General features: G+C 45.2%; 2 protein-coding genes and 1 pseudogene across 2 annotated transcripts; all 3 read left to right on the top strand.

Moving 5' to 3' along the window:
* The first annotated feature begins 23,186 nt into the window (after positions 1-23,186).
* On the top strand, positions 23,187-27,984 carry LOC136489757 (ethylene-responsive transcription factor CRF1-like). The gene is made up of 3 exons (XM_066486313.1): positions 23,187-23,375; positions 23,727-23,744; positions 27,265-27,984. Exons 1-3 carry the CDS (start codon positions 23,187-23,189, stop codon positions 27,982-27,984), a joined length of 927 nt encoding a protein of 308 aa, XP_066342410.1.
* Positions 27,985-34,418: 6,434 nt separating this feature from the next.
* On the top strand, positions 34,419-36,504 carry LOC136485807 (uncharacterized). The gene is made up of 2 exons (XM_066482639.1): positions 34,419-35,944; positions 36,020-36,504. The coding sequence occupies exons 1-2, from the start codon at positions 34,419-34,421 to the stop codon at positions 36,198-36,200; spliced, it is 1,707 nt and encodes a 568-aa protein (XP_066338736.1). The 3' UTR covers positions 36,201-36,504.
* A 30,465-nt stretch (positions 36,505-66,969) lies between these two features.
* Positions 66,970-68,446, top strand: LOC136489758 (probable inactive methyltransferase Os04g0175900; annotated as a pseudogene).
* The last annotated feature ends 3,643 nt before the right edge of the window (positions 68,447-72,089 follow it).

The raw sequence follows: 72,089 nt of genomic DNA on the forward strand, positions 1-72,089 counted from the left end.
CCCAGGACCTACAAGCTAGCCAATGAGAAGGGCGAAATCCTCACCAATGCTTGGAACATAAAACTGCTACGTCGCTTCTACCCTTAAACTCCCAAGCATTGTATACATTGTTTCTCGAAATACAATAAAGAAGTGTTCTTTAGTTGTTCTAATTTTTCAAGAAAACCCCCCAAGCCCATCGATGGGGGATCGGCGTTACGATAATGCTATAAGGGAGACTTGGCTTTGCCTCTGCTGAGGTGCCCACCGTAGGGCTCGAACAAGACTCGGCTCTGCCTTTGCAGAACTGAGCCTCCCTCGGGGGCTAGAAGGGGGCCCCCTAAGTCCCAGACATCGTTTTTAGTTGTTTTTCGAAAAAAATTCTACGCCAAACTCTCTTGCGTACTCTGACAAAACGATCGTAAAAAACCTAAGGACCAAAAGTTTGTCTCGGGGCCAAAAGGCCGGCTGAGCCGTGAGAACGGCCTATGCCTCTGGGCTACGGTAACTCCCTCACCACCTTTCGCCCGAAGGGCAGCTTTGGCTCCGAAGAAGTTTTTTGCAATTGTCCAAGAACGAGACAGAGGGCAGAGGCTCGGAAATATAATAGAAAATGATTAAAAACATATATACACAAGTACTATAAAGGCCTCGATGGCCACAAGCGTTATGGTACAATGATGTAAGTCCTAATCTATTTACATGGCCCCTTTTGACCAGATCAAAACCCAGGGTCGCCAGCATCGGCGGTCGGCGTGGGAGGAACCACCTCCTCTTTGAACAACCTGGCCAGTACCGTGCCAGGGGCCTCAGTCGCCTCCACCAGCTTCAGGACCTCCTCCTTGGCCTTCTCATCATTCTCGGCCATGACATAACCGTCGCTGATGGCCTCGAGGTTAACACTGGCGTTGTGGAGCTCCACGCCATAGTAATGCGGGAGCGCCCGCATGAACCGGTCCGCCAACAAGCCGAGGCTGCGCTCGAAAAAGGCCATGAAGCTCACGATGTAGCCATCGCATGGCCTCGGCTCCGGCTCATTCCCCGGAGCAGTCCACTCCGGCCTGTTGGGGTCAGTGACAAGGCGGAGGAGACCATCGTCGATGAGCGACTGCAGCGTCGCCTTGGACACGTCGGACGGACCCCAAGGATTCGCCTGGAGGACAACAGCGCCGCTGGCCATGGGAGTGGTGGAGAATGCGACTACGGTGGTAACGCGTGCTCTCGCTCTCTCTCTCTCTCTCTCTTTCCTCTCCTCCCTCTTCTCCCTTCTTCTCCCCAGCGCTCTCTTCCGCTGTTCTTAGCAACCGCTCGAGGGCAGAAAGCGCGAGTGTAGGCAAAAAAGGTAAGGAGGGGTAGGGGCATGGCTCATCACATATTTATGAGGGAAGAAAGAGGGTGAAAGGGCGGGCGACGAAACTAGGAAGATTATTTCCTAGATCAGGCGCAGTTGATGCGGATCCGACCAAACCGCCCATGTGCCCTACCTTTTGTCGCTAACCGCACACGTACAATAACGTCCCATCCACAAACACCACGTCATGGCAGGCGCCGTTCCGTCTCCCTGAGAAACCACCTCAATAGGCACAACCGCCATCGTCAGCCGATGGGAAGGGAATATCCCCCACCCGATTCCTTTCAGACTAAGGAACTGGGCACCGAGCCCGTTACGATCCAGGGGTTCGAAGGCTAGGCCCCCGAGGGTCTCGACAGCTGCCCTAGGACAAACAGAGTCAGGGATGACTATGGGCGAGCCCGTACATGGCCAAGGCCCAAGCAAGCAATTGTTTGGGATGCCCTAAGCCGTGTCCGAGATCGGCAGGGATGTCTCTGAATGGGATCCCACCATAGGGAGGCACCGAGCCCCCGGGGCTAATCGAACAGCCCTAGGACCCACTAGAGAAGCCCTCTGGTGCTTTTGGAGCACGCCTCTGGACCGCTAGCTGACCCCTATCGAATGGAGCACGGGCTTCCACTTGGACTTACCCAGTAACAGCTCAATGGAGGTGTCACTACTCGCCCACCGAGGGTAGCCTGGCATACTCCACCCCTCCTTCCGAACGAAAAGGATGTGCGAGGGCCGCACAAAAAAGACAGGGAAACTCCTGATCTCCCTCTTGCTCCGAGCAGAGGCTCGGGGGCTCTTCCTGCAACCAAGCCAAGGCCCAGCGACCCAAACTCGCACTCGGGGGCTCTGCCTTTCAGACTAAGGAACTGGGCACCGAGCACGTTACAGTCTAGGGGTTCGAAGGCTGGGCCCCCGAGGGTCTCAACAACCGCCCCAGGACAAACAGAGTCAGGGATGACTATGGGCGAGCCCGTACATGGCCAAGGCCCAAGCAAGCAATTGCTTAGGATGCCCTAAGTCATGTCCGAGACTGGCAGGGAGGTCTCTGAATGGGATCCCACCATAGGGAGGCACCGAGCCCCTAGGGCCAATCGAACGGCCATAGGGCCCACTAGAGAAGCCCTCTGGTACCTTTGGAGCATGTCTCTAGACCGCTAGCCATCCCTTATCGAATGGAGCACGGGCCTCCACTTGGACTTACCCGATAACAGCTCACCGGAGGTGTCACTGCTCGCCCACCGAGGGTAGCCTGGCATACTTCACCCCTCATTCCGAGCGAAAAGGATGCCTGAGGGCCAAACAAAAAAAGACAAGGAAGCTCCTGACCACCCCCTTGCTCCGAGCAGATGCTCGGGGGCTCTTCCTGCGACCAAGCCAAGGCCCAGCGACCTGAACTCGCACTCAGGGGCTCGGCATACACGACAAAACCCCCAACTCAATAGGGAAAAGGCCCCTAGAGGAATAAATCCACTCCTCCAGGGCCTCGGGGGCTACACCCGGCGGGTGCGCTTGTGCGCACCCACCGAAGCCTCGAGCACAAAACATAATCCCGACGGGAGCTGCTGCGAGCCATGTCTTGTCAAAACCTCAGGGAGAGCGCTCGCACTCCCCCCAAGGCTCGGGGGCTACTGCCGGTTACCATAAAAAGGGGTACCCTATGCAAGAACCGAAAAAATTGCATAGACCTTATAAATAACGAAAAATACAACCATAGGCAAACCTACCACCTCATCCGAGGCCCGGCTGGACCAACCGGCCTACCTCAAACAATATCCGGGCTCACCCGAAGCAAGCTCGGCACAGAATGAAACCGCAAGGCCTCGGACAAGGTACCGGTTTTCTGACTCGCCCGAGGCCCCCCACCACAAGGCCTCGGACGAGGTACCGATTCTCCGATTCATCCGAGGCCCCATGCCATGAGGCCTCAGACGAGTACTCAGTTACCGACTCGCTCGAGGCCGGCTCGGCATCAACCCTGTCACCACCGCCTTGACCGACTTCTCTGACAGGACGTCACATCCAACCAACGCGTCCAACCACTCCCGCGATGTCAGCTGAATGACGGCACGATACAGCAGAGTGGCCGACGAGATGGGAGTCACATCGACCCCATGCCATTCGGGACAGGACGGGGCAGGAGTTATCGACTGCTGTGCTCGGCACTGTGCCCACGGCTGACACCCGTGCTGCACTGTGCTACCTAACCCCTACTCCAAGGACAGCGCGGCATGGAAAGTCAAGTCCGAGTCCTTCTAGCCTTGGAATCAGCGTGTCCGCGCCATCGCATCAACCCGGCCTTGGCACTCTGCGCCAGTCAAACCTACAGTGACCAGCATGCCACGCGCCTGCCACCACAGGAGCTCCCACGTCGCACAGGGTCGGGCATGATCGGTGCGTCGCTCTAGTGCACGGGGGACAAGACTGCTCCACCGACCACTCTACCATAGTGACAAGCTGCAGGGCTCGGACATGCCACCCCCTGCCAAAGAATGCCACGTAGCAAATACATGTACCAACCCTGTGCCTCCCTTCGACTATAAAAGGGAGTAACCAAGGCTGCTTCAAAGAGAAAGGAGACTCGGGGCAAGCGAGGCACAACAATCTGTAACACACTCCTTCACTAAAGAAGACACACATGTGCAAGCAACGCACAATGCTCTGTAACACGCACGCTTCCTCACTGCAAGAGATCAACATCTCAAGCAACCCATGCGACTCTACGCAGATACCTAGGACTAGCTCCCTCTCTCGCCTAGCTTGTAAGCCCCTACTACAAGCACCTTGGTGCAAGGAATACAAGATCGGTCTCTTAGACTAGACGTAGGACACCTATTGCCTGAACTAGTATAAACCTTGTGTCTCTTTGCATCACCGTCTAGGATTAGGGACATGCAGTACACTTTCACTAGTCGGTTGAGGGCCTGCCAGTCCGAAACACCGACAAACATAATAAACAATAGGTACAAAGGTTTTAAAGATGTCCCACACGCTACTACGAATACAAAGACACGAAAAGCACTCTAATCGAAGCTGTAACGAAAAAGTTATGAATTAAACAATAATTCCTTTAATAAAATAATAGATTAAATCTAACCTCGAATTTTAAAAGTTAAAAATATATTTAATAGTAGGATGAATATGTAGATTACTCAATTACGAATCTAACGCAACTTGAATAGATCAAAACGGAGTTAAAACAAAGATTTTATGGCCTAAATAAGACTAGTGGCAAAACTATAAATAGATGAAAGCGTATTTTGGATCTAACTGAAGAAACTATGTTTTCAAAAGAAGAAAACGTATTTTGAATCTAACAGAGGTATTTTACGCTTTCTAAAAGAGAAAACGTATTCAGAATCTACTAGAAAGAAACTACGCTTTCGGAATAGGAAAACGTATTCTGGAAGTGCGCCATGTACTGTGGGTTATATTACGCGAAACTATTGGGGCTCTTTTCCAAATAAACCCGGTGAAGGGGTACGGGCAATCTTGGACCGTTGGATTGAATCTGGATGGCCCAGGTTAGAAAGGAGGGGGAGAGAGTCACCGGCCGGATTAGAAAGAAGCTTAAAAATTCCTAGAGATAGATATTCGTCTCCTAAACGTATTTAAAAAAACACATTTTACACATAGAAACACACGGTGCGACCGGCATGAATGCGACAAAGACGTTTCTACCTTAAGATATATTTTAATCTAATGAAAAATTATTATTTCCCCATGTTTTCATGAGCATAAAAATACAAAATTAATTTATTTTAGCTCTATTTCAGGAGAAGCAAATTTTAGAGTGTTACACTAACAAAACATTTAAAACTATTTTTTAATGGGTATTATTTAAAACTATTAATAACCATGACATAAAATTTATAAAAATTATTATTTAGATAATTTATACACTTTAACTAAAACATTTTTCATCTTTATTAATAGTATAACCATTACTGCATAAATAACTCTTTGGCAATAAAATTCAAACGTCTTGACAAGTGGGGAGGATGGTGTAGACTACACGTGGCTATATCTTCCTGTTCTTTGCGATTTCTTATCATTATAAGACTTAAACATTGGTATATTGTTGAGATTAGCACAACTATCCATCCTAGATCTCCCGTCAAGCTCAAAACAGAGCTAAAGCAATGTTTTAAAGTGACTATTTAGGCCATAATCGAACTTTAGAGTGCAATCTAAGACCTAAAGTCCTTATGTAGCAATCAATAAGTCTAATAATTTTAAAATCAAAAGTTAGATTCATGATATCGTAATATATAGATGAAAAACACATAGATCAATAATTGATAAGTTTGTCGTAATTAAATAGACACTACAAAGTATTTGGTATGCCTATTGTGTTAGAAAATGAACAAAGAGAAAAAGTATAATATATACAAATACTTTTTATCATCAAGAGACATTAAACAATAACTAATTCTTATATCTCTTATAAGATTCTAGCCCGTGCGAGAGCACGAGTTGATGAACTAGTAGCATTAAATAAGAATGGCCATTTGCTAGCAAAAAAAAAATAAGAATGACTATCTATCATTATAATGTGAGTTATTTTTTATCGTGTAGCCTCCTTAGAGTAAGGCTAATAATACAGCCAACTACTGGCTGTGTGGATACTTACAGCCAATCTATTAGCCCACCTGTATAATAGGGTTAGTCGACTTACAGCCCACTTGTCAGTCTCATAGAACTTCTTGGTTCCTGTGCATAAGTTGGTTGTAAGCTTACAATCCACTTCTCTTCTCTCTCCTTCCCTATCTCTCCTCCTTGTTAATGACAGCCTGCTTACAGCACCTTATTATACTTATACTTGCTCTTATTATCACTACGTCAGAATAGCACTTCACTGCCGGTTCAAAATACCCCATCACTGCTGGATTTTGAACCAGCACAACCATACCGGCAGTGATGAGGGTAAGCTATCACTGTCGGTTCCTAAAAACGGCAGTGTTCTTCAACTTCACTGCCGGTTCTTTACACAACCGGCAGTGTTCATTTCCACCAACACTGCCGGTTCATAAGACCACACGGTAGAGTTCAGTTCCAACAACACTGTCGGTTTGTGTTTCAACCAGCAGTGTTGTAGTAAGAATCACTACCGGTTTGTGACAAGAACCGGCAGTGATGGCTAAGCCAACACTGCCGGTTTATGGCTCGAGCCGACAGTGCCATCACTGCCGGTTTTGTTGCTAACCGACAGTGATGTTTACGACAATACCGCCGGTTTTCTGATAACCGGTAGTGATGTAACGTTCGCATTTTATTGTTTTATAATTGATTTTAATTTATATTTTTTCGTCGAATCGGGTTTCACTTTATATACGCTACGTAGACCATAGGTCCATCAATATTAAACATTACAAATGTTATGGTTACAATTCAAATGTTCTTATCCAGATCTCGATCCCTCAAAATAAAAGAGAAATGTTCTCGGATTTCACAGATTGTGCAATACTTCACGGACTTCTTACAATAATCTAGCGAGCCGCTCTAGGCCATACTGGTCCTTGTACTTCACGGATTGTGTAATGGAAAATACTCCATCTTTTTCCAATACCCTCGGTTAAGATGAATTTTGCTAGCTCTGATTATAGTGCGACGATCTCCATGTCTAACAGCCTTTCGTGTTTATATTTCTTGCGCTGTTGTTCAAAAAAGATGATATCCAAATGGAACAGTAAATCATTTTGTTGAATTATTAACAGACATAAATGAAATGGGGATTATACACACCAACTTATCGGCTTCTTTCGATTTTCCGCCGATGTAGCGAATCATTTCACACATTACATAAAACCCGCATTCATTGTTTCCCGCCGGCTGTGATAGGTACGACCCCTCCATTTCGACAACCTTGAATGGGATTGGTGTCCCACCAATATGTCTTCTTCGGACACTGAGCAACATTAAAAGGAGAAACATTAGAAAGCGGTATGTGTGATTAGAAAATAATATGTTATTAGGATCGCTTACTAATTCAGCATTGCCACCAGTGCATCTTGATGATGAAATAGTTTTTTCTTTCGAGTCCCACACCTCGATCAGATTTTTGGCAAGATTAATATAAATAAAGATGAAATGGTTGCTGCAATCACAGAATCCTAATTATCGAATAATCTTAACGAAAAAAGAAGCATAAAATTAAAAGCCGAGAACACATACTCGCAGTTGTAGGCTAGAAATATGTGGGTTTTGTTCTTCATCGTGAATTCATCAAAAACAACAATCAATCTCTATTTTAGGTCTTCCATGTCACATCTATGGAGGCCTGGACATGTCCTCTCATTGACTCACAAGGGGTCCAAGAAGCCTATGTAATCCCATTTGCTTTTTAGAATGTAAAATTTTGCTACACACCAACATAAAATCATGGGAAGTGCTCAGAAGTTAATAATTTGTGTCTCGAGAGAGTAGTTAATTGTAATATTGTGCGTGTAGGGTACTTACATAGTCCACAACATCAATATTCGAACATCGAGAGAGCGTTACTGGTATAGCTGGAACAAGCACTCCCACTCGACATCGAACTTCTCTTCTTCAGGATAATGGAAAACATGTGGTGAACGAATAATAACCTCAAAACCAAAGTCGTCCGTCTTTGTTGCTTGAGCCATGTAATATTTATGTAACTAGCACATATATGTTGTCAGATTTTTATACTCATGATCGGAACCAAAAGATTGCCCCTTTCATACTTCATTGCCGGTGTTCCCGTCCCTTGTACATCATAATAGATGTTCGCGGCCTCTTCCATGGTTAATCCTAGGTTGTCTTCGATGTACTTCTGTATGTTCCTTAAATCTTACTTGTGTATTTCTTTGTCTCTTGTTGTAGTGTATTTATTCCGTGTTTGCCTTTCGAACTTGGACTTCAACAAAAACGAAGGCAATGAGGCATAGAGATTGAAGAAACTAACACAATCTTCCTTTGAGATGTGTGTTGTAATTTTTTCTTTCATCAAGGTGGTAACACTGCCACTGAACGGCCTTTTTCTTTTTTGTTGGTCCACTTTGGGAGCATTAGCGACCGAATCCAAGGACCTTTTCTGCGACTGCGAGGATGTCTTTGATCTTGTTTTGGGCTGAGGCGGAGGAGGAGGAGGATGATGATGAGAATTCTGTTTTCTGGGCACTGATGAAGATGGAGGAGGAGGAGGAGGAGGAGTCTCTTTTCTCCGGACTGATGAAGATGGAGTCGAACGAGGAGGAATAGAAGGAGACCTCTGTCTTCTCAAGGGTGATGGCTCTAGATGAGGAGGGGAGTGATCTCTATTGGGAGATGGTGAGTGATCATCGTGGATGGGCAAAGACTCATAGTCGTCCTCATCATCAGAGGACAATTGATGGTCAAGCTTAATGAAGTACTTGCGCCAGTCCACTTGAGAGCCCTTGTTTTGACCAAGTTTGGGCCTGTCTTCCGCTATGGGGTACTCAATGGGTATCTTGTTATACTTCTTATCAAGTATTCTGTCAATGGTGACACAAGCGTACCCCTGTGGAATTGGACAGCCATTAATTGTCCCATCTCCCGCAGGCCAGGCCTGACCAAGCGGCACCTTGTCCTTTGTCCATTCCTGACGGATGTATAACTTGACATTGATGGGTTCAGTGATGCTGTCCACTGGATGAGCCACATTCGCCTCTTCTTCGTCGAACGGGGTCGATCTGCAACTGCTGTGACCCCTAAACTATGGGCTAAAGGCAGTAGGAGTAGGGTTTTGTGGTACTCCTGAGCCCTTGGATAGCAAAATTTGCTCAACTCATGCTTCAACAGTCGCCTGAATCTATGCTTCCATTCTATCTTCCATCTCTTTTAGTCGCCACAAATACTCTGCCTCCTATTTCGCTCTACCCCTCGAGTAGCTTCTGTAAGTGTTAGATTCTTGGGGAATGCTAGTTTCCAAGGAACAACACCGGTTCCTCTAGTGCGACCAGGGTGCTCCTTGGTTCCGAGTGCTTGGGTGAGCACGTCTTTCTCCCTATTAGAAGTGTGAGTCCCTTGCCTCACCTCCTTAGTTACCTAGGAGATCATCTAGATGAGTTCGCTCATGGGTTGATTTGTGGAGCTAAAGCTCCCATCCTCGGTGTGCCATACATTCCTCCCCATATAGTATATTACCGATCTATGCTCCCAATCAGCGGTCTCAACCTAAACGCCTTCCTCAGCAAGGCGATCCATCTTTTGAAGTTCTACTTCAAATTATGGCATCTTTTTGGCATAGCCATGAGGACCGAGATGATGAGTATTCATTGCTTTCTGCAAGTTCTTCTTATTCTTCCTGCACAGTTCTAAGTACTCCTCGGATAACCTATATTCCTTGAAATCCTGCTAGAAGTCCTGCTTGCTAAACTATCCACCATCAAAATCTGGCTCTTTATTTTGGAGGATAAAATTCTTGTACAATGTCTCCTTGAAATTCTTGAAGCATGTCCTCATAATTTCTTTTGATTTTTTCTTGACTAACTCCCTATCATACTCCGTTGGGAAAGTGAAATACTCTCGGATCTTGATATCCCATATGTAATCCTTCTTACTTTTGGGAGCCCTCCACGGGTCATCATCTTTCCCAATCCACTTCCTGTACCTAATCGGGATGAAGTCCCTAACAAGTAAACCGAGGATAGTCTTGTATTTGGTCAAAGCTATAGGCGGTGAGAGTGGATCCCCAAATTCATCGAACTCAGTAATGTGCCAGTGTGCATTTCTACCAACAGGAATCTTTGAGACAGCTCACTTGGATCTGGCCTTCCTGCTACCCGAAACCTCGGGCTCCTCGACCGGTGGAGGCTCCTGCTAGAGACACCAAGTAAGCTACGACCCTCTCAATTGATTAGCATGTGTGGCTATAGAGTCACATGATACCAAAGTTACATGGCCATCTTGGTCATTTTGACCTAGATCGAGCAGGTCGGACGGGGTCCATGGCTGCTCATTCTCACCGTCCTGATTGACACCGTCACTGTTTGTCAGATCATGCGGCTCTCCCGTTGTAGCGATATCAGCCGCTTCTTATTGTCAATCTGTTCTTCGGCGACGGGGTAACAGGCGATGATGAGTCATGGCTGTGATACAATCATGGTTAGTTTTGACTGCGGACAACAACTAATAGCATATGTTCATATATATATACACACACACATATATATATATATATATAATATGTTTAATGCAAAGTCTAATAATAAGTCCACATACAACAAAGTAAAATAATAGCATACATTCACCTAGAACAAATTCATTGTTTGATTGACCACATGCAACAAAGTCCACATACTGTTCTACGAAACTAAGCCTACATCAACTTCCAAATAAGAAAAGCAATGACCATAGCCATCAATAAAAGCATGACATCTTTCCAAGACCAAGGAGCAATTCTCCTAATCTTCACATCTCCAGCAGGTGGCTTCTCTTGAATCTCCAGTGCCAGTGGATGGCCATGGTTTGCATTCATTGGACCATAGTAGGCCGGTTGCCCATGGTTTGCAAGGTAGTCCGGATGACTATAGTAGGCCCTCAAAGCTTCAGCTTCTGTGTTGTACTTTTTGTGCAAATTACTAGGGTAGCGATTAACTTGAGCATAGCAATCTTCCTAGATTCGTTAAATTCCAGGCATGTGACCAACATGCACTACATACCATGCCATGGTTGCCTATACATTTAAGTAAATTAGGCATGTGGTAAGTGGTAATAGTAACTCACTGAACTAGGGAAGCTTAAGAGTAAGAACATTGTTTGGTAATACATTGTCAGTATTGCTCATGTGCAAGATGAATAACCAAATTCTTCATTGCTCCCAATAGTCATATTATACCGATTGGTTTATGAATTTTGGAGGAAGCTGTAATTGACTTATATTGTCATATCTTAATAAAATCCACTTATTCAGGTGTCACCTATCTATGTCATGTTTTACATTGCCATTAGTATCTAAAAAACCTCTCATTGATGCATTGGTAATCCACACACTGTTATATCAAAATTTACATGAAACATGAGGCTATGGATACCACTGCTCTAATGAACAATATTTGTAGGTATGTCAATGGGGCTTTTGCTATAAAAGGGTTGATGAACAAATAATAGAAAACCACATCTTCCAGGAAATTAAAAAATCAACTAGATGCATTTTTGGGATGCTGGTGCATGTGTGTGCCATTGAAATGTATCATTTCTTCTCCTAACTGACAGAGAGGCGAGAGCACACAAATTTGTACTTGAACATCAAATATGTAGCTACTATGATTGTATCAAGATCACACAATATATCATCATCAGTAATCATCTAAAATCTGCTAGAAAATATTGTCTTAGTAAGGATGCTAGAAAGCTCATAAAAAACTAGCAAATGCTCTCCAAAGTCACAAGGCAGTTCTTTATTTTTTGTTCCCTGAACTAACGGTGCAAACATTGAGGGATGACTCAAATGTTTGGTTGGTGTACTGAGGCATGACAGTCGTGATGAGTTTGGTCGGCGTCCGATCCCTGGCCAGACAGCTTAATCTAGTCCCAGACATTTAAAATTGGATGCCTGGGATTCTTGCCTGAACAAACAAACATACCCTAACAGCATCATCAATGTGGGCATACACTATCAACTGTCTTAAAAAACTATAATACACATAGGAGTGGATGTATTAGAACTAATTTTTCCTAACACAGTGTATATTTGCCACTTTCTTCTTGTCCCAACCACTACATGTTATGCCATCTTGTGACTTGGTCACTTTACTCATCCCGTGATCTCGAGAAAATGCATGCTAAGCCACAACGTATAGCTCCATATGTGTTTCTATGATTTGTCAGGTGAGGCACCGACTTCTTCTGCAAACTACTCTATCTAGCAATCCACGAAGCCACCGAGGTCCCTGCTTTTTTCCTTTACCTGGCATCCGAGCCTACGTGGTCTAAGGAGGCCACTAATACTCACGGAAGATGGAGTTGAGATGACCATGATTATACGTGTGATGTGGGTGATACAAAAAAACAGCAATGTTACTAGCCATAGGTGGTGGAAGGTAGGAACCAGGAGGGAGAAGCGCTACTATGAGGTGCTACCACCGTGGGGCATTTCATCAAACACACAGCGGGCAGTGAGCCACGCACTCACCGTGGGGGAGGGAAAGCAGCTGTCCGCGCGCTCCTAAAGGCCTCGGCGGTGGGAGTGCTCCTAAACGCACTCATTGTGAAGGAGGAGGGGCATGGCCAGCGTCGTGGACGACGAACCAGGGTACGGACAGCGCGGTGCTCTGGCTTTGGGCGGTGGACGACGTGGGGCGGTGCTCCGGCATGGGGCGGTGCTCCAGCGTGGGCCAGTGGACGGCGTGGGGCGGTGCTTTGGCGCGGGGTGTTGCTCCAGCAACGTGGGGGAAGGGGTTGGCGCGAGGTTGAAATGAGTTTGGATAATTTCAACCCGTGCGTCTTTTATATAAGTAGCTCATCACTGCCGGTTCTGATTGTAAACCGACAATGATGGGGGTACATCACTGCCGGGTCATCCCCCAAACCGGCAGTGATGTGGTTTAGCAGTTAGGTGTTAAGTAGGACAACTTTTTATTTTCTTTCGAACTCCTTCGACTGGCTCAACAGATAAGACCGTTCAACCTAGCCCCGAGACCCGTGTTCGAGTCCCTAGCGGCCCAAATTTTTTTTATAAATTATTTAATTACTTCGGAAAATAGCTCATCACTGTCGGTTCTCATTATAAACCGACAGTGATGAGGGTACATCACTGCCGGTTCATTCCCTACACCGGCAGTGATGTGGAGTAGCAGTTGTTTTTTTTTTGAAAAATGAAGCAATTAGGTGTTAAGTAGGATAACTTTTTATTTTTTTCGAACTCCTCCAACTGGCTCAACGGTTAAGACCCCTCAACCTAGCCGCCGACACCCGTGTTCAAGTCCTAGGTGGCCCAAATTTTTTGTTCAATTTTATAAATTATTTAATTAATTCAGAAAATAGCTCATCACTGTCGGTTCTCATTATAAATCGACAGTGATGAGGGTACATCACTGCCGATTCATTCTCCAAACCGACAGTGATGTTATGTAGCAGTTTTTTTTGAAAATGTAGCATTGTATTATGTTTTTTATATACTCAATAAATAGAAGCATATGTATTCCTATGTTGAAATGGCTTGAAATTTTTTTGGCAAGCTTGTACACCCAAATTAAGACCCCACATAGGATCTGAGGTTTTTCTAATCATTTTTTTATTTATTATATTTTTCTCTATGCCGAATGAGACAAAAGAGGGTGAATTTCATCTTGGACCCAATAGATTTTGTCATCCATCTCCACAAAATTCTTATCCCTAGGGCACATTAGAGCCTGTATAAATGTTTGGCACCATTCCTGATCTTTTCGTGGGTAGACTCAGTTCAACCTATAATTAAACAGTGTCGTCACGCGGAAATTCAATTAAACCTCAGAAAGTAGCAAACCATCTCCGAAAAATCCCAAACTTGGTGTTTCCTTCACACGTGGCATGTGCAAGCCTAAGAAAAAGTCTGAGATGAATACGACACCGAATGCTTATGAACCATAGAAACCTTGATAACCTATGTGCATAGTCATGGTTCGATGAAAAGGCACATGTACCTCTGTGAAGCATGTATACTCCGTCTATGTTGAAATGGCTTGAAATTTTTTTGGCAAGCTTGTACACCTAAATTAAGACCCACATAGAATCTGAGGTTTTTTGGTCATTTTTTATTTATTATATTTTTCTCTGTGCCGAATGAGACAAAAGAGGGTGAATTTCATATTAGACCCAACAGATTTCATCATCCACCTCCACAAAATTCTTATCCCTAGGGCACATTAGAGCCTGTGTAAAAGTTTGGCACCATTCCGGATCTTTTTGTGGGCAGACTTAGTTCAACCTATAATTAAACGGTGTCATCGCGTGGAAATTCAATTAAACCTCAGAAAGTAGCAAACCATCTCCGAAAAATCCCAAACTTGGTGTTTCCTTCACACATGGCACGTGCAAGCCTAAGAAAAAGTTTGAGATTATTTCGACACCGGAATGCCTATGAATCACAGAAACCTTGATAACATATGTGTATAGTGATGGTTTGATGAAAAGACACAGGTACCTCTATGAAGCATGTATACTCCGCCTATGTTGAAATGGCTTAAAATTTTTTTGGCAAGCATGTACACCCAAATGAAGACCCCACGCAGGATCTGAGGTCTTTCTGATCATTTTTTTATTTATTATATTTTTCTCTGTGCCGAATGAGACAAAAGAGGTTGAATTTCATCTTGGACCCAATAGATTTTGTCATCCACCTCCACAAAATTATTATCCCTAGGGCACATTAGAGATTGTGTAAAAGTTTGGCACTATTTGGAATCCTTTCATGGGTAGACTCAGTTCAACCTATAATTAAACGGTGTCGTTGCGTAGAAATTCAATTAAACCATAGAAAGTAGCAAACCATCTCCGAGAAATCCCAAACTTGGTGTTTCCTTCACACGTGGCACGTGCAAGCCTAAGAAAAGGTTTGAGATGAATGCAACACCGGAATTCTTATGAACCACAGAAACCTTGATAACCTATGTGTATAGTCATGGTTCGATGAAAATGTACATGTATCTCTGTGAAGCATGTATACTCCGCCTATGTTGAAATGGCTTGAAATTTTTTGGCAAGCATGTACACCCAAATTAAGACCCCACACAGGATCTGAGATTTTTCTGATCATTTTTTTTATTTATTATATTTTTCACTGTGCCGAATGAGATAAAAGAGGGTGAATTTCATCTTGGACCCAATAGATTTTGTCATCCACCTCGACAAAATTCTTATCCCTAGAGCACATTAGAGCCTGTGTAAAAGTTTAGTACCATTCTGAATCTTTTCGTGGGTAGACTCAGTTCAACCTATAATTAAACGGTGTCGTCGCGCGGAAATTCAATTAAACCTCATAAAGAAGCAAACCATCTCCGAAAAATCCCAAACATGGTGTTTCCTTCATACGTGGCACGTGCAAGCCTAAGAAAATGTTTGAGACGAATACGACACCAGAATGTATATTTCTAGTTGCCCAACAAATGTTACACGAATTACGTGCATGACAATAATTAAACACACAAAACCGTATAAATTAAAATTAAAACCCAATTAAACTACGACCTTGAAAACAACCTAATAAACATTAATTACTATCGGAATCACTACCGGGTTCGATCGGGCCACGCACACTAACATGCCGCTGTAGCCATATATGGTAATTGAGGCCACAGATTATGTATCCGCTTATATCGATGAAGTCCAATACCAGTACGAGTGCACTCTCTTGTGCCTCACAATACCGAAAGAATGGTCGGCCATAGATGTAACCTACTGAATGACCACTGCCCCTAATAGTAATCCTTATGCAGTACTAGCGTTCTTCTACAGTGAGCTGGCCGAGGTTACCATTGCAGAAGTCCCAATCATAATCGAGTTGCTCCGTAGCTTGGTCTAGAACGGCCCACAAGCCACATGCAGCATAGGTAAGGTCCTGGAGCGCAATCTGCATACAGAGAAAAAGAAAAAAATTACAATAATAAACAACAAATAACCACAACTCTGGTATGAGTGACCATTTTACCACATCCGCACGGTTGTAGCTCGCAAACCATTCGGTTGATTGCGGGACGGGGATATCACCAACATTCAAAGCAAGTGCCATGAAGTGCGAGAAATCAGACACATCATAGCAAACACATCGAAGTGCCTCTAAATAGATGTGCATGGCACTGAATTTGGCGCTTATCATGTCTAGGCTCTGTCTTCCCGTCTCGTGGATATGGTTCCAATGATTTGCACCCCTCAAAGGGATGGAAAAACTGGGTTCACACGTCCATTGCCGACCACTTGCATTAGATGTCGTGTTCTCGACGATGTCCGAGATAAAGAACCAGCTAAGTGCTGTTCGCATCCAATCTATTGGGGATATAGTCTATGACATATATGTATGCAACAATAATATTAAACTAATTACACTTATTTGTTAGCATAAAAAACAAAACATGTTGGAAAATATTTCATATAATAGCTGAAACAGGGAACTGTGGAATAGCCACATTAGGAGAGAATGGCTCATCGCCAGGGTGGAAACCTGGTTCTTGTGGTGGGGGAGGTCTGTTGTTCATACCACCTGATCAATAAAATGCCAAAAAATATGAACATAAAATATATGCACAAAAAAATTCTTCCAAGTAAAATGTGGCAACATAATTAAATATAGATCGAATACAAGGAATAAGAATATATATTTATTTAGATAGCACAATGGAAAAGTTTTAACAACAATGATATATTTATTTAGATAGTAATGAAATACATAAAAAATAACAAAAATATTAGAAATAAATTACATATACGATAACAAAGACCTTACTCTAAAATTCCATATACGATAACAAAGACCTATTTGCGTACAGGTCAATGTTACAATCAATATGTATCAACACATTATAATGTAACCATCTCAGTAGCATTCTTCTAGCACCACAACTAGGGTCAAACAGCAGCACCGAGGTGGCCTACGTGCTATACCGGTTGGAGATGACAAGGAGGCATCGATGAATCCGCCTTGTCTGTACATGGCTTTTTTCCAGATGCGCACCGTAGCGGATGGCTCTGTGAACCTCGTGACATCTCCAATCTTCGGTGTTGCTCTATCTTCAGTAGCATTCTTCTCATACCTCTTGTGTGCACCATTTTGGTGGACTACGACACATAACGATATTTGTGGTTTATTGTGAGAGAAAAACATTGTATCATGGCTGATAATGCCTGGCTGAAACCAACATGCATGGAGAGGCTAGCTCCTAGCCGAGGACCATTTTATAGGGGCTAGCAGTCGTGGTACATCTTTATTTCTGAACTAAAGTTGTCTGGGTAGGTGGGAGCAGTGTTCCAACTGTTGTGGTCAGTGGGAGCATTGTTGGCATGTGAGGAGCATCTACACAACACTGTCGGTTTTAGTTTAAAAACCGATAATGAATGGAGCCTTCTGTGTCGGTTTGAGCAACCGACAGTGATAGAAGCTATCACTGTTGGTTTTAAAACCAAAACCGGCAGTGATTTGGTGTAGCGTTTTTTTTTAAAATATAGCAGTTAGGTGTTAAATTAGGATAACTTTTCATTTTCTTTTGAACTCCTCCGACTGGCTCAACGGTTAAGACCCCTCAACCTAGCCCCCGAGACCCGTGTTCGACTCCCAGGCTGCCCAAATTTTTTTTGTTCAATTTTATAAATTATTTAATTACTTCGGGTAATAGATCATCACTGCCAGTTCATTCCCCAAACCGGCAGTGATGTGGTGTAGCAATTTTTTTTTGAAAATGTAGCAGTTAGGTATTAAGTAGGATAACTTTTCATTTTCTTTTAAACTCCTCCGACTAGTTCAATGGTTAAGACACCCCAACTTACCCTCGAGACCCATGTTCGAGTCCCAGGCGGCCTAAAATTTTTGTTTTAATTTTATAAATTATTAAATGAATTTTCTCTATGCACCTTCTTTCTCCGTGGCCTTCTTAGTGTTTCTCTTCATCTTGGCCTGATCTGGAGACTAGAACAGTACATGCATCAAGTAAATAACTCAACAATCAACACACAAGCCACAGGCATTTCCATTCACATCTCCAGGAGCACATACATCAATGATCAATGAAGGTTGGAGCTACTACACCTTTGCTCAATGCCTACTATGGGCTAGGCTCCTTCGAGTATTGCGAGCAGGGACTACAAACTGGTTGGGGACCAATGGCACCGAGGAGCTGTGGATCCCTCACTACTAGTAGTAGCTCAGAAGAGAACGGCCGCCCAATGTCCTTCTATCGGAAGTCTAGACATATATATATTTATATTTATATTTAGCTGGTGTTTAAATTCAGAGAGTAAAGTTTAGAAATGTTACGTCCGGTGTCTAATCGAGTATTTGAATAGTAATAAGGTCAGTCTCAATGGTAGTTTTAAATAACTTTAATTCTCATTAATTGCTATCATACGTCGGCATATTTGCTGAGTTGGTAGAGTATTAATGAGGAGGAGAGAGGAGATGAGAGTTTCATCAGGATCAAACATCTTTCATGGTTATGTGCATAATGATTACATTATTAACAATAATCTAACTATCTTTACATGCATCAACAATGAGGGCTTCATTGTGATCAAGCCGTACGTAAGCAGGTTCGTCACTCTCTTGAAGGATAGGTAGGGGTACGTTCACCCTAAATAGAGGTATTTCCTGATAGCCCCTGTAGTCTTCTTCGTCCGTCACTCCATCGACACCGACAATCTTCCTTTTCCCTTCTAGGACTACTTTTAGCCTTCCTTTTGTCTTGTTGTCCCTTGCATAGAAGACTTGCATAACATCTCTTGCAAGGATGAAGGGGTCGTCTCTGTATGTGGTCTTAGTGAGATCAACGGTAGTGAACCCTTCGCTGTCAGTGTTGATTTCCTCGAGCCAGACCCACTGGTAGCGAAAAAGAGCTGCCTTCAACGGACCGTAGGCTAGCTCCCATATCTCCTCTACAAAACCATAGTATGTCGCCTGCACGTTGCCATTTTCATCGTGAGCATAAAAACGAACACCATAATTTTGGTATGTGCTCTTTCCATCTTGTTTTTTTGTGTAAAATGTGAATCCATTGATCTCATACCCTTAGTACTTAAGATATGTACTTGAAGGTCCCTTGGCTAAGGCATCCAGTTGATTACCCAACTTTATTCCAAGCAAGCGACATCGCAACTAGTGGACAAATTCCTCCTTATGTTTTTTTATCCAGCCAAGGCTGTGACCTGCTTAGATATCGAGTTTGTAGCGATTGCCTGTGCTCATCAATGTATGGCATCACACCCTCGGCTTGTTGGAGAACAGCGAACTGTGCCTGTCTGAAAGAAACAGGGTCGTATACTATAATAGATTTCTCCCCAATCGTTCCTTTACCATGTAGTCTTCCCTCGTGATGAGATTCTGGAACTCCGACCCTTTTGATGTCCAGATAATATGTGTAGAACTCAATGGCCTCCTCCGTTGACCATCCTTGAACGATGCCCCCTTCTGGCCTGAATCTGTTCCTAACATATCTCCTGAGAACTTTCATCAATCTTTCAAAAGGAAATATCTGATGCAGGTACATTGGGCCAAGGGCTCTAATTTGGTCAACAAGATGAATGAGCAGATGCAATGAGATATCAAAGTATGTCGGTGGGAAATGCATCTCAAGCCTAACGATAGTGTTGTCTATGTCCCGCTATAGCTGCTCTAGCATGGACACATCAATGACCTTTTTTGAGATCGCGTTGAAGAACGAGCAAACCTTCATGATTAGGGCGCGGACCTTTGGGGGGAGGATACCACGCAGGGCAATAGGGAACAACTGAGTCATAATGACATGACAGTCATGGGCCTTCATAGGGACATAGTTGAACTTGAGTTCTCTCGTGTTCACTAGCCTCTTCGGGTTCGCACAGTAGCCCGTTGGGACTTTAAGTTCATTGAAGAAAGAAATAAGCGCACGCTTTTCTTCCTTCTTCAATGTCCATGATGCAACCAAAAGTTCGAACTGGCCATTCTCTAGCTCCACGGGATGTAGCTCCTTCCTGATTCCCAAGTGTTGCATGTCCAGGCATGTGGCTAGTGAATCCTTCGATGTCCTCCTGGTGTCCATCAAGGTGTTAAGAGTGTTAGCGCACACGTTTTTAGTGATGTGCATGGGATCAAGACAGTGGCGTACACTCAGAAATGGCCAGTAAGGTAGTTTCTAGAAAACCATTTTTTTCTTCCAAACGCTCCCATCAGGCGCTGCAACTGCATTGTCCCTCTTTCTAAGGACAACCTCTAGTTTGTTGAGTTCTCGAAGTGTCGCAGGCCCGTCTTGATATTTTGGTGCTACGCGTTTCTCAATAGTACCGTTGAAATCTTTTTTGTTCCTACGGTAAGGGTGATCCTTAGGTAGGAACCTATGGTGTCCCATATAAACTATCTTTGAGTTATTTGGCAGATTTACCGCATCGGTGTCGTCCAAGCACTCGACACATCTAGTATAGCCTTTTGTCTTCTCTCCGGACAACGAAACTCGACCTGGTAGTTCGGTGATTGTAGCGATAAATACTCCCTTAATCATGATATGTTCCTTTTTGTACTCGTCCCAAACATACGGCACACCCTTTTCAAAGATCTCCACTAGTTCATCGATTACTGGTTCCAGAAACACATCGATGTCATTTCTAGGTTGTCTCGACCCTTGGATTAGTAGTGGCATCTGGATGTACGATCGCTTCATACAGACCCAAGGTGGAAGGTTGTATATACAGAGCATCACTAGCCAGGTGCTATGATTGCTTCTAACCTAGTCGAAAGGATTCATCCCATCTGTGCTCAAAGCAAACCAAAGGTGTCTTACCTCTCAACCGATGTCCTTATAGAACATAGTATTGACAGTCCTCCAGTCATGCCCATCGGTGGGGTACCTCATCATTGTATCTTTCTTACGCTCTTCACCATGCCAACACAACAGTTTGGCTGACTTTGCACATGCAAACAACCTATGCACTCGGGGAGCTATAGGGAAATACAAAACGACCTTTATGGGACCTCCTCTGGTCTTGGTACCCTCATCTGACGGCCCTTCCTTGTACCATGGAGCTTCACACTTAGGGCACTTGTCCAAGTCTTTGTATTTTTCTCCATGGTATAATATGCAATCATTGGAACACGCATGAATTTTTTCAACCTCGAGGTCGATGGGGCAGATCATTTGCTTGGCCAAGTATGTTTTTTCTGGCAACTCATTTTTTTCTGGGAGCATTTTCCTTATTATACCTAACAACTGATCGAAACCTTTATGGCTCAATCTGTTTGTCGATTTGAACTCTAACAGCATGATGTCAGCTTTCAGTTTGCTCATTGGACAATCTCTATACAATGGTGTTTTGCCATCTTGTCTCATTTTCTCTAACTTTCTTGGCTATCTTTCACTAAGACATCCGGTCTCTACATTACGTAGCAGCTGAGAAATTGCATCGTTATCCTCAGTGTCGTCAGCTAGCGTGTTCCTAAACACATTATTAACTGTGGCCATAGGTTTCGTGTTGACACCGGGTTCCTCATCAACATCGTAGATGGCTATGTCAGGCATGTCCACATCATTATCATTTTCCTGCAGAACATTCACACCAGCCTCGCCATACATAATCCATATCGTATAGTTTGGTATGAACCCCCTGGTAATCAAGTGCGATCGTATAGACTCAATTTGACGAAAGTTCATTTGATTCTTGCAATCTTTGCATGGGCAGAAGACAGGGTTCCTATTCCCAGCATAGGCTTCGGCATCGGTGATAAACTGGCTGACGCCATGCATGTACCGTTTATCCGTTCGGGGCAGATGCATCCACTATCGATCCATCTCTACACAAAAAAATAATGAGACAGTAATTACAAAGAATTAATAAGAAATCGAGCTTCATGAACAACAATTGTATCTCGAAAGTACTATTTTTGGAAAATATTATTGTACACTAATTATTGGAAAATTAAAATTGATAGCCCCGGCCCTGTAAATTGAAAATAGTAGCAAAAAATAATTATTGCACAATATTGAAGAACAACTATTCTACTCTACTTCTAAGAACTAATTATAGCATCACATACTAACAATGATGATCTTGACCACCCTGGAATAATTAGCTAGAAATTTAAATGTGTTCATAGACACTAACCTTTTGGATGATGGATTCACCACAATTTGAGTCTTGCACAAATGTCCAATTGGAAAAGTGCTCTCTAGAATAGAGAAAGAACTAGAATGAGAATCAAGCAATGTAGCCATCAAAACGAAGCTAACTAAGCAACAAAATCAAAGGAGTGGATGTTTGTTACTAACCTTAAAGCAAAAAGATCAAGCCATTTTTCAAAATCCAAGCGCTAACTTTATGGTGAAGAGCAGCCGCAACAATGGAGGGAAGGGCACAAACATGCGCCTCTGTTCTCGGGATGAAAGAGAGGAGGAAGAAGAGGACGGCTAAAGCATTTTTGTGATTTAGGCTTATCATCGTCGGTTCTTGGTTAGAATCGACAGTGATAGAGACAAATCACTGTTAGTTTGTGGCTAGAACTGGCAGTGATAAGTGGCCGTCAAAACATTACCGGTTCCAAGCCACAAACTGGCAGCAATGTGGTGCTTCACTACCGGTTTTAGTCCAGCCTCAATCATTTTTTTATTTTCAAGCTCATAACTAGCAGTGAAGGTACATCACTGTCGATTCTCACAAATCCGACAGTGATGAGGCTAGCAGTGATGTCCAAATTTGACGTAGTGTATGTTAACGTTACCACCTGTTATTAATTAAGAATAGGTAAAGTTTCTTTAGAAGTACTAATTAGCACGTCAATGGGCTAGCTTGCTGCTATCGGCAGAAGATAGTATCCCGCCCAGCTGAGTTGGCGATAAGTATGTCAGTACCAAGTTGCATAGCGTGGTCCATCCGGATGGGGCACGAACCGGCTAGCTTGTAATTTATTGGCATCCACTTGTTGGAGGGCCATACACATTACTAGTACCCGGCCGAAACTGTGGCAAACCGCCTCCCCATCAGGTTTCAGCATTTCATTCATTCATGATACCGCTTTGACGCTACTACAGAAGAATATACCATCACTCAGCACTCAGCAGTCCTATATAAGTGGCCAGCCACCTCTACGCTGCCGTCCACCAACACGGCACCTCTACGCTGCCGTCCACCAACAGGGTTCGTTAGACTGTGAAGTAGCTAACGAACCCTGTTTCAATCACAGTCTAGTCGTCACTCACTCCCTCCCCCTCTGCCGGCAGCGAGCTTGCATAGCAAGATGTGCGGCATAACCAGGGCGCCGGGTGGGCACTTCGTCACGCCGCGTCACGCGAGCGGCAGCAGCAAGCGTCGGACCGCGGCCGACCATGACATGGAGGCCGCATTCCGGGACTCGGACGAGGACTCGGAGCAAGACACGGTTACGAAGAAGCAGCGAAAGGTGGCGTTCGGGTTCGCCGCCCCCGCTGTAACAGAACCGACCAAATTATAAGAACGTAAGTACAAAAACAATCACCAAGGCGATCAAATTCCTGTACTTAAGCTCCCATAATCCCGGTAGTCCGGAAATCACGAAGGATTTCAACCAACTCTCGACATACAAACCAAGACCGTAGTGATTCAACACAACACATCATTCGTTACAACATTTCACAAGTGGCACTCGGATTACATCCATCAGAGTTCAAATAGATTATTACAAACTAAGTTCACATTTGCGGAAGCAACATAGTTTAGTACATAACTTTATAGTTCAAATACATTGCCAGATCTTAGTCATGTCCCACAAAAGCATCTTCAGGTACGAGAACTAGGAGAGACCGCGCCCAACGGACTAGTCTTCATCCCCAGCCGGGAGAAGGCAATACTTGCAGCAACCAAAGTAGAACTGGTCATCTGCAACAGGTGGGAGATAAACCCTGAGTACGAGAAGGTACTCAGCTAGACTTACCCGTCAAAACCAGAAATAAAGGACACCAAGGGTCATGCAAGGCTTATGAGGTGGGCTAGCTGGATATAATTGCATAAAAGAGCTTATGAATATAGTAACCAATTTAAACTTTGCATCAAGTTTATCATCATTTACCTGTCCACTAGATTTGCACCTGTACTAGAGCACTCACTTATTAGGAGCAAATAATATTAACCATAGCAGGTATAATAAGGTTGTCATCATCATATCATCATTTCTGAACCATTATGTTATTTAGTGTATCTACTTTGGAGATAAGCCCGTCAAGTTCTCACTAACCAGGAGAGACGGCGACTCGAATTGAATTACAACTCAGCTGAGGGGGTAATCCTAACTCTCACCCTGGCATACTTTGCAAGGGTAGCCGTGGGTCACCTTCGTAACAACTCAGGAACCAAATTCGCGGGTTCGATCAGCGCCAGCACTCTCAAGGATTACCCTTCTGCCAGGACGATCAAGACTTTTAACTCACCTGCCCTTGGACTCACGCCTACGGCTCCCTTCCGAGGCGCACTTTATACTTATCGACTCCCGGCCTGAGGTGAGCTACTCGGCTTCGTGGTCGGTCTTCAGACACGGCCATCTAAGAGAGAGGCATGCGTTCAACATGAACAGGAAAGGCTCCAAGATTCAGTCCTTAAGCGACACAGACGGAGTCACTACAAACCGGCAAGCCTCCGCCCGGTCTTCATTTCAAATTAAGACAGGTTCTTTTCCACGATAGCAAATATAGCCAACCGTGCCATATTTATGTCCCTATATCTCGCAGGTGACAGGAAATCACCTGACTTCTACCACGTTTAAGCAGGGCTAAGCACTACACGAACCTGAGCTACATAGGATTCAGGGTATCAATATCTGAACAAGGATTGGATAACCAATGCAGCAAGTGTTTGCATCCAACACCTAAACTTAATGCAACAATATATATATGTCACCATTAATACTTTAACTGCATTTCGGAAAATTAGGAGGCTTAATATGCTCCGGGGCTTGCCTTTCACAAAGTTGCACGGACGGTGATCCGGGCACTCAACGGCGACCTCGTCTGGCACTTCTCCTGAGGGCTACACCTCCTGAACCTCTGGTGTTGGCTGCTGCTGCTCCCCGCTGGGTTCCTCGAATTCCAGTAGTGTCACAACTTCCGGTACACCTATTGCATGCCGATGCACAAGATAAATATCATGGATGCATAAGGAATGACATGATGCTCATGATGAATGAATCACAGTAAGTGTTTAACGAAAATATCACTGGACACTCGTTTACCGATTAAGAATAGCTCTATTGAAATCACTTTAAAACATGTATCTAACTTAACTTGAAGAACAAGATCAACTTACCTGACTTGCATAACCTAAGTTAAAGATGCTCATCTTCAGTTAAAGGCCTAACACCTAGGAACATTACCACAAGCTTAGGAAATAGTAAAGGCATACTTAAATCAAAGTTAAGGTTTTACATGCAACGAGTAGTTCCTTAATTCAATCATAACTAGAGTTCTATAAATTCAATTGACTTGCAAGAGGGCATTCTGGAAAGCTTATGAAATTCTCTACAAGTCATTTGTAAACATCAAAGCATGATTCTTATGTTAACCAAATCGAATTCAGGTAAACCTAAAATCTATCTAGAAATAACAGGTTTACTAAATTAATTATTTAGTGATGATGCAAAAGCATAATTGGACCAAACACGGCGGCCTGCGAAGCACGCGCTGGCGTGGCCCAGACTCGACGTGGCCTAGAACTCGCTCCCGCCTGCGCACTTCCGCTGACAAGGGGACCCCGCACGTCAGCAAGACAGACAGGGGAGGAAGAAGGGATGACGGCGTAGCTCGTCACCGGTGACAGCTCCGGTGAGACCATCGGTGCTACGGTGTTCGCCTCACCTGTGCGCATCTAATGGAACCATCTATTGAAGCTATTGCCGCGGCTAAAGGCAATGGCGACGGCCATGGCGGCGCATGGCCACGGCTTGGTCGGCTCCGGCGAGGCCCGACCCCGTAGGGTGCGGCTAGGCTCGGTACGAGCTTTCGGAGTTCACTACCAACCTAAACAAGCAAGGAAGAGGGGATGGGAAGGCCACGGTGGCAGTTGGCCGTGTGGAGCGCCAACTCCGGCGAGGTCTCGCCATGGCGGCGGTGGAAGAAATGACGAATACGCCCTTACCAAGCCTCAAATGACCCGACTGAAAGGTGGGGGTGGTAGAGGAGATCACGGCGAAGCTAGGGGCAAGATGGCCGACGCGTTTTTACAGTGGCGAGCGCGCAAGGCGATGGCGACGCTCGGTCGGAAATGGAGGAGCTGTTGCGCTTGTCGCTACGCGCGGTGGAGGCGAAAGAGATGCAAATGGAGCAGACGACTCGGTCGGGCAGGCGCTGGCTTTCATCTGGAGCTCGGACGCGCAACGTGGAGACGTTGGCCGAGCATGTGCGCCACGTGGCGATCAGCTCCTGAGCCGGTCGGCCACGGCGAGCTCTGTCGGTTTTCTGAAACGTTGATTCAGTGTTCTACGACGACGACTGACAGCGTGAATTCGACGATCCGTAACTCCCAAACGGTGGCGATCTGGTTCATGGTATAGTTAACAAAATTGAAGACCTAAGTGAGTACAACAACTTCGTCAATTGGAGCTCGAGTTGGTTCGGCCTGGTTAGGGAGATACAAGCCTCCAAACATTGGTACATGAAACTGTAAATCAACTCTGGGACTTAGAAAAATTCTAAGTTGAAATCAGCAGGGAAATCTGACTCGTGGGCCTTGTTTGAACATGTTCCACACATTTTCATGAGTTGATCATAAAATAACTTTTGTTCCTTGATAAATTGGCTACAACTTTGGTAAAGAGTGCACAGCCATGCAAGATGTCTAGGTTGGACTTTTGAATCAGTCAAACAGTGTCACTCTATGGGTCATTCAAAGTCAAACCTCCACTTGAGGGCATTTTTGTCATTTTGATCCACATGAACAATGTCCCATCAATTACCCTAAGTGTAGTTAAGGTATATTAGACCATAATCAACCACTTTACACAAGTGCTATACCAATTTTTAATGATCACATGTGATGAAGCAACAAAACCATCAATTTACTCAAATGTTGCAATTCCATGTTTCACATGTTTCATTACTTTTGTTGCAATTTTAACTTGCCACATTCCAACCATGTTGTCATGTTTCAAGGTATGAGAAACTCATGTTGCTTTCACATGTCGCACTACTACCATTCACAAGCAAATCAAGTATGAAACAAACAGAATTGCGAATGTTGCATATGTATGTTTCAGTGAGAATGACATGATGAGATAAATGATACACATGTTTACAAAATGAAATGCACTTTTGTACACCTAAGGTGTTACACCCGCGACCCGGTGCAAGCAGAGGCAGCAGCAGAGGCAACCCAGACAGTACTACGGCGTCCGGCGCCGTCCGGGGGGCAAGTGGGCGGCTGAGGTGCGTGATCCCGTCAGGGGTGTCCGCCTCTGGCTCGGTACTTTCGCCACCGTCGAGGAAGCGGCGTGCGCCTACGACCACGCGGCACGCGACCTCCGCGGCGACAGAGCCAAGGTCAACTTCCCGTCCGCCGCCACGGCGCGCACTGCCAGGCGCTCCGTCGCCAATGCAGCGCCGTGCGTCCAGCTCGTGGACAAGGACGACGACGACGACAGCGTTCTCGGTCGACAATGCGCGCCGTCCGACTACATGGAGGCCCACCACCAAGGCGGCGACGCGGCGATCTCCAGAGGCTGCGGCTGCAGCGCCTTGCCAGACTTCTCGTGGCAGGGCATGTCCGCGGCCGACGACGGCGCGGTGGTCTTGGACTTCCGCGTCGAGCTCGGCGGCGGCGCCCGGACAGACACAGACCCCCAGGAAGAAGAAGCCGTGGGAAACGATGTGGCGCAGGGGCCGTCCGATGATCCTGCCGACATGCTGTTCGACGCTTTCATGTTCGGCGACCAGTTGTTTAGCTCCTTCGACGGCGCCGTGTACGAGCCTGCCGCGTTGGAGATGGACACCCTGTTGCTGTTGGGCAGCGACGCCGTGTTTTGCAACGACGGCGGGGGGCTCTGGAGCTTCGACGACGGCAGCGTGTGCTATTAATTAAGCCCATGTTTAGTTCGCGAAATTTGGATTTTGGGCTACCATAGCACCTTCGTTTTTATTTGGTAAATAGTGTCCAAACATTGACTAATTAGGCTTAAAACGTTCGTCTCGCAATTTCCCACCAAACTGTGCAATTAGTTTTTCTTTTCGTCTACATTTAATGCTCCATGCAAAGGCCGCAAACATTCGATCTGATAGGTACTGTAGCAACTTTTTAGATTTTAGAGTCCAACTAAACACGGGCTAATACTACTAAAATAGTACTAGTACTACAGGGGGCAGCTTTCCTTCTTCCTCGCGCTTGGTGTACTGTTTTTCTCCCAGTAAGAAGGGACTAGTTTTCCTTTTGGTCCCTCGTCCCGCACTGCACACCCCCACCTATCCACTGTACTACAAATGCTCTCCATGCCATCATTAAGAAGCAAAGCCATGTGTTTAATCGTCTAATCTGTGAGTTGTTAACATCTGAATGAATTTACTCCTCAGTCGTTAATCACTTGAAGTCGCAATTGCAATGCGCCACCCGTGTCCGGCGCAGCTGCGAAGAGGGCAGGGCGGCTGGACATGGCCTGTGAGTGAATCTGTCATGCCCCATGGCTGGGAGGACGAGCTCCTCGTCTGCGTGGCGTTTGCCTGCGATTGTGTGACATACAGGGGCTGTTTGGTTCCTGACCGCTGCCAGCCATGCAGGCTGTGGCGCCGCCACAGGAGTTTTTTTCTCGACCGTACCATGAAGCACGTTTTTTACTTAACGAAAGAAGAATGTTTTGAGGCTTACACTGATCCGGTAATCCCGGGATTACCAGAATCTACACAAACTATAAAACAAGAGAAACAGAGCTTACTAACTTACAGAATTGTGCTTACGAAACTAAACTGTTTTGCGACAAATTGCGCATCCGACGCAGGTGTCTGTAGCCTGCTAAATCCCAAAGCTTGCATTCTTCTTCGACGGTTTGTAGGCAACTTTCTTGATTTCTGAACTTTTTCCTGAATGTCCTTTGATTTTTTTTCCTTCCAGAATATCCACCAGAAGCAAGGATCGTTTTTTGGCGACAAATGAACCTGTCCAATCACCGACAGCGTCCAAGCGCAAACCACCCTACTCAACACACAAGAGACCAACAGGTGGTCAATTTCTTCAGGCGCCTGGTCACAGAGGATACAGGATTCTTGAGTCCCGAAGGCCGTGTGTAACACCCTAAAATTTGCCTCTTTTGAAAATATGATTAAAATAATTTATTTATGAATTTTTGTGCACATGAAATATAGGAAAATAAAATGTTTTCATTAAATTAAAATTCATCATAAGCTAGCAACATGTTTGAACATACATGCCCTTGCATTTGATTTATTTGTTTGAGTGGTTTTGATTAAAAATTTAAAATGGTTTAAATTACTTTTGCAAATGAAATTAAAAAAAGGCTTTGAAGTAAAAGAAAATTTGAAAATAAAATAATTTAAAAGTTGTAAGATTTATTTTTGGAAAACTTACCAAAATTTCACATTTTTCTTTGATCTGAAAAGTATATAGGAAATAATATTTGAACTTGATTTGATTCTTAATTGAAATTGGTTTTGAAATAGGAAATAGAAAAGGATTTGAAAAAAAGAAATGGGAAAAAACGCGTCATCCTTAGGCCCGGCCTGTTTCTCTCCTGCGGCCCAGCTCTCTTCCTCCCGATCATGCGGCCCAGCTTCCCTCTCCTCAATTTCCCTGCATGGCCCAGCAGTGAGCAGCAGCCCAGCCGGGCCATCCCCTCTTCCTCCTTTCACTGACAGGTAGGCCTCGTCCGTCAGGCCTTTCTCCCACCTATCATCGCCGCTCCGGACTCCACCGCTAGGACTCCGCGTCGTTTCCGCCGTGTCCGGTGCCATGCCGCCCAAGCTGTGCCAGCCCCATAAATAGAGAGCTTCCGCGCCATGCCGTCTACCCCGCGCCCTATCTAGCACCGCCCTTGCCCCGAGCTAGCCAGCGTCGCCACCTGGATCCTACCGGGAGGAGCCAACATCGCCGAGCCGATTGGACGCCCCTCTGTCACGGTAAGCTTGTTCCCGATATTTGCGTTGAAGTCGCGAGCATGCCTAACCCCTTAATTTCCTCTTTCTCGCTTTGTGTCGCCCTGCACTGCTACGCCGTCGCTCCACCGCCGCCATAGCTCGCCGCCAACTCACTTTGCTCGTCTATAGCCGCTGCAAGTTGTCGAGTTGAGTTCGTCACCTCCCAATCTATCTCCCAGAGCTCAATTAGAGTCCAATTTAGCCCCCGCCTTTTTCCCCAAATACTCCATCGATGAATCGACATCGCCGACGAGAAATCTCGCCGTCGGCCTTATTGTTCTGGCTATTTGTTCTCCAAATGCCCTCTCTGATCTAATCCGGGCCCTCCAATCTAGATTTAACGGCTGATATGGCTTGATACCCCTTCGCATGACTTAATTCATAAGTGCCCCTCGGTTTCTTCAAAATAGAACCCACGGTCCATTACGTATTGGATAGATGACGCCTTCTTCTTTTAAAAGCATATTTTTGTTTGGTTGACTTGAAAAAAAATGTTTTCAGTTATTTAGGCCTTGTTTAGCTGGCGAATTTTTTTGGGAAATTGTACTGTAGCACTTTCGTTGTTATTTGGCAATTAGTGTCCAATCATAGTCTAATTAGGCTTAAAAGATTCATCTCATGAATTTCGTCTAAACTGTGTAATTAGTTTTATTTTTTATTTATATTTAATGCTTCATGCATGCGTCCAAAGATTCGATGTGACGGGAAATCTTAAAAAAATTTGCAAAATTTTGGGAACTAAACACCACCTTACAGTTTTGCCCCTAGAATTATTTAGGCTATAACTTTGTCGTTTTAACTCTGATTTGACCCGTTCAACTTGCGTTAGATTCATATTTATGTTGTCTACGTGTTCATACTATTGTTAAGTATGTTTTCAACTTTTAAAATTTGTGATTTGATTTAATCTATTATTTTATTAAAGAAAATCTTGTTTATTCATATCTGCTACGTTTTAGCTCCATTTTGACCTGTTCAAGTTGTGCTAGATTCATTACAACGAGATCTACATGTTAGTAATAATGTTTATCATATCACTATTTCTAAAATTTTATGGTTTAAACTCTAACTTGAATAATAATTATGCAACTGGATTTTATAAGTAAAATATAATTTGTTTTACTTTAGTTTTATAATTCAAATCTAAATTTGATTTAATTCAATTTATATATGCTTTTATATAGTTAAAACACATGAAGCTTATAGTTTTATATTTTCTCTTAAGGTTAGATCTTGCGGTAGTTGTATCTTTTTAAATTGTAGCTCCGATTAGAGTGCTTCTTGCGACTGTGTGTTCGTAGCGATGTGTAGAATCGTGTTTCAAACTCTTACTTATTTTTTTATGATTGGTGTACTATTCTGATTTAGTTCTATTGTTTACTTCATGTATGACTGCATAAATGCTTGTGTGGTGCTTTATTATCATGTCCAGTCAGTGAGATATACGTGGTGATTAAGAAGAAGAAGAAGAAGAAGAACGTTGAAGATTAAAGCTTACCAAAGGATCGGTGTTTTAAGGCAAGTATAGCATAGGATCTTCCTTGTTGTCCTATACACCTTTAATCATTTAATTCATAATGTATGTGTCTACCTTGACTACCACTAAGGATTTTCTAGTACTTTATTACCTTGTACCTTGTTACCTATGGGGCATTGCATTGGGTAGCATGATGCTAGTGCTCAAACTAAAGTCATGATCTTGTAACTTGACTAATGGTATAAGCAATAAATGTTTAAAAGATACTTTTTAGCAACACGGAACAAGGGGGCTAGAGCATTGGGCTATTTTATGGTGCTCTAGATTTCTCTCCCTAAGGATTTATCTATATGTGATCATCCGGGACTTACAGTATAACTGTGAGGGCTATATGGCTCTGGCTTTAGCTTAGTATGAGGACCTTTTCTAGCTTGTTAGTGGTTACCTTTATTGGCGTAAGAATGGATTGCTGAATCGGGTATAGTGTGACCTCTATCCCCTTGTGTATAGGCTGTGCATCAATGTGCCATTGGGGAGGGGGACTCTACATCTGTTTGCCGAGTGAATCTAATGGCCCTAACTTGTTAGACGAACCTTTGAAATGCTACATAGTGAACCCTGCCGACCTTCCTTGATAGTGGGTCAAGAGGCTGATCACTTCGGACGAATAGGTAAATCATGACTCATAGTGAAAGTGTACAACATCTGCAGAGTGTAAAACCGGTATATCAGCCGTGCTCACGGTCACGAGCGGCCTTGAAACCCTTATGGAATAGATGATGAACATAGATGCTCACTAATGATTACTGTTTATGCTATTCATTATTCATGTTTACCTGGTCATGTGTTTATATGGGCTTGTGATAATCTTGCTGCTACTCATATGCTAAATTTATGACAATTAAAGGCTAATCGTAGTTAAAACAGTGTCATCCTTTTGAGCCTCATGAACCCCATGTTATATTTGTTGAGTACGACATATACTTACGCTTGCTTTACTTTTTAAATATTTGGAAAATCCCGGATGGGTATCAGATTGCTAGAGTTTGGAGGAATTAGGCTTGTGCTCAACCAGTCAGTTGTCCCTGTGGAATTGAAGTCTTCATCCGAGGATTGGAGTTTACTTTCCACTGTTTGCTGTCTAAGGTTATATTCTTTATACTAAGTACGTTATATATTGAGCATTGTCTATTGACATTATCCTTATTTGTAGCTAGGGTTAGTTGGATACACACCACCATAATTTTCACGATTTTGAAATACGCCATTACTATTCGCCTAACTAGGTTGGTGCCATTACAATTTCACAAGAGTTTGAAATACGCCACTATCTACGCCTGAGACCGTCGTGGACGCACTATTTAGGCGTACATGAAGCTGCTGTATTTCCATATGGCCACTTCTGCCCTTCACGCCACGTGAAAGGATAAGCCCCGACCCCACGACGCGCGACGCCCGCGACGCGTCCTTTCTGTTCGCCATCCCCGACTCCGCATTCCTCACTCCCTTCCCCAACCCAATCCCTAACCCTAGAACTCAAGAGCGATGGCGAGGCGGCTGGCGGCGGCGGCGGCGGACTTGGTCTCTGGCGAAGGAGTGGGGCTCCATGATCTAATGAAGGTCAAGTGGGCTGTGGCGGCGGTCCAGTAGGCAGCGATGTTTGTTGCGCCAACGGCGGCGGCGACCGAGGTCGCCGGCGGCTCAGCTGCGGACGGCTCTAGGTATGCTGTTTCGAAGCATCACCCATACTCACTGATTATTTCTAGTGTTCCAATTCAGCCATGACTGCTTTGTTATCCTTTGTTTTGTGCTAGGATGTTTTTGTTAGAGATCAAAGTTGAGGCCTTTATGATGAAAGACAGTGATGGGAAAAAATCTTACTATAAGGGAAGGGTTGTTAACTAGGATGTGGAGCTGGGCACGGTTACCTTTGATTTGCTGCTTTATAGGGTGTCCAGTGAGGTCAGTTGTAGTTCTAACCAAAAGGGCACAATTTGGTTCTTTGACAAGACTCTGTGTGAGGCTGTAATGCTTGTAGATGATGTCCAGTTCCAAAACATGTTTGAAATGTATAAGTCAGAGATGCATTGCCAAGTCCTTATAGTTGTGATGGATAAAACTGTGTGGGAACAGCCCCTGTGTGTGCTTCCAGCTGACATAAATCCAGCACTAAAGCCTGCTACTTATACTGAACTACAACTAGACCTTATCCTTCCTGATCTAGGAATGCAGCCTGGTCCGCTAATGCAGCCTGAACCACCACAACCTATTGATCCAGAACTACAGCCTGATCCAACAATGCCTAAAAAATCCCAAGGTGTTGCTGAAGAAGTATCTGACATCTTTGATAATGAAGAAGAGTATGTTGGCGTCAATGATGAGCATATGTACATTTCACTTCCACCTGCACAGCCATCTATGAATGCGCAAACAGATTCATCTATGCCTACTAATGATGCCAATGAAAATGCTGCTGCTGCTGAAGGAGGTATACCTCCTGAGGCAGAGGTTACTTATGCAGATCCTAATGAGATAAGGGTCCTCCATGATCCTAAGAACCCAAGAATAGAGAAGGGTGCCTTATTTCCTGACATAATCACCTTCAGGAAAGCAGTGAGGCACTATGCAGTGAAGACAGGTTTTGAGCTTGCTCCTAGCATCAAGACTGACCCTACCAGGTATATTGCAAGGTGTAAGCACCCTGGTTGTCCTTGGCGTATTCATGCTTCAAGGATTCATGATCAGAAAACTATACAGGTATAAACTTGCTCCTATATCCTTGTATTAATTCAGTTTGGATGTGCATACTACTTATTCATGCTTGTCATTTATTCAGATTAAGTCCCTACCAGAAAAACATAATTGTCCAAGCAAGAAGCTTGTTGTAGGAAAAATGGCTTCTCAAGACTGGGTGGCAGATAGACTACAAGACTGGTTGAAGAAAAATCCAAGCAACCGGCCGAAGGTAGCCAAGGAGAAGGTTGAGGGAGACTATGGAATAATGCTCAAGTATAGCAAGGCATATTCAGGCATGCAGCTGGCACTGCAGCATATTCATGGTAAATATGAAGAGTCATTCAAATTATTATTTAATTGGAAAGCTCAGATGGAGATAACATGTCCTGGTAGCATTGTAGAGATAGATGTGGAGAAAGTAGGCAAGAAAAACTGGTTCAAGAGGATATTTGTAGCTCTCAAACCATGTGTGGATGGGTTTATAGCTGGTTGTAGGCCATTCATTGGTGTAGATGCCCCAAGTCTAAATGGTAAATACACAAGACAGTTGGCATCTGCTACAGGAATTGATGGACATAACTGGTTATATTACATTGCTTATGGTATTTTTGACTGTGAAAATGAGGACAACTGGACGTGGTTTATGCATCAGTTGAGAAGGGCTGTTGGGAGGCCAAATGGACTGGTGATTTGTACTGATGCATGTAAGGGCTTGGAGAAAGCAGTTGGTGCTGTGTTTCCTGAGGCTGAGTACAGAGAGTGCATGAGGCATTTATATTCCAACTTCATGAAGCATTACACAGGAGATGTTTTCGCAACTCATCTCTATCCAGCTGCTAGAAGCTACATTGAAGGGCTGTTCAAGTGGCACTTGAAGAAGATACATGATTTTGCTCCTGAAGCAATTAAGTACTTGGAAGATCACCACAACCGAATCTGGTATAGGGCTGGGTTCTTAGAGGACAGTAAATGTGATTATCTGACAAACAATGTGTCAGAGAGCTTCAACAGTCAGGTGAGGGACATGAAAGGGCTGCTCATACATGAGTTAGTTGATGGGCTCAGGGAGATGATAATGGAGAAGAGGTTTCTTAGGAGAAAGGTTGGTAGAGAAATGGGTGAAGGCATTTTGCCAAGTGTTACCAAGGAGCTGAACCTAATTAGCAAACACTTGAGGTTAGTCAAAGTTGCAGTAAGTGATGAAGAATTTACCGAGGTTACTCTTATTGATGAATGGAACAACACCAAAAGGCATATAGTGGACCTAGTCAATCATAAGTGCAGCTGTAGGGTATGGCAGGTCACAGGAAAACCTTGTAGGCATGCACTTGCTTGGATCTTGTCAAACAGAGGCTTGGAAATCAAGGATTTTGTGCACGAATACTACTCTGTTGCCAGGTTCAGAGCAGCATATGCAGACAGAGTTCCACCCATGCCTGATAGGGCTGACTGGCATGAGGTGGAACTAGGATACAAACTGTACCCACCTCTGCAGAAGAGGGCAGCAGGCAGACCTAGAGTTGTCAGGATCAGAGGGAGTATGGAAGAAAGGGCAAACAAAAGGAAAGTGAAATGCAAAAGGTGCAAAGGCTTTGGGCACCTTGAGAAGACCTGCAAATTTGCTGAACCAACGGAAGATGATGATGGTATTGATGAGACAGCTACACTTGCATCACTTAAAAGGTACATTTCTAATTCCTGATTCGCTTGTCAATGTAAATGGGCAAGGAATGTTTAACTGATAGCAATCTGTTACAGGGTGAGAGAAGAAGATGAAGGACCGAGCAAGACACCAAAAAAGAAGAAGAAGACAAGCGCAAACAAACAGGCGCCTAAGAAGAAGAAGAAGACTCCTGTAAAGAAGAAGCTAAAGAGGGCTGCAAGTGCTCCTGAAGCAAGAGTGGTGAGAAGCCTCAAGAGTTGGCTCGGCGTGGAGTAGATGTTGTTTTTTCTGGAGCTTTTGCTGGTCTAAGTGACCTAATGTGTTCTCTATGAATTTGCTGGTCTAAGTGAACCAATGTGTGTTTTGTAAGTGACCTGATGTGTTTGGGGAACTATGAACCAATCTGTATGGATGTTAAGTAGGATGTTTGCGAACTATGCATGTGGACTGGTGGAATCTTTCCATCTTTACTTTTGGAATGTTGCGAACAATGTTCAGTTTGTACGAAAATGCATGTTCAGGAACTATGCTCAAAGGGAAAAGTGAAGATGCATGTTTTAATTCTGGAAATGTGTGCATGAAAATGCATGTTTTATTTCTGGAAATGTTGTATCTGTGCTTGACATGTCAATACGATGTATGCATGTACTGACAGCATCAGTGTCGTTGCTCGAATTCTTTTTTTTTTGATAAGCCATCAATCGAGTTCAGCAAGTGTAGGAACGAACTGATCGTCGTGGGCTCATCCTTTCGCGGGAGGGCAGAACGATCCATACGGAAATACAACACAGTCCGCGATGGCGTCAGGCGTAGATAATGGTGTCTTTCAAACTCTTGCGAAATTGTAATGGCACCAGCCCAGTTAGGCGAATAGTAATGGCGTATTTCAAAATTATGAAAATTACGGTGGTGTGTATCCAATTAACCCTTGTAGCTATATGTGATATTTGACTTCTTGGACTCACATATGGTGCATATCTGATTTTGTTTTTAAAACCGGGTGCTACAACGTGGCGATGCCCGCGCATGGCAGTCCAACACCGCTTTGTGCAAGGCCAACAAGAAGTGCTTGACTTTCCCTGGAACGTTAACCGTACCTTCTATAGCTCCTTGGCGAGTTCTCCATGGCCCGGCGAACAGCACCCTGTACGCCGCCGTCGCCGAGTAGTTGCTATCCGAAGTCCAATTCCATCTCCATACCAATCTGTCTTGGACCAGCAACCATGCGACCAAGGCAAGCACTTGGGGACACCGGCGAAGAGCGCCCTGAATCCAACGTTGATTTGACATATTCGGTTGCCACAGAGAAAACAGCTGACAGCAGCGACTCCAAAGCGCGTGCAGACCCGGCTCGGAGCCAGAGCCATTTTAGCCTGCGTGTTTATTTCCAGGAAGTTGGAATTTTGGGCTATCGTAGCACTTTCGTTTTTATTTGGTAATTAGTGTTCAAACATGGACTAATTAGGCTCAAAACATTCGTCTCGCAATTTCCCACCAAACTGTGTAATTAGTTTTTTTTCGTCTATATTTAATACTCCATACATGGACCGCAAACATTCGATGTGATAGCTACTGTAGCACTTTTTGGGATTTTAGATTGAAACTAAACATGAGCTAAGAGCAATCCCAAAACGCCGCAAGTCGACAAGGCCCACGCCACCTTGTTGGCGTGGCCTGCAGACCGAGGCCAGGCTATCAGACAACTTTCGCCAAAGACTTGATCGCCGCCCTGTCCAAAAAAAAAGGCACGCACGCCACAGCAAAGCTAATAATACAGCCGATAGCTTTCTGCATAAAAGTAATAGCCCATTTATCAGTCTACTCGTATAATAGTTAGCCGATTTACAATCTATTTATCTGTCTCATAGAATTTTTTAGTTCTTTTACATAAGCTGACTGTAAACTTACAGTCCACTTCTCTTCTCTCTTCTCCACGTCAGCGTACATCCCCTTATTATACTTGCTCTCAGTTGCCCATGGTAAAATGCACAGGCGTATGAACGTTTGCCTTGGAATTGCAGACAACGTCACGGCCAATAGAGTCACGTAGCCAGCAAGATTAAGGTGGTGTTTTGGATCTGGTGACTAAGATTTAGGAGGTATGTCGGGAGGATGTTGCATAGGGTATTCATATACTAATAAAAAAACAAATTACATAATCCGTCAGTACTCCACGAGACAAAAATTTTAAGGCTAATTAGTCTGTCATTAGCACATGTTTACTGTAGCAAACATTATCAAATCATGAACTAGTTAGGCTTAAAAGATCCGTTTCGCAAATTAGTCGCAAACTATACAATTAGTTGCGTAATTAGTCTATATTTAATACTCCATATATGTGTCAAACATTCAATGGGGCAGCGACTAGAAATTTAGGAAGGCAAGCAAACACCCCCTAACCATTCTGCCCTTCCAGGACGGGATACGCGCCACAATAGCCTCGACGAGCGTGCACTCTTCACCCTTAAGGAGCTTGTTAACTACCAAAGGTATGCCTAGGTAACGACCCAGGAATACAGCAATCCCACAGTGCAACACGCTCCGATTGAGCTAGACGTGTTCCTGTGAACACCTGATGTCCTGATTGGTGTTGCGAGACACTTGTCCAAGTTGGTGAAAAGACCCAAGTCCTCCCCAAACATTTGTAGCACCTCTAGCAGCACCTGCAGTCCAGCAAGGTCGGTTCGACAAAGACAGCAGGATCATCCGCTTAGAGTGATGTCCGGAACCGTATGCCAGTGTGCCCAAGAGGTGAGAAGAACCCCTGACGATCAGCCAGCGAATATGCCGTTAACGACCTCCATAACTAGCACGAACAGCATCAGTGTTAGCAGCAATGATGAAGAGCAATTGGGACGAGAGCAGACGAATCTCGATTGAGTTTAGAAATAATCGGTTACAAGTTTGATGCCCTCTTCACAGGTATACGCACGCCACTTATACTCCACACGCTTACAGCTAGCAAGCCGATCTCACACGTTACTCCACTCTGGGCCGTAGTAGCGGGTGCTCTTTGTTCTGGGCCTGGCCGTGCGGCCCAATGCGTCCACTCCTTCATCGTTCCCGTTCTCCATGTCCTTGACAGCAGAGTGCTGCCTCGCCTGATGAGTAGTAGGAGAGGTGCTGACAATCGGTGACAAAGGATCCCCCTCATGCAAACTGCGGGCATGATAGATCCGTATCCCTGGTCTTGCGTTGAGTAAGATTTTGGTGCAACAGTGGACAAGATGATCGACATCCAGTTTCTCCAGCGCCTGCTGAAACCCATGAATTGCAGAACATTGAGGAGGAAAGGCCATGACACCTAGTCGAAGGCACGTGCGATGTCAATTTTCATCGGAACCGATGGCGTACCTCTGCTGTGCAATAGCTGACACGTGAGCTGCACGGTTCTGAAGTTGTCGTGGATACTCCGGCCTCTTATGAAGGCACTTTGGTTGGCATGAACTAGCTTGTCCAGTACCATTGACAGCCTAACAGCCAGACATTTGGCCACCAACTTGCCAAAGCTATGCGTGAGACTAATTGGCCTGTAATCTTTGATTTTAGCAGTTTCGCCCTTCTTTCGTAGGAGCACCGTATATGCTGTTACCCACTGATCTCCGGCTCAGAGTTAGCCGACCACTTACTAGTGTTGCCGAGCACTCACTAGTGATGCCGATCACACACTACGGCTAGAGGTAGAAAAAGAAAGGAAGAATAGAGCACACATACACAGCATAAGCACCAGCGTTGGCCAGAACTCTGCAGATGAGAGGTATCGGAGCCGTACAAGCGCCATTGCCGGACTAACCGCTGGCGATGACATACGGTTTGAAGATGGATGACAGCAGCGGTGCTGCTGTGGCTGGCCAGCCACAACAGCATATCGTTGTGCGCACGGTGTGGGAGGTCAGCAGCACCAGTTGGTCGACGCTGACTCGCACCAACTATGGCGAGTGGTCGGTGACCATGAAGGTCAAGCTCAGAGCTCGACGGCTCTAGAATGTTGTTGACAAGGGCACCGACAACGAAGAAGACGATATGTCAGCGTTGGAGGCTATCCTTGCTGCTGTATCGGCGGAGTACAGGGAGCCGTTGGGGGCGAAGAGCTCGGCTAAGGAGGCGTGGTAGGCCATTGCAGCGATGCACGTCGGTTCCGACCGCACAAAGAAGGCGACGGCCCAGCTTCTGAAGCAGGAGTACTCCAACTTCAAGTTCAAGGATGATGAATCGGTGGAGGACTTCTCCCTCCGCCTGCAGATGTTCATCAGCAAGCTGAAGAGCCACGGCGTCACCATCGACGAAGAAGAGGCGGTCTCTAAGTACCTCTACTCCGTGCCGATGAAGTACATCCACATCGCTCTCTTCATAGAGACGATGCTGGCTCTGTCCACCCTCACCATTGAGGATGTGACTGGCTGCGGGCGGTGGACAAGCGCCTAGAATAGGTGACAGCAACGAAGGATAGTGGCAAGCTGCTACTGATAGAGGAGGAGTGGGCTACCCGGAGGAACTCTGGGGAAGCCTCCTCCAGCCGCGGTGGCGATGGCAAGCGCCGCGGCAAGGCTTCTTCGGAGAAGAAGAAGAAGGCCGACCCCAACGCCTGTCGGCGCTGTAGGAAGACGGACCATTGGGCAAGGGACTGCCCAAATCGCAAGCAGGAGAAGAAGGCTCAGGCTCATCTGACGCATGCTGATGATGATGATGAAGCCACTATCTTGATGGCGACGTTCTATGCACTGCACGATGTTGAGGCCGATGAGAAGAGAGAGGTGATGGCAGTGGAAGGGTCTGGGAAGGCCCTGAAGGTTGTCAACCTCGATGAACCACGCGCCCAAGTTCACCTCGAATGTGTGGGCGGCGGACAGGAGCAGCGGTGGTACCTGGACTTCGGCGCCTGCAACCACATGACGGGCTCCAAGGAAGCCTTCTCCGAGCTTGACAACGACATGACCGCACGGTGAAGTTCGGTGACGGCTCACGGGTGGAGATCTGAGGGCGCGGCACCATCATCTTCAGGTGCCAGAACGGCGAGCACCACGCGCTAACGGATGTATATTACATCCCGTAGCTACGTTCAAGCATCATGAGCCTTGGCCATCTAGATGAGCGTGGTAGCGAGGTACTAATCAAGGACGGAGTCCTTAGGATCAGGGACCAGGAGCAGCGACTTCTTGCCAAGGTGAAGAGGTCCTAGAACCGGTTGTACCTGCTCGACTTGAAGGTGGAGCAACCGGTGTGCCTAGCAGCATGGCACACCGAAGAGCCTCGACGCACTTGGTCGGCTGGAGAAGATGGTCCAAGGGCTTCCCCACATCAAGCACGGAGGCGAGCTGTGTGACAGCTTCCTAGCCAAGAAGCAGAGGAGGCTGTCGTTCCCAAAGACGGACAAGTATCGCGCAGTGGACGCTCTCGAGCTCGTCCACGGCAATCTCTGTGAGCCAATCACGCTAGCCACAAACGGTGGTCGGCGGTACTTCCTCCTGCTCGTGGATGATTGCAGTCGCTATATGTGGCTGTAACTCCTAACAAGCAAGGATGAAGCGGCGGTGGCGATCAAGAAGTTCAAGGCGCGTGTGGAGGCGGAGAGCAGCAAGAACCTACGCGTGTTGCGGACTGATCGGGGCGGCGAATTCACTTCGGTGAAGTTCGTTGCGTACTGTGCGGATCAGGGTATGGTGCCACACAACACCACGCCGTACTCGCCACAACAGAATGGCATGGTGGAGCGGTGGAACCAGACAGTGGTCGGCATGGCTCGATCCATGATGAAGGCCAAGAGCATGCCGGTAAGGTTCTAGGGTGAGGCGATGACCACGGCAGTGTTCATGCTCAGCCGCGCACCCACCAAGCGACATCACTGAGTTCGTGGATGCCATCCACGACGGTGAGGAGGTGCGGTTCTATAGGATGGACGACATCATCGGTGGCACAGGGCCCTCAGGCCTGGCGGGTAGGCTGCTCAATGACCCAAAGCTGCTTCTCGTCAGTGCAGAGGAACCACCCACTTTTGCGCTGGCCGAGCGCGATGCAAACTGGCGACGGGCGATGCTGGAGGAGATGAAGGCGATCAAGGAAAACGAGACTTGGGAGCTCATCGATCCACCTTCTGGATGCCATCCGATTGGCCTAAAGTGGGTGTATAAGGTCGAGCGAGTTCAGTTTGTCATCTCCTCTGCAGAGTTCTGGCCAACGCTGATGCTTGTGTTGTGTGTGTGCTCTTTTCTCCCTCCCTTCTTCTACCTCTAGCCATAGTGTGTGGTCGGCGTCGCTAGTGAGTGCTCGGCAACACTAGCGAGTGGTCGGCTAACTCCAAGCCGGAGATCAGTGGGCTAACATATGCATCATTGAGCGGGTGAAAGCTGGATGAATCGAGTGACCAAAATGCGTTTATCGCATTCATGACATCTAATCTGATCAAAGGCCAGACAATCTTTTAAAAGCGCCCAGTGAAGTCATTTCGAGTGCCATTAGGCCCTCGCGCTTTGTCGGTCGGCAAGTCACTAATGACATTGCGGACCTTCTCTTCTGTGAAGCAGACATCTAAACCTGCTAGCTAGGGCCGTCTTTATGCGTAACAGGATAAAGTCAATGCTTGTGGAGCGAACAAAGGTTGTCCCTAAAACCTCTTCATAGACTTTCAAAAAAACCTCTTCATACAACTGAACAGAGCCGCAGCCATTGAAAGTGTATTTGGAATGAGTCAATACAATGAATGTACGTCGGTACATATGGACGCCGGGGTGGCTAATGAGCCAACCGCACAGGCGTGGTACAAGCCACAAATCAAGGCTACCAACTATAATTACACATACTATAATTACAATAGGCTAACACTCCCCCGCAGTCTAACCGGGAGCACAGCGAACGTTCAGGCTAGACCGAAACTCCTGAAACAAGGAAGTAGGAAGGCCCTTGGTAAAGACGTCGGCGTACTGGGATGTCGTAGGAACATGAAGAACTCGAACATGACTGAGGGCAACCCTCTCCCGAACAAAGTGGAGATCAATCTCAACATGCTTCGTCCGCTGATGTTGCACCAAGTTGCTGGAGAGATACACATCACTGATATTGTCATAGTAGACCAGGGTGGCACGACGAGGCGGGTGGCGAAGCTCATGGAGCAGCTGGCGCAGCCAAGTAGCTTTGGCAACTCCATTAGCCACAGCTCGATATTGGGCCTCAGCACTGGACTAGGAGACCGTATGCTGACGCTTGGAGGACCAAGACACCAAGTTATCTCCAAGGAACACGGCGTAACCAGAAGTTGACCAGCGATTGTCGGGACAGCCAGCCCAGTCGGCATCTATATAGACAACGAGCTTAGTAGGTGATGAACGGTGCATGGTCAAGCCAAGGGAGAGAGTGCCCTATAGGTAGCGCAAAATCCGCCTAAGGGCAGCAAGGGGGGTCCCGTGAATCATGCATATAAAGGCAAATTTGCTGGACAGCAAAAGCAATGTCAGGACTGGTGAAAGTCAGATACTAAAGTGCACCAGCTAGGCTGCGGTACTATGTGGAGTCAGCAACCGGAGGACCATCTGCAGACAATTTGGAGTGCAGGTCGACAGGGGTGCTGCAATGCTTGCAAGCACTCATCGCAGCGCGCTCCAAAATGTCTTGAGTGTACTGCCGCTGAGAGAGGAACAACCCATCTGCAGAACGTGTCACGGAGATGCCCAGAAAGTGATGAAGCTGGCCCATGTCTGTCATAGCAAATTCACGCTGGAGAGCTGCAATAATATGTTGGAGAAATCCGGCAGACGAAGCGGTGAGAACAATGTCATCCACATATAGCAGCAAGTAGGCTGTATTTGTTCCTTGGCGATATATGAACATGGAAGTATCTGACTTGGTCTCAACAAAGCCAACGAACACGAGGTGAGAGGCGAATCTGTGTTGCCAAGCACGAGGAGCCTGCTTCAAACCATATAGGGACTTGTTGAGCCGACAGACAAAATCTGGACGGGAGGAGTCAACAAAACCAGAAGGCTGCACACAGTACACTGTCTCAGTGAGAGAGCCATGTAAGAATGCATTCTTCACATCCAGCTGATGAATAGGCCAGTTCTGAGATAAAGCCAGAGAGAGTACCACCCGAACTGTCACAGGCTTGACAACTGGACTAAAAGTCTCATCATAATCAATACCTTCACGCTATGTGAAGCCCCGGAGAACCCAGCGAGCCTTGTAACGATCAAGGGAGCCATCTGCTAGCAGCTTGTGACAGTAAATCCACTTGCTGGTCACAAGATTAACTCCAGGAGGTCGAGGAACAAGACTCCATGTGTCATTGGCCAGAAGGGCATCATACTCAGATTGCATAGCAGAGCGCCAATTGGAGTCTGACAGAGCATCACGAACAAAGCGTGGGAGAGGCGACATGGGCGCAGCGTGGAGGTTGAGGCGATCCATGGGCTGTGTGATGCCTGCCTTGCCGCGTGTGCGCATGGAGTGCACATTGGTGATCGAAGGGATGGCGATCGGCCGAGTGGCAGCTGTACGGCCGGTTCTGCTGGCGACAACATGTGCTCTAACATTAGGGGTAGCAGGACTGGTAGTGCTCGGGGGCACCGTGGGGGTGGTATCGCTGGCAGTGACCTGTGCGGGATGCACAGGCGCAGCAACACAAGTCGGCACGGGCAACGACATAGAGGGGGCACTGCTGGCAACAGCCTGTGCAGGGTGCATAGGGGCAGCAGCGCCAGAGCCTGGTGACCATGGTCCAGGGCTCGGCGGTACAAGTGCAGCCTCAGGTGCGGCTGCAGACTCATGTACTGGCAGAGCGCCATGCACAGCGTGTGTCGCCGAAGTGATGGAGGGACCTGCATGCACAATGAGCTCCAGGGACTGAAGCGGTAAGATCATGATCATCAGTCAAGAAGTCCAGGGTGGAGGGCGCCATGGGTGTGGTAGACATGTTGGAGAATGGAAAGAAGGATTCATAAAAAATGACATGTCGAGAAATAAGAATGCGGTTCGACTGGAGCTCAAGACACCAATAGCCTTTGTGGTCTGAGGAGTAGCCGAGAAAGACGCATAAGGATGAACGAGGGGCGAGTTTGTGAGGCGTTGTGGAGGATATGTTGGGATAACAAGCACACCCAAACACTTTGAGGTGGTCGTAGGAGGGCTGGGTGGAATAAAGGGCGCTATATGGTGTGGAGAAGGCGAGGGTTTTAGTGGGCAGGTGATTGACAAGATATGTCGCGATGTGAAGGGCCTCAACCCAATAGGCCGGAGGGAGACTCACCTGAAACAAAAGGGAATGCAGAATGTTATTAATAGTGTGAAGGGAACGTTCTGCCTTTCCATTTTGTTGGGAAGTATATGGACACGACATGCGGAGTGCAACACCGTGGGAGAGGAAGAACGTGCGGGCCTGAGAATTATCAAATTCACGACCATTGTCGCACTGGACGCTCTTGATGGTGGTGTCAAATTGTGTGCGAATATATACAAAAAAATTGGAGAGAGTGGAAAATGTCTCGGATTTGAGGCAGAGCGGAAAAGTCCAAAGGTAGTGTGAACAATCATCAAGAATGACTAGTTAATATTTGTATCCCGACACCACGCTAACAATAGGAGATGTCCATAGATCATAGTGTATTAAATCAAAATTATGAGCAGCGCGAGAGCTAGATGAACTAAAAGGCAAACGTGCATGGCGACCAAGTTGGCATGCATGACATATGTGGTCGGTATCATCTTTATTACAAGAAATGACACTTGAACTAATGAGCTTGGACAGAGCATCACGCCCAAGGTGTCCGAGACAATGATGCCAAAGGGAGGTGGGTGCAGCGATGAACGCAGAGGTGCTGGTAGAACTGTTGGAAGGTGCATAGAACTGGTAGAGGTCACTGGAGCTATTGCACCTGGTGATCACGTTTCAGGTGTGCAAATCCTTCACAGAAAGGCCAAAAGGATCAAACTCAATGGAGCAATTATTATCAGTGGTAAAACGACGAATGGAAATCAGATTGCGATGTGGTAAAGAAAAAATCTGTGATCCAATGACAGTGACAGGAAGTAAAGCACCATTGCCCACAATGATAGATGAAGGAGTAAATGGAGATGCTGGGGAGATGGTGGAGAGTTTACCAGCGTCCGCGGTCATGTGGGAACTAGCACCTGAATCAGCGTACCACTCAGAGGAAGGGGCCGGCGGGTTCAGGGTCATGGTGTTGAAGGAGTGTGCAAGGGAGTCCTAATGCCATGACCCGCCTTGTGTAGGGTTCTAGGGTGCTGTAGGGGAGACCTGGTAGCCCGGTGAAGGCACCTGGAAGGATGGAGGCGCAGTTCCCCCATAGAATGCGCCATACTGAGGAGGTGGAGCGCCATAGGTGCCACCATAGGCACTGGATGCGCCACCAAAGCCGCCATACTAGGGGACAACACTGAACGCAGGTGGAGATGGAGAGCGCCCGGACTGGTCGTAGGGCCACATCCGTACGGTACCAGCCCACGGGTATGTGAAGGATGGATGGACGCCGGGGGGTGTGCCACCGTGGTCGCCTAAGGGGGCGGCACCATGTCCGCCAGGAGGAGCCTGTTGGCCTCCGCGGCCGCGGCGGCGGCCAGTGCGTTGGCCACTAGCGGACGTAGGAGGGCGTGCTGGAGGAGGCACCCCCGGGCGTGGAGGTGCAAGGGCCCCAGGGGCCGCAGGGCATGGTGTCGCAGCGACGAGGGCGGATGGTGGGGACGGTGGGCGTGCGTCAATCTCCATCTCCTCCAGCAGAAGGTGTGTTCGGGCCTCCACGAACGTCGGGAATGGCCTGTGCATCTTGAGGATGGACACCATGTGGCGGAACTTGCCGCTGAGGCCGCGGAGGAGCGTGAGCACCATCTGCCGATCCCCGATGGGTTCGCCGAACTCGGCAAGAGAACCGCCATCGACTCGAGCTGGCGGCAGTAGTCGGTGATGCTTAGGGACTCCTATCGGAAGTTGCAGAATTTCGTCTCGAGAAGGAGGGCACGGGACTCCTTCTGGCCGAGGAACCCATCCTCGATGTAGCACCATGCCCCGCGAGCGGGACCCTGCCGCATCATTAGGGATTGCTGCAGATCGCCGGAGACGGTGCCATAAATCCACGTCAGGACGCAGCAGTCCACTTGCACCCATGCCAGGCGCGAGGGGATGGCCTCATCCTCGAGAACATGGCGGGTGAGGGTATACTTGCCGAGGACGGTGAGGAACATGCCGCGCCACTTGGTGTAGGTGTTCGCGTCCTGATCGAGGACGACGGGGATGAGGGCCTTGACGTTGACGACGGCGGTGGCCTGCGCCCAGAGAGCCTCGTGGGCGCGCTCATATTCGTCCAGGGTGGCGGCGCGGAGGCAAGCCTCCTCGGCGCGGCGCGTGGCTTCAGCAGCGAGGTGCTGGTCCTCGGCTGCCTTGGCGGCAGCGGCTGTGGCAGCGTCATCATCAGCCACCATCAGGAAACGGCAGTGCGGCGAACTGGCAGCTGCGGCACAATCGGACCAGCGACGGCACCCGGTAACGGAGTCACGACGGGCTGGAGATGGGATCGGCGGGGAGTAGGCACAGGCGATGGGATCGGCGATGCTCCCGGCGATGGAGTCAGCGGCAGGCGCAGCGATCGGATCAACGTCTGGCTAAAATTGCGGAAGCGGATCGTAACGAATGATACCATAAAAGTGTATTTAGAATGAGTGAATACAATGAATGTACGTCAGTACATATGGACGCTGGGTGGCTAATGAGCCAACCGCACAGGCGTGGTACGAGCCACAAATCAAGGCTGCCTACTATAATTACACGTACTATAATTACAATAGGCTAACAGCCATGTCTTCGTTTTGAACAAACTCACGTCCGTCAACAGTGAGGTGCCGAAAGTGATTCTTACGAAGCCTTCTATTATCTATTTTCTTTCTAGTTAGCACGTGTGCTTGGGAGTCCTTGCAAGCCTTACACGCTCTACATTTGGAGGATCTACGAATTCCCCCCGATCACAAGCTTGAATGTGAAAAATTTTAGTGTTTGCATCACCCTCGCCCAGGAATAGAACTGTGGAACGCAGTCTTGCAACAGTCCTTGAAAGTCATACCAAACCAAGGCCAAGACATTTAATTTTGAGCTGGTTCCGGAGCAGCTGCTCTTCACGGGATAACGAACGTGACTCCTCGGCCACATAAATCTGAGGATAACCTCCCGGGCGATCGCCAACTGAAGTCTCACGCTGCCCACCTGCCTCATGCTCCATCCTTTCAACGCGTTTGCTGTATTCCTCAACTTGTAATCTAGAATCCTGCACGGATCTGCTTGCAGGAGGGTCGGTTCCCACGCCAATTGAATTACCTGCTGAAACCCGGGCAGCTTTGGCCAGAACTGTTGGAAAGCGAGAGCGATCAATGAAAATGACCGATGTAATCATTGATGAACAATGTTTGTATATATATACAAGCCCAAGGGGCGGTTGTCTATTGACGAAAAGGTGCCTCTCTAGTTGTGCCAGAATGACTCAAAGCAAACCCGACTTTTAGCCCATCCCGCTAGTAAAAAATATAAATCCAAAAAGTTTAACTGTAGGTCCCTAATAGAGCCTCTATGTCGATCCTCACAAAGCCTACAAGAAAAGAAAAGATAAATGTTTAACTTTTCTCACAAAAATCAAAAGCATGTGCCATCAATTATGTAGATATATAGAAACCACCCACTACTACAGGAAACTTAACAAAGGTGGAGGTTTTTAATTAATAGAGGCGGACGTCTTTAGGTGCCCGTTTCCGTTAATGTTCTTCAGAAAACACAAAAAACAAAAAACTTATGACCTTCGAGAATCAAACCCATGACCTAGAGCTCAACAATACCGTCTCTCTACCACTGCACCAGACAATCATTCATATCTACGTATAATATATTATTGTTTTATATCAATATTTTGAAGTCCTATATTATTGGATATTTTGGCTACTAAATGAACTCAAATGAAGAAACTTTGAACTACAAAGTTTCAAATCTTATCAAGTACTACAAACTTTGGTATAGTATGTATCTCTATCAGAGATTGTTCGAAAATTCAAAAAAAAAAAATCAATCTAAAAATATTTGAATTTAAAACATATATTGAAGACTCTAAACGATAGTATAAGAGATTGGGCCTTATATGGCAATTTTAATATGACTAAGCACTTTTTAGTCATAGAAACAATATGTTTATGACAGTTTTTCATTGGGTGACATGCATTTGTGACTAAGTTGTGCTTTGGTCATAAACTACCGGCACTATGTGCACTTCCCAATGTTTTTGACCATTGCTCATGACGAAAGTGATCGAATGTAATCGTCATTAATTCAAATATGTTATCCTACTCAAATATTTTGCAATTCAAATATTTTTGAACCAAAACAAAAGTTCTAGACCGTGATGAGACCTACAACTCTATAGTTGACAACATTTCCATTTGAGATCGTTTCGATAACTAAAATTTGATATAATGTTAAAATTTAGGGACCTAGAAATATCCATCTGATCACTATATCATTTTTTTTACATACCATAACAATATCAAATGAAAAAGTCATAAACTAAAAAGGTGTAGACCTCCTTTTTCTTCATTTGAGTTTATATACAAAAGTTATGGTTTTTAAATTTAAAGATCAGCTAGCAGATAATATGGAAAAAATTGAAAGGATCCATACCCAGGTTTTGAACCAACAACCTGTTGCTCATAAACCAAATGAGCTAACCACGGGGTTAGTGGTTTGATGGTATGTATTTGAGCGTTCAGAATTCTTTTTTATCTTTAGTCTGGATGCACGTGAAAAAACTTGCTTCAAGAAACTTAACAGTAGAAATGGTTCCAACCTACGACCAGTTGCTACTAAACGAGTGAGCTAACCACTCGGTCAGTCATCTGCTGGTTTTTATTTGGGCGTTCGAAGCTCTTTTCTTGAGTTTCGATGCAGGTGAAAGAAAAAGTTGCACGTGTGAAGTTCATCATGGAATAATAGATTTTTTTACTTTTTAATGCATGTATAAAATTTGAAACTAGTTTATATCACTCATATGAACTCCAAATTGGATGATTCTTTTTGCAATGTTCATATAAAATTATTTTCTATGATTTTGAGCACTTATATTTGGACATGTAAGTTTGAAGTTCTCATATATTGGCATTCAAATTTTTGAATTGTTAAACAAGTCTGATTTCTCTTTTCAATCTTTGACTAAAACTTATAAGGGGCTATTGCGTTTTTGCCCCTACTTTGACGTCCAGTTGTGATTTTACCCCTGTTTTTTGAAAACGAAGCTTAAGTTTACCCCTATTCCGTGAACAACAGGTAACGGTGTCAAATGGGCTCAGTAAAGACAAGTTTGCCCATGCGAAATTGCCCCTACTTATCTGAATATGTTGTGATTTTACCCCTGTTTGGCAAACAAATCCCATCACCGAATACACAGTTAGTGCTCTACTGACAAAAACTCATTCTTCCTACGTATTGATACTAATTTTCCTACGGACCAAATCACAGGAGCTGGACGCGTGGGAGTCGCCGACGGCCAGACCGTACCCGAAGAGGTCCCTTGGTAGCGCGCCGGCGGCAGAGGCGCTCGCCGACGCGCCGACGTCGTCCGCGCCCGAGCAGAGCGCGGTGCCAGAGGCGAGGACGGTGCATCCTCGGAAGCCCCCCATGGCGAGGTACGGCGCGGCGGTGGCGTTGGCAAGCCCCGCCTGCACCACGCTACCCTACGGGCCCCAACATCGGACAACCGCGGATGCGTTGATCTCGACGGCGCAGGTGAAGCCGTCCCCGGAGACGAGCGAGCGGAACCCGTCGTCGGCCTGCGTGGGGAATCGGTCCCCGCAGCGAGACCATAGGACTCTCCCGGTCCTGGAGGCGGAGGTGTTGGCTTCGTAGGCCGTGACGTGGTCCCCGCCGACGGCGAGGTTGGCGAGTGGGTCGGGACCGTTGTAAAGCCGGCCGTTGTCGCTGGATCCACCGCCAGAGATCGTGCCCACCATGGATCCACCGACAAAGGACGAGACCTCCCTAGATCCGCTATCGAGAAGCGTGCCGGCTATGGATCTGCCATGGGGGGCGCCATGGATCTAGCCGCCCTCCACCGGATCCAGCCGTCGGGGGCGTGGCCGCCCTCCACCGGATCCAGTTGCCAGGGGCGCGCCCACCATGGATCCCGTCATCCTCAGTCGGATCCAGCCACCGGGTGGCACGCCCGCCATGGATCTAGCCAGATCCGAGGTGAGGGAGAGGGGTTGCGCCGCCCGCTGATGGAGGTAGGGAAGGAGGGCGGATCCGTGACGCCACCCGCTGCTGCCCTGCCCGATGCTGGATCCGGGAGGAGCCACTGCCGGGAGCTGGGCCCGCGCTCACAGCAACCGCGCACCACCGCCGGGAGCCATCGTGGGGGAGAGTGGAGGAGAGAGGGAGGGTTGGGGAGGGGGCGTGTCGGGCGCCGGGAGGGGAGGGTGCGCGTTGCTGGGGAGGAGACCGGAGGTAGAGAGGATGGTAGAGGACGGGGGATTGGAAGGGTATGAGCGGATAAGGGTATTGTCGTCCTTTGGTCTTACTGTGAAGGGTTTTGTTGTTTTTTTTATTTTTTTTATTTCAGATATAACTAACAGAGTTAAAAGTAAGGGTAAACTGAGCCTTAGTAGTTACAAAATAGGGGTAAAATCACAACGATGACAAAAACGCGGGTAAAATCATAATTGGACATCAAAGTAGGGGCAAGAACACAATATTCCTAACTTATAATTAGTTTTACTAGCTTCAAATGTGATGATCCTTTTTTCTAAAAGCTTCTAAAATCAGGCTCTATGAATTCATGGTGTTCTTACTGCTTTTTTTATTGTTGTTTATTGTTCTTTTTATTTATCAATCATATAGAAAGCGATCGTTGCGATGCTACCCTTGGAAAAATGCCTTTCATACTCTGAAACTTTTTGAATAAGCAATAGTCTACGTATATTTTGCTGTGTAGGAGTTTCAAAACATTTGGAACTCATTTGATGTTTTCTGTCATTTAAATGAATTTCTGCACGCTTACCGAAAGTAATTCTAAATTGAACTGTGCGTACTTCCAACAGAAGTAAAAAAATTATAATGAACATATTTGTGGTCATACATTTCACTCTATCCCATAATTTATCCTTCTATTCCTAAATTACCATAAAATAATTATAATAATTCTCCATTTTGTCAAAAAATTCTACAATTTTGTAGGGTAACATGTTTTTATTATGTCACCTCTACATAAAAAACTCAAATGATTTGAACAAAGTGTTAAAATATATTGTTCCAAAATTCATAGTCTCTCACATAGTTATGACTGCCGTTCAGCTGAGAATACGCATTCAGTGCTAGGGACGGATAGTGTGTGCATACTGCGTAGTTTCTACATGTTTAGCAAATAGAATTAAAATTGTATTGTTGTGCACCTTTGTTGTATGAAGCATTGTGTTTGGAGGAAATATTCTGTTCGTATGTTTAAAATTGTGATTATTATGTAATTGGTGATGTGATTTATTATTTGTGATGAATATTTAAATGCGCTTGGTCGATAATATGAATGCTCGGCCTTTAAAGAAAAAAGAATGGGCTAAAAGGATTGATAAGAAATTGGGCCAAAAAGGCCAGCCACAACGTGTGGGCCAAACTAGTTTTAGCCCAATTAACTAGTGAGGAAAGTAGCCCATGATACATGGGCCAACTAAGCCAAATTCGTTTTTATGACAACTATTTTCGTCATACTACATGTGCCATGTCACACGTCACATCATTTGCCAAGTCAGATCGCTGGATACTTGTCATCATCCTATCTAATATATTATGACAAATATAGTGACAAATATCATGGTCATAACCGGTTGACAAACGTGCAATTGTCACTAAGATTATTAATAATTGGGTATGTTAGTCACAAGGGGAGTATGACCCACCTTCTATGACCATAGCCATATCGTCACTGCTGTGTCATAGAAGGGGCACAATGACAAGAAAAAGACATTGTCATTGTCATACTCGGTTAGTCATTGTAGGCCTAAGCTCTTGTAGTGCGACTTCAAATAAAAAACTTGTCAACAGCATGTAGCTTAGGTCGGCCACTACATCTTTAATATTAACTATGTCAACATTATGGTAGTGACCATTAGTATCAATAGACATTGGATCGATTCTATTTCTAAATAATTACCCCATCTTTGTTTAGTTAACATAAGCTGACCCACTAATCTATATTTAAATTACCCACACAACAATAGGTAAACCTAAATTTGCAGCTAAATTCCCACTTGTGATTATGATATATAATTTATATAAACTACAAGAAATATTTGGCTTTTGACGTATTTAGCATGACAACAGGTCATAATGTCACTATATCATCCGGTTTATGACACTATGTTCTTGGCACTTCGATTATAAAAGGTTGTATGTCACGAAAACGTCGTACAACTAGTCCAATTCGAATATTTTTTTTTATTTTTAACACTTTTTGTAAACTATTTTCAAATTTGATACTGGATTTTTTTTATGTTCAAATCTAACACTTCTGGCCGCGCCTATTGCCATGGCGCGGGCAAACAATGCTGCCGCACCATGCATGGCAGCAGTGATGACGTGGCACTTCCCTAGGCCATGGCCGCTGACGTCACAGGAGCTGCCGCGCCGCACATCTTGGCGCGGCAGTGCCGTGCCACGGCCCACGACGCGGCGAAGCCCAACACAGGACTGCAGCCCAGCCTCCCTCTCCTCACTGTTTCTCTGTCACACTTGAGAAACGGATCGAGGGGGAGACACACCCGTCGCCCGCGTCCACCCGCCGCCACCGTCGAGGCCAGCGCCGCGCCTCCCCCCCCTCGCGACCACCCGCCTCCCTCTCTCCCTCTCTCTGCTTTCCTCCCTCTCTAGGCTACTCTAGGAGCGGTGCTCATCGCCGGCGCAGCGCCCCCTTTCCTACCGCCGGTCGGCCTCTCTCCCCATCATGTCCTTCACCTACGCCCCTGTCCCTTCCTTACCGGGCCAGCGGTGTGCTACACCCCTCTCCTTCTGTCTCCTTCTCCCAGAAGAAGCCCGCCAGCGGTGGCCGTTGCCGCCGGCGGCCACCTCATCGCCATTGGTGGATTTGGCTAAGCCCCAATCTTCCCCTCGTTGTCAAGGTACTCCCCTTGTGTATTTTTTGATTGAATCGAAATTATTGTTACTTAGGGTTAAGATGCAAAATTAGTTTGAATGATTAGTTAGTATAGTAAGTTAGTATAGTTAGTAAAGTTAGTATAGTTAGTAAAGTATAGTTAGTATAGTTAGTAAAGTGAGTTAGTTTAGTTAGTATAGGTAGTATAGTAAGTTAGTATAGTTAGTAAAGTTAGTTAGTTTAGTTAGTATAGTTAGTGAGTCTAGTTAGTTATTGCATTTAGTATAATTAGTTATTGTAGTTAGTCTTGTATAGGTGTTAATATTAGATTAGTTAGTATAGTTATAGTTAGTATAGGTATTAATATTACTATAGACAGTACGTACGATGATTTCGACGACTTGATGAAGTTTCTTGAAATGCTTTTGTAGATGGATTGTTGTGTCACAGTTTTTTACGGAGGAAGTGTTAGGAGAGAAGATGATATGTTTGAGGATATGGAAGAAGAATTGGAATGGTTTGATGAACCTCCTAGCTTCAACGACCATTGTGTCCGTTTGAATGCAAAGTTTGGTGGTGATTTTACACTGAAGGGGAGGTTTGATACTGGAAAGACTAGGGCACACTATGTCCTGATGCCCTTGCATGACCCTGCTCACTGGTCCTGCTACAATAGGGTGCTCTAAGGTTCCAATGTTCCCATGGCTGAGGTGGTGGTGGAGAATGGGTACAGGATGCATGGTGTCCAGGACAGGCTATCCATTGACGGTGTTGGAGACAATGGATAAGAATTGGGGGTCGAAAGGGAAGAAACTCAGGGTAACATGGATTTGGACGATCAGTTGATGCAGGAGCAGTTTCATTCAACTCCAGTAGGCTATGTAAGCAATGACTTCGATGTGAACGAGTTCGAACAGGAAGAGGAGTAGCCGCAGGAGGACAGGATCGGTGATGTAGTTAGCAGTGATTCAAATAATTCTGATGATGATCAAGGAGGTACAAATGCTATGCCAACACCGGTTCATGCCATGCCAACACCGGTTCATACTATGTCATTACCAGTACCAACTGAGGTACTTCATGCTATGCTGGCTCAGGGTAGACTAGTCACAGATTTGCCAGAGGATGGTACCCCCTATGATTCATGGGGTAGAATTAGCGAAGCACGACAGTACGTTCTACCACCACCTTACACAGCGACAGAGCTTATGCAACTAAGGTTGATGAACGTACCTTTTAGTGGTGTTCTGAATTATAGGGATGTCAGCATGACGGATATAGTAGTTTGTGACATCGGTCTACAAATGTGTAGGAAATTATTGTTTGACCATGAGAATGAAATCCTTAGCAAGGGGATGATATTCGTCCAAACCCACACTTGCCTATCAAATAAGGGGAAGGAAAATCATCAGCAGCTTACTGCATGTTACCTTGCCCATCGTATATTGGGGCTCGTTGATGACAATAACGACATTTTGGTGTCTTCGTTACAACAGTTCATATCTGGATTCGTTAATTATGATGTAAAACCAAAATTGCATGGGTTCATTATCGATTCATAACATAGCTACAATATCAAGCTATATGTGTGGTAGAACTAAGCATCGTTTTGTTACAGGTATGACCGTAGGAAGAGGTACAAGGACAAGGATTGGCGCGTGAAGCAACACACCTTCGATGAGTACCTCTGGTGGCAGATACCGGTCCATGTGGATCCACCACACGACCAACACACCTTCGACGAGTACCTCCGGTGGTTTCACAGGTCTACGAGGACACATATCAAGCCCCCTACATAGAGGATGCAATTGACGATGACTTAGAGGAAGATGTCATTGAAGATGTGTATGACGTTGCCACTAGGGAGGACACACAACCATAGAGAGCCCCACTATAGAGATACATGGTAGGATACTTGAATGCTACAAATTGTTATCCATTTGACATTTACTAAGTGTAGTAAATGGCCCAACCTCGTTTCTGTACCCTGGCCACACAATTGTCAAGATTGTCCAACGAAGCAGCGTTTCGAAATCATGAGTCTAGAGGGCAGGGGCTAGGCGTTCTACAAGCTTTTGTAGAGGTACACAGAAAGTTGTCCATTATTAATATGTTCGTTTAGTCTCTACGCACTTGGTGAATAATTTTTCTCTAACCTATGTTGATGCAAAAAGTGAAGAAGAGCTGCAGGAAGCTAGCTCAAAAGTTGAGCTGCATGGATACTCCGTGGGAGGAACCCCACTACTTGGCGTGGTCGGGTGGCACGGCTTCGGCTTCTTTGAGGACACTAGCCGGTTCTTCTGAGCTGATGACAGGTGCGATTTCCATTGTGCGTACACCACCCCACCATAGCGCTGGGAAGGGCTCTGTAGATGAGTACGACGAGGACGATGACTATGCCCCGAGCTTCTATGTACACCACCACCAGTGGGACCCTTGGCAGCAGAATGAGATTGGCATGTCTCAGCTAGGTGGTGCCCCGCTTGGTAACCAAGGAGACGAACATGTACTAACAAACCTACTTTTTTTAAATACCTAGCCTGTATGAACTAGCAATGATAAAGATTGTAACTAATCTTGCCTATCTTATACTTGCTGGCTACGAGCCGTACGCAATAGTATTGCCACCAGCCCCGCCATCGTGACCGCACCGACGTTGGGTACACTCCTAATGTGTTGCCTACAAATCCGAAGCGACAGAGGCGTTCGAGGGACCCTTACACTCCTAGGATGTAGGGTATAGGTAAGCATAGTCCATGTTTTTTTTTCAAGTTTCCTCAATTGGAAAACTTGATGTATTGCCTCCTTACTAACCGTTGTGACGACAACGTAGGTACACATTCAACAAGGCCTTCAAATGCTGAAGATCGTCAAGGATCATGTACTTGTTGCACTTGTGGTTCAAGACCTCCGTACCAACTTGTGCACTTGGTCAACTTATTTGCTTCGTGTTGTACGAATCATATAGTGCCGAACTTATGTTGTCATGAACTTAATTTGCTTCAAGTCTTATGTAGGAACTAGTCATGTCGAACTTATGTCAAACCAATGAAGGATTGTGTACCAATCTGTTAACTTTGTGCACTTGATCGACTTTGTTCAATTTGTGTAATTTGTTATCTTGTGCATCCAGCCTGCATCAGTGGTGGTATTGACACGCCATGGAGGCTGGTGCTCGGCTTTGTTCTGCTTGAAACAGCGTCTAGGCCTTGCCGCGCCGTTTGCCCTGGCGCGTCAGGCTTGCCACGCCTCTGGTGGTGGCGCGGCAGAAGCTGGGCACACTATGCGTAGGAAATGGCTTATATGGTGACAATCCAAGGGAGTTTCTTGCACGTCTTGCAAGCAATATTGGATTAGATAAGTTTTGTGCCGTTATAGAAATAAAAATTAAATAACCTCTCCAACCCACATGTAAGGTACTCATATACGTTATTATTAAAAAACTTGTGTTATAGTTCAATGGATCGGAGGGTGACAAACGGATGGGATGAAGATACTTGCTTAGGATCGAATATGGGTACTCCGAGTACATGGAAACAATGTTCGATACATGGGTACATTACATCAATACTTCATTAATAAAGCATTGTTCGTTAATAAAGCATGGAACTAACAAATCCAAAGCATGGAACTACAACACGGCGCACTCACAAATACTCAGTCAGAAACATACTGAGTAAGCAACTCATCGTCCGAGTACCAATCCTCTACCACAACCTCGTTGCTGTGGCTAGGCTCACCTACATTGCCCTAATCTGCCTGTCGCTTGTAGTAACCAACCCAGTGTCCGATCGCTTTCCTGCGCTCTCAATCACCATCGCGCCAAGTTTTTAAAATTGACTGGACTCAGGGTCCAGCGTCTGGTCAGACCGACACCAGCGTCCGATCAACAACCTTTGCCTTCTTTTCATTTTCTAAGTCCACAACCGCTTCGCCCTTGCTTCCAACTTGCTAACCACAATGTGTAGATCTTGTGTGCACGTGTGTTAGCATTTTTCAAATCATTTTACAAGGGTCAAAGTTAGCACACTAGGTTCCTAAATGCATATGCAAGAATCATGTCACCTAGTGGCACTCGATAAACCGTTTAGCCAAAGATTTCCCCTCTTTATAGTATGGCTATCGATCCTAAGTCACTCACGCCCTCTATGTTGTCTTGAGTGCAAAACAAAAACCTATCTTATACCTTTGCCTTGATTTTTTCGGTTTTTGTTTTTCTCTTTCTTCTTTTCCAAGTTGAGCTTGATTATCATCAACACATGTCCACCTTCATCATCATGGACCTCATCTTGCTCTATCACTTGGATTGGACCACCTTTTCTAATTCACAAACTTAGATTAAAGGTTAGTCCTAGGTTTCATCAATTATTCAACACCAAACTAGGGCCATGTTCACTTGGAGGAATTTGGAGGAATCTGGAGGAATTTGTGAGAGAGTGAACATTGTTTTTCAGCCGAGAACAGTGAATTCCGGCTGAAAAACTGACCAGCCGAACTGCCCCTAGGGCTTTCAATCTCCCCCTTTTTGATAATTGATGACAACCTATTTACAAAGATATTCAATGAAATCTTTTTGTATTCATGTTGCTTGCCCCAAGCATATTACCATGTGTAAAGATTATGGTCAAGTTTAATCAACCCAAATTGGTAGTACTAGCTCCAGCTACATATGTGCTAAGGGTTTGGATTTGAAAGCTTGCACATATGCATGGATTAAAAGTTTGGGAGAGTAATAGCTACCAAATGATGCTAAGGTGTAAAGAATGGACCTTTGAAGCGTGATACCAATCGGAGTTGCCATTTGAACACCATCCTTAGCACAATGATTTGCTAGATATCACTTGAAAAGCATAGACAAACTAGATACCTCGTGAGATCAATATTAGAAGCAAGGCTATAGTACCATTTGTAAAAGATCAAGGTATATCTAGCTATCCTATGCGTGCTAGTTAACATTTCATCAATTATTTTCTACAATCTAGCATACACCACATAAGCATGGACAGGGAATTTAAGAACTTGTGCCATGCAAACAAACATATGTAATGCACATAAAAATACAACATACAAGTTTATGGTAACATATGATATAGACATTTGTATGGTACCATATGATATAGATCAATAGTGGTACCATACAAGCATCAAATTCATTTGATTTTCAAAGTAGAGTGAATTTAGAGTGCAACATACTAGTGTTTAACGTAGAATGCCATCTGTTATCTAATGTAGAGTGAATTTAGAAATTTAGAGCAACTATTATTTTTTTAAAAAATAAAATAAATACACAAATGTCGACAGGAAGTAACCCTTGAGCTCCGAAGTAGCCTTGCCTGGAAACGGCTCTTGCCTGCACTAGCATGGATCGATCACTGCTCAAATACTAGTGCAAGAGGATGAAGACATGGTGTAGGTCATCATAGGTTAATCGTTCGGAATTGATCGATAGGTTTCCGCTCTCTTCGTTGCCATGAAACACGTCGTACAGTACCGAAATTGTGGTCCATCACCCTAAATATACAAAACTTATCCATTTGGAGCCCGAATCGAGCGTGATTTTTTTGTTTGATGAAGAATGCCATCTATTAACCACTGTAGAGTGAATTTAAAAGTTTAGAGCAACTATTATTTTTGAAAAAATAAAATAAAGATACAAATGTCGACAGGAAGTAACCCTTGGACGCCGAAGTAGCGCTGCCCATGAACGGCTCTTGCCCGCACTAGCATGGATCGATCACTGCTCAAATACTAGTGCAAGAGCATGAAGACATGGTACAGCACATCATAGGTTAATCGTTGAAAATTGTTCGATAGGTTTCAGCTCTCTTCGTTGCTATAAAACACGTCGTAGAGTACCAAAATTGTGGTCCATCACCCTAAATGTACAAAACTTATCTGTTTGGAGCCCGAATTGAGTGTGGTTTTTTTGTTTGACGCAGAATGCCATCTGTTATCCAATGTAGAGTGAATTTGGTAATTTAGAGCAACTATTATTTTTTTTAAAAATGAAGACACAAATGTTGACAGGAAGTAACCCTCGGGCTCCGAAGTAGCGCTGCCCGAGAACGGCTCTTGCCCGCACTAGCATGGATCGATCACTGCTCAAACACCAGTGCAAGAGGATGAAGACATGATGTAGGTCATCGTAGGTTAATCATTCGGAATTGATCGATAGGTTTCCTCTGTCTTAGTTGCCATGAAACACGTCGTAGAGTACCGAAATTGTGGTCCAGCACCCTAACTGTACAAAACTTATCCGTTTAGAGCCCGAATCGAGTGTGATTTTTTTTGGTTGGCGCAGAATGCTATCTATTATCCACTGTAGAGAAAATTCAAAAGTTTAGAGCAACTATTATTATTATTAAATAAAATAAAGATACAAATGTCGACAGGAAGTAACCCTTGGGCGCCGAAGTAGCACTGCCCGCGAACGGCTCTTGACCACACTAGCGTGGATCGATCACTGCTCAAACACTAGTGCAAGAGCATGAAGACATGGTGTAGCACATCATAGGTTAATCGCTGATTATTGATCGATAGGTTTGAGCTCTCTTCATTGCCATGAAACACGTCGTGGAGTACCGAAATTGTGGTCCATCACCCTAAATGTACAAAACTTATCTGTTTGGAGCTCGAATCAAGCATGGTTTTTTTGTTTGATATAGAATGCCACCTGTTATCCAAAGTAGAGTGAATTTAGAAATTTAGAGAAACTATTATTTTTTAAAAAATAAAATGAAGAGACAAATGTCGATAGGAAGTAACCCTCGGGCTCCGAAGTAGTGCTGCCCACGAACGGCTCTTGCCTGCACTAGCATGTAACGATCACTGCTCAAAACCTAGTGCAAGAGGATGAAGTCATGGTGTAGGTCATCATAGGTTAATCATTCGGAATTGAGCTCTCTTCGATTCCATGAAACACGTTGTAGAGTACCAAAATTGTAGACCATCACCCTAAATGTACAAAACTTATCCGTTTGGAGCCTGAATCGAGCGTGGTCTTTTTGTTTGACGTAGAATGCCATCTGTTATATAATGTAGAGTGAATATAAAAATTTAGAGCAACTGTTATTTTCTAAAAAAATGAAGACACAAATGTCGACATGAAGTAACCCTTGGGTGCTGAAGTAGCGGTTCCTGTGAAACGGCTCTTGCCCGCACTAGCATGGATCGATCGCTGCTCAAACACAAGTGCAAGAACCTGAAGACATGGTGTAGCTCATCATAGGTTAATCATTGGGAATTGATCGATAGTTTTTAGCTCTCTTCATTGCCATGAAACACGTCGTAGAGTACCGAAATCATGGTCCATCACCCTAAATGTATAAAACTTATCCGTTTGGAGCCCGAATCGAGCGTGATTTTTTGTATGACGTAGAATGCCATCTGTTATCCACTGAAGAGCGAATTTAAAAGTTTAGAGCAACTATTATTTTTAAAAAATAAAATAAAGATACAAATGTCGACAGGAAGTAACCCTTGGGCGCTGAAATAGCGTTGTCTGCGAATGGCTCTTGCCTGCACTAGCGTGGATCGATCACTGCTCAAACACTAGTGTAAGAGCATGAAGACATGGTGTAGCACATCATAGGTTAATCGTTGAGAATTGATCGATAGGTTTCAGCTCTCTTCGTTGCCATGAAACACATCAAAGAGTACCAAAATTGTGGTCCATCACCCTAAATGTACAAAAGTTATCTGTTTGGAGCCCGAATCGAGCGTGGTTTTTTTGTTTGACGCAGAATGCCATATGTTATCCAATGTAGAGTGAATTTAGAAATTTAGAGCAACTATTTTTTTTGAAAAATAAAATGAAGACACAAATGTCGACAAGAAGTAACCCTCGGGCTCCGAAGTTGCGATACCCGCGAACGGCTCTTGCCCGCACTAGCATGGATCGATCACTTCTCAAACACTAGTGCAAGAGGATGAAGACACAGTGTAGGTCATCATAGGTCAATCATTCAGAATTGATCGATAAGTTTCTGCTCTCTTTGATTCAATAAAACATGTTGTAGAGTACCGAAATTGTGGACCATCACCCTAAATGTACAAAACTTATCCGTTTGGAGCCTGAATCGAGCGTGGTTTTTTTTGTTTGATGCAGAATGCCATCTATTATCCAATGTGGAGTGAATATAAAAATTTAGAGCAAATATTATTTTCTAAAAAATAAAATGATGACACAAATATCGACAGAAAGTAACCCTTGGGCGCTGAAGTAGTGTTTCCCGCGAATGACTGTTGCCCGCACTAGCATGGATCGATCATTGCTCAAACACACGTGCAAGAACCTAAATACATGGTGTACCTCATCATAGATTAATCGTTGGGAATTGATCGATAGGTTTCAACTCTCTTCGTTGCCATGAAACACGTCGTAGAGTACCGAAATTGTGGTCCATCACCCTAAATGTATAAAACTTATCTGTTTGGAGCCCGAATCGAGCGTGGTTTTTATGTTTGATGCAGAATGCCATCTGTTATCTAATGTAGAGTGAATTTAGAAATTTAGAGCAACTATTATTTTTTAAAAAATAAAATGAAGACACAAAAGTCAACAGGAAGTAACCCTCGGGCTCCGAAGTAGCATTGCCCTGTTACGGCTCTTGCCCGCCCTAGCACGGATCGATCACTGCTCAAACACTAGTGCAAGAGCATGAAGACACGATGTAGATCATCATAGGTTAATCATTGGAAAATTATCGATACGTTTCAGCTCTCTTCGAATCCATGAAACACATTGTAGCGTTCCGAAATTGTGGACCATCACCCAAAATGTACAAAACGTATCCGTTTAGAGCCTGAATCGAGCGTGGTTTTTTTGTTTAATGCAGAATACCTTTTGTTATCCAATGTAGAGCGAATATAAAAATTTAGAGCAACTATTTTCTAAAAAAATAAATGAAGACACAAAGGTCAATAGGAAGTAAACCTTGGGCACTGAAGTAGTGTTTCCTGCGAATGGCTCTTGCCCGCACTAGCATGGATCGATCACTGCTCAAACACTAGTGCAAGAGCCTGAAGACATGGTGTAGCTCATCATAGGTTAAATATTTGGAATTGATCGATAGGTTTCCATTCTCTTCGTTGCCATGAAACACGTCGTAGAGTACCAAAATTGTGGTCCATCACCATAAATATACAAAACTTATCTGTTTAGAGTACGAATTGAGCACAGTTTTTTTGTTTGATGCAGAATGGCATCTATTATCCAATGTAGTGCAAATTTAAAAATTTAGAGCAACTATTACTTTCTAAAAAATAAAATAAAGACACAAATATCGACAGGAAGTAACCCTTGGGCGCTAAAGTAGCGCTTCCCGCGAACGGCTCTTGCCCGCACTAGCATGGATCGATCACTTCTCAAACACTAGTGCAAGAGCCTGAAGACAAGGTGTAGCTCATCTTAGGTTAATTGTTGGGAATTAATTGATAGGTTTCAGCTCTCTTCGTTGCCATGAAACACGTCGTAGAGTACCGAAATTGTGGTCCATCACCCTAAATGTATAAAACATATCCGTTTGGAGCCCAAATTGAGCGCGGTCTTTTTGTTTGAGGCAGAATGCCATCTATTATCTAATGTAGAGCGAATTTAAAAATTTAGAGCAACTATTATTTTTTTAAAAATAAAATAAAGATACAAATGTCAATAGGAAGTAACCCTTAGGCGCCGAAGTAGCGCTTCCCGCGAACGACTCTTGCCCACACTATCATGGATCGATCACTGCTCAAACACTAGTGGAAGAGTATGAAGACATGGTGTAACTCATCGTGGGTTAATCATTGGGAATTGATCGATAGGTTTTAGCTCTCTTCGTATCCATGAAACACGTCGTAGAGTATCAAAATTGTGGTCCATCACCCTAAATGTACAAAACTTATCCATTTGGAGCCCGAATTGAGTGCGGATTGAGCGTGGTTTTTTTGTTTGACACAGAATGCCATCTGTTATCCAATGTTGAGCGAATTTAAAAATTTAGAGCAACTTTTATTTTTAAAAAATAAAATGAAGACACAAATGTCGATAGGAAGTAACCCTTGGACGCCGAAATAGAGTTGCCCGTGAAAGGCTCTTGCCCTCACTAGCGTGGATCGATCACTGCTCAAACACTAGTGCGAGAGCATGAAGACATGGTGCAGGTCATCATATGTTGATCGTTAGGAATTGATCGATTGGTTTTAGCTCTCTTCGTTGTCGTGAAACACGTCACAGAGTACCAAAATTATGGTCCATCACCCTAAATGTACAAAACTTATCCGTTTGGAGCCTGAATCAAGCGTGTTTTTTTTGTTTGACATAGAATGCCATTTGTTATCCAATGTAGAGCGAATTTAAAAATTTAGAGCAACTATTATTTTCTAAAAAATAAAATGAAGACACAAATGTCGACAGGAAGTAACCCTTGGACGCCGAGGTAGTGCTTCCCGCAACTGCTCTTGTCTACACTAGCATGGATCAATCACTGCTCAAACACTAGTGCAAGAGCATGAAGACATGGTATAGCTCATCATAGGTTAATCGTTGGAAATTGATCGATAGGTTTCAGCTCTCTTCGTTGCCATGAAACACGTCGTAGAGTACCGAAATTGTGGTGCATCACCCTAAATGTACAAAACTTATCCGTTTGGAGCCCGAATCGAGCATGATTTTTTTTGTTTAACGCAGAATACCATCTGTTATCCACTGTAGAGCGAATTTAAAAGTTTAGAGCCATTATTATTTTTTTAAAAATAAAAAAAGATATAAATGTCGACAGGAAGTAACCCTTGGACGCCGAAGTAGCGCTGCCCGCGAATGGCTCTTGCCCGCACTAGCGTGGATCGATCACTGCTGAAACACTAGTGCAAGAGCATGAAGACATGACATAGCTCATCATAGGTTAATTGTTGAGAATTGATCGATAGGTTTTAGCTCTCTTTGTTGCCATAAAACACGTCGTAGAGTACCGAAATTGTGGTCCATCACCCTAAATGTACAAAAGTTATCTGTTTGGAGCCCGAATCGAGCGTGGTTTTTTTGTTTGACACAGAATGACATCTGTTATCCAATGTTGAGCAAATCAAACAAAATTGCATGTAGGCATACTATCGTGGCTTCGTCACCGCAGCAAGCATCGTTGTTCATCGAATGCCAGAAGTATGGGTCTTCGGTGGCTCGGGTACTCAAGAACACAAGAGATCGAAGACACGACGATGTGTCCTAGTTGAAACTATCAAGGCCCTATGTTTAGCAGTGAGTAGTTGTTCATATTCAAGAGCACCCAAATGGGGGATTACAACAAAGGAGAAAAAGAGTTTGGCAGGGGATCGCTCGGTGCCATCCTATAACTCGTCGGCGATGAGGTTTCTTCCCCCAACAAGTAAGGGAATTGCTCCTCCCTCTTGCTAGGTTGCCGGGGCAAGAACACTCTGTTGTTCCTCTTTGTTGCTTGGTGTTTGACTGAACTCGGATCGTCCAGGTCCCACCTACGGGAGCCGACGTGCCCTTATATCCCAAGAAAGGTCACGTACAAGGCGGTTTGGGGGCTACAGTTGAAGTTCTTCATGCACCGGGTTCCAGGAAGGTGCTGTTGCGACGTGAATAAACCTTGGCAATGTCGTGGAGTCACAGGAGCCACAGGCACCGCCTGACATCGCTGATGAGGCTCTGACACTTGATCGCCGGAGGCTATCTGCTGTGGTTCGGCCACCTCCATGTGAGCCTTCTCGAGGCTTCCTTCGTGGTGAAGGCGCTCTGGCTCGAGGGCTGATGAGCGAGCCTAGGAGCCAAGTGCCCCTAGGAAAGGTGAAGTGGTTTTCCCTGGTATCACGCCATCTGTGTGACCTGTCGTGGGAGTGGCCGACAGTGCCTCGCGCCCGTTGATATGGTCGGTGCCGCGGAGCCCGCGAGCTCGCCAGGGCCTTGGATGCCCAGGTTGGCTGATGCTTGGGGAGCTGGTCACTGGCTTGGGCTAGGGTCGAGCTGGAGTTAGGCTCGGGCTACCATCGGTCGGGAGCCCGGGGCCTTGGCGAGCGCCCGAGCCCTGAGCAAAGGCGATGGGCGTGCCGTGGCTCTGCCCAACTTTGATACGAGGGTACGGAGAGAGTACCCGATGGTTATAGCCCTTGAACCCCTGAGCAATCCTAGAGGGATCGGTCGGGGGTCTTTCAGTAAGAAGTCTTTCTCCCAAATACTTAACATATCCCTTATGTTTGACTCTCGTCACGTACCAACTGTGACCTCACGCTGTCGGTATGTACCCAACCTAGTATCCAAGAACTAAAACATCGTGTTTTCTGATTTCATGCATTAGCACCCAAATCAACAAAAACATATTATGAGGTATACGTACGTGCTTATAAAAATAATTTACTAGCACTGTCGATTGGACAATTTGGTTAGATAATAACGGTTGTGAGGCCCGCATTTCAAATTGGATGCGCGATCAGAGCTATCCGTTTCACGTATGCCTAGTTCAAGTTTTGGTTGGACACTAACCTGGACACGTACTACCAAGTGAGTAATTGAAGTCTCCTTGATCCAGCACCAACCATTCCAACTACCACCACCAAAAGTACTAGTAGTCCAACTATATAGGGACCGTGTCCACTGGTACTCGTCAGGACCGAGGTTTTCATTTTCTGAAATTAAAATTTATCGGGGGTCACATATAAAGAGGATAAACAGGATATATCGGAAATATCGGACCAAATTTAAATAAAAGTTAATTTAAATTTAAGTGAATTTAAATAAATTTAAATAAAATTTGAACGAAAAAGATAGATATTTTCTTATCGGCACCTATAGATAAAGAGGATATATCGAAAATATCAGGAGATTTCGACCGATATTGGAAACCATGGTGAGGACCACACACAACACAAGCAACCCACCTGGCAACTAGTGTGCCCATCTATCAGATCAGATCACATCAATCCGGCCGGCATCCGGCACCATGGACGCGGAGGAGGCATCGTTCATGACCACGCAGGAGCTCATGACGGCACACATCGTCTCCATGACGCTCAAGGCCGCGATGGAGCCGGCCTCATCGACACGCTCTCCGCCGCGCCGGCGGGCGCGCTGCTGACCGCGGGAGAGCTTGTTGCCCAGCTACCCAGGCCTGCCGCGAACAAGGCCGAGGCCACGGTCTCAGTGGACCGGATGCTGCGGTTCCTCGCGGCCCACGGCGTCGTTACGTGCTCCACGGATGAGGGGGCGGCACCGGCGCCTGACGGCAGCAGCACAGCGCTCCGGAGGTATGCAAAGGGACCAGTCTGCCGGTGGCTCTCCACCACCAACAACGGCGAAGGGTCGCTGGCTGCCCTCGCCATGTTCGGGTTTCAGCAGCCGTTCTTGAACCCCTGGCAGCACATGGCGGAGGCCGTGCTGTCGGGCGGCGTGGCGTTCGAGATGGCCAACGGGATGCCGGCGTTTGAGTACATGGGGAAGAACCCGCAACTGAGTGCGCTCTACAACCAGGCCATGTCCCAGCTCTCATTGCTCGCCTGCCGCAAGATGCTCGAGGGCCGCTTCACCGCCGGCGGTGGGTTCGACGATATCCACGTCCTCGTCGACGTCGGCGGCGGCGCCGGCACCGCGCTGGGAATGATCACCTCTAGGTACAAGCACATCAAGGGCATCAACTTCGACTTGCCTTTCGTCATCAGCCAAGCCAAGCCAATACCAGGCGTAGAACATGTCGGCGGGAACATGGTCGACTACGTGCCCAGCGGCGACGCCGTCTTTATGAAGTCCGTGTTGCACCTGCTCGACGACGACGACTGTGTGAAGCTCCTCAACAACTGCTACCGGTCGGTGCCGGAGAAAGGGAAGGTGATCGCCATGGAGGTGGTCCTGCCGCGGCCACCCCGGAGACAACGCAGGCCGGACGCTTCCCGTTCCAGTTTGATATCATCTGCTTGCTCAACGGCTTGAAGGGTGGCAGGGAGAGGACGGAGCAAGATTACGCAAGGCTCGCCACGGGTGCCGGCTTTCGTACACCCATCCGCTCTACTGCTGTCTTCGGGGGTTACTGGGTGCTTGAGTTCATCAAGTAGATACCTACCTATCTTGCCATGGAGGAGTTCGGAGGTCTAGCTAGAACTGAAATCACATCAATACGAGTTTGGAGTTCGGCGGTCTAGAACTCTGCAGCGAGAGATGGCATCTCAATTAATAAAAGTCTGATGATCTGAAATAATTCCCCGGCGACCTGGATTAATATTGGATTTTTACTGACGACATGGAGATTTTTACTTTGTAAGGCATGGTAAATATACATGGATTTTTACTTTTACTGACCACATGTGGAAATTACATATATACCGTAGGCATGGTAAATAGACACTGTTCATACATAGGATGCTGAACCGTACTAATATAATGATACTAATCATGCACCGATATTCACTACTAACCATGACACGGCATTTCTTTCCGGTTCTTGACCTGTAATTGGTGTCGTTCAATTCAGCTTCAGCCTGTGATTATTTCATCCTACCACTTTTTCCCTGTTGAGGTAGGTGACAACGATACAGATGTGACTACAAGTTCAAGTCGAACCCAAAATGTCAGAGACAAGCCTGGGAATGCTACTCGGGGTGACGATGGGCCACAAGTGAGAAGAAGGAATTCCAAACCCAACCCGCGCTACTCCGGACCTGAATGGGCCAGGCCGTAATCCAGCCCATGTAACGGTTGTTGGCAGAGTACACTGCCATGTAATAGAAGAGAAGCCTTCCAAAAAAAAAATGTAACAGAAGAGAAGTGCCAACTGAACTATCCTTGTGATGGAACCTTCCCACACGAGTTTAAGTCCTCGACTTGGCACGGGTGTTCGCATTTTCCTGAATTTAATCTAGAATTTAACAGAATTGTGCTTTCAGTGGTAGGCAACGTTTCCGTCGACAGCGAGGCGCCTGTGGTGACTTTGTCAATCTCGGGATGTGCCGACACAGTCTTTCGGATGTGCTCATAGGGGTAGGGTTCGTGTGCGCGTGTTCATATGGATAAGTATACGTGCATATTGTGAGGGTCTACGTCTGTAATTCTGTAATTCGCAAAAAAAATGTAATAAAAGAGAAGTGGGGGGAGAGAACTTGAGTTTTGTTTCCTTGTAACGTTGAACCGAGCTAGCGGCTGCGGTGACCCTGAGCGCAGCGATCGCCGGCGACCCAAGACTACCAAATTCCACCTAATAGCTACCTAAAATCGAGTGACACAGTAATAATTGTTATTAGATCGTGTAAATCATGGCATTCCATCCGTATTGTACTCGAAGACAGTTGGCGATGACAACACCCAAAGAGCAATTTGGTTAGATCCTCGCTCTGCTGAGCAAAATCTCCAAGGGCATCATGGATGTTTTCCAGAGCCATATGGCGAACTCATCGTCATGGGCACATAAGACCATATATACTCGTGTCTAATTATACTTCTAAAGTGCAAAACAAATCAAACAACATTGTCTTAACACTAGTAGAGAAACAGACTGTACTCCCGGTTCTCAACTCCCTTCAGTCTCGGCTTTAGAACCGGGAGCACGAATCCGGGACTAAAGGGCCCCTCCTTTAGTCCTGATTTCGCGCCCGGGACTAAAGGGGCTAAAGAGGCCTCCCGGCTGGGCCACATGGGCCAGCCCTTTAGTCCCGGTTGGTATTACCAACCGGGACTAAAGGTTTTCTTTTTTTATTTTTTTGTTTCTATTTTCAATTGATGATTCATTTTGGTTTTCGAATAGGTTTTCGAATACGCATTCTACGCTGCTAATAATATACGTATTCTACATGTTTATAATGTTCGAACATTTTGTATAAACTAAAGTATGAAAATAACGTATATATTACGTGCATATATATATATATATATATTGTACGTTATTTTATGTACATATAATATGTATATATATATTACAAATAAAGCTTGCATTGTATATTCTATCATATTCTTGGCATAACAAATTTACTCCATCTGGTTTGGCTTCCATGTTTCGTTCACGTCATTGTAGAACTCACCGGCGGGGTTTAGGACCTTGTCATTAAGAAATCCTGCTATGGTCTCTTGAATTGCTTTTAGTTGGTCACATCGTATGACTTTTTTCTTCAACCATAGAGTCTTCAATAAAAGTTAAAGGAAAAGTATTAATATATATATTTGTTGGTCACGTGATTACTTATATATATGAGCAATAAAAGAAATTGTGAATATATGAATATATTTATATAACATACTTTGAGGTTCTCTTCAGGAGTTCTTTTTGAGTACGCCATGATGAACTCGCAAATATAGTATTCGCAGTAGTTGTTCCCCTGCTCTTGCCTCAGAGCCCACTATTACGAAAAAAAGATCCGGCGAATTGAAAGCATGCATGGTGTTAATTGAATTATATATATATATATATATATATATATATATATATATATATATATATATATATATATATATATATATATATATATATATATATTGTGTGCGATTACATCAAGTGGCGCTTTGCAATGTTTCATGTGGTGTTCTTCAATGAAACTTTTCCAAACACTATGCCCAATAAAATAAAAAATTAATTTGGCCTTTAATAATTGTTGCAGTTAAGAGATCGGGGTATATATAGTTGCTAGAGAGACCAAATTACCCTTGGATAATATCTATCATGTCTTGGTACTCTGTTTGCTCTTTTCTTAATGAGTCTAAGATGCTCAACCGACTATTGGCCATATCGAGTGATTGCTGCATATGTTTTTATACAGAAATATGATCGACATTAACTAGAGTCAACATATATATATATGGAAGATAGCTTAGCTAGTAAGCAAATAACTGAACAAATGTCCATATGATCGACATTAATTATTTAACACTCACTTAAAGTTGTAGGGGAAGAGTATGTCCTTGTTTTGTTGGTTCACTAAGAACCTCATGAGATTTTTCTCGAGTTCAGCTTTCCATTGTGGCAGGGGATTATGGTATTTGAATACAACATTTGGATCAACGAAACCAACATCATTATCCTTTCTCTTTCTGAGTTCTGTCATCTCATATCTATATATATATAAATATAGTGTGAGGATATATAATATATATATATATATATATATATATACATGTAGCTTTATATATATACATTTTAATAGTAGAAAATAATCACACTTACAGACAATAGCAGCTAAGGCCTTAGGGTTGTATAGACTCTTTTCATGTTCAAATTTCTTCCAAGGATCCACTTTCGGAGCAGATGGTCCTTCAGCGAGCACTTGGGCAAGGTCCAAATCGGTATCCTCGTAAAACCGAGCCAGGTCCTCAAAATTGATGTCCAGTACGTCTAAGTTTGAACCATATTCATTACGAATGACAAGAGGGGGGACTGATTGTTGTGATTGTTGTTCGAGTTGTGCAACACCTTTCCCTGCTCTAGTCTTTTTCTGCTTCGTCTCAAATGACTTGGTGAGAGAGCGGTCGTAGTCCGATTTTGGCAGGGTCTTTTGAGATTCTCGCTTTTTCTGGTCCACCTTCTTTCTTAGAAGATCTGGAGGTAGGTAGAAGTACGGTTTCTCTGGGTTCTCCCTCGCTTCTCGTTGCTTTCTTACTTTTTCGAAGAAACTGCTCACATCTTTTTGTACTGCAGCATTTAATTCATTTTCACTTTTCTCGTAAGCCAGATTTTGGGGAATAACTGGATTAGAGGAGGCTTTCTTTATTGCCGGCTAGTGGCCCAATGGCTTCATTTGCGGGGCGGACCTCTTAGGACCTGGCTGCTTCTTGGTCATGAAGGGAGGTGGGGCAGCAGTTGGAGACCTCCTTGGAGGCGTTGGAGACCTCCTTGGTGGCGTTGGAGACCTCCTTGGAGGTGGCGGCGGTGGCGGCGTTGCATAATCATTGCCCAGAGCACTATGATGATCTGAAGATTGAATAATTAGACTTAGGTTGGTGGAGGCCCTGCTGTGTAAGTACAAAAAAGAATAATTAGGTATAAGAAATTATTATTATTAATCATACATGTCAATAGAAAATTAGTGAAAACATTGTTTTGTTCACTTTTGTCTGCACCTATTGTTTAGCAGTTGAGGAAGCGGCGGT

The sequence above is a fragment of the Miscanthus floridulus genome, chromosome 10 (assembly GCF_019320115.1).
Source record: "Miscanthus floridulus cultivar M001 chromosome 10, ASM1932011v1, whole genome shotgun sequence".
NCBI classification, from domain to species: Eukaryota; Viridiplantae; Streptophyta; class Magnoliopsida; order Poales; family Poaceae; genus Miscanthus; species Miscanthus floridulus.

Excerpts from the sequence above, each read along its gene's own strand:
- LOC136485807 (XM_066482639.1), top strand. The coding sequence starts at position 34,419 with ATGGCTTCTCAAGACTGGGTGGCAGATAGACTACAAGACTGGTTGAAG. Across the intron at positions 35,945-36,019 it reads ACACTTGCATCACTTAAAAG|GGTGAGAGAAGAAGATGAAG; the intron begins GTACATTTCTAA and ends AATCTGTTACAG.
- LOC136489757 (XM_066486313.1), top strand. The coding sequence starts at position 23,187 with ATGTGCGGCATAACCAGGGCGCCGGGTGGGCACTTCGTCACGCCGCGT.